The 67,234-nt window shown below is 38.7% G+C and overlaps 1 protein-coding gene across 1 annotated transcript; it reads right to left on the bottom strand.

Annotated features, from left to right (window-relative positions):
- Positions 1 to 8,154: 8,154 nt before the first annotated feature.
- Positions 8,155 to 37,606, bottom strand: LOC5566693 (PAB-dependent poly(A)-specific ribonuclease subunit PAN2). The gene is made up of 5 exons (XM_021855761.1): positions 37,339 to 37,606; positions 35,262 to 37,277; positions 21,062 to 21,614; positions 20,832 to 21,004; positions 8,155 to 9,494 (listed from the first exon to the last, which is right to left on the bottom strand). Exons 1-5 carry the CDS (start codon positions 37,400 to 37,402, stop codon positions 8,434 to 8,436), a joined length of 3,867 nt encoding a protein of 1,288 aa, XP_021711453.1. The 5' UTR covers positions 37,403 to 37,606; the 3' UTR covers positions 8,155 to 8,433.
- Between the last annotated feature and the right edge of the window lie 29,628 nt (positions 37,607 to 67,234).

Raw genomic sequence — 67,234 nt, 5'->3', positions numbered from 1 at the left:
GAAAATGACCATACATTATATATTATACAGTAGGGTGATTCGAAATTTAGAAATGTTTGAAAATCCAATCTCCCATATCTTCCTATCTATCATACAAATAGTGTTCTGTGAAAATTTTAACTTTTTCGGTGGTCATTTAGAGGTGGCCCAAAGACAATGTAGGTTTATATGGAAATTACTATGGAGAAAATATTGAAAAATGTTCGAAACCCGTCAGCACTGTAATTTAAGTACAAACTTATCATCCCATAGTAAAAATTCATTCAAACCATAATGAGGGATGCTGCATTCAAACCATAATGAAGTTTGTACTTACATTCCAGTACTAAAGAGTTGAGAAAATTTTTCAAAATTTCTCCAAAGTAATTTCCATATAAACCTACATTGTCTTTGGGCCACCTTTAAATCTCCACCGAGAGAGCTGAAAATTTCACAGAACACTATTTTTGTGTTAAGGATGGTAAGAAAGATATGGGAGATTCAATTTTCAAACATTATAAAATTTTGAACCGAAGTATACGGTCATAATAAACATTTATTTGTATAACACTTATAATTTATATTCATGCATTCATTCCCGACTATTTCACATTACGATCTGAAACAATTCCTATCAACGCTCAGTTGATGGAACACATACTTCGCAGAGGCAATTCCTTGATCAGGATATGATATAGGTACACTCAAAATAATCCTAACGTCATTGTTACGTGAAAACATACGTGTTTTTTTTCCATCGCACTTTCCACGTAGCTCTTACGTTAATCATAGGTAGCCCAGAATGAACGCATGAACTTTTGAACTTCGTCCATTCCACCGGCGCTACACGTAAGAGCTACGTAGATTTTCCGGTAGCCTTTACGAAGCGTTTCAATAGGACTTAGGTGGTTTTGAATTAAATTTAACTGGAATAAAGACCAACCTTATCTCTAATAGGCTTTGGAAGAAAACTAATTCCCAATTGGAAAATGTAAACAGACCTAAAAGATTGTTATATTTTTATATTCAATCTGAGCATTGTGAATCCTGTTTCCCAAGTGTTGTGAGTTTGTTCTATTTTGTTGTAGCCTTCGCATTCGCGTGCTATAATTGATAGAGGTTATAAATCAGGTATAAAATATGAAGTAATGCAGGGATTCTTCGGTATTCAAAGCATATTTACCTTGAAATCAATCTAAAACAGGGTTTAAAGTTCAGCAGCTACTGGAGTTCCTCAAAAATCAAGCAGGCGCCATCTTAGGATTTGCGCTCAACACCGAATGTACGTACAACATGCAGATGTCAAAATGAACTTAGGCACCTACGTGAATTTCACGTAAGTGCGATAGATAACCTCAGTACCGATTCACTATTTGATGGTTATGAATGGCTTAGTGATCTTTATCTTAGTCAGGTAAAGTGGAGGCAAAATGAAATTGGAATGATCTACGTGATTTTTCACGTAGCAATGACGTTTGGATTGTTTTGAGTGTACATATTGCACAAAGATGTACAGTTAAACCTCCATGAGTCGATATCGACTCATGGAACTATACTAAAAATCAATTCATTATTACTATGATGGTCCCCTCAAACAGCTTTCCATAGCATTGCTGTTCCGTGACTCGATATTTCCATGAGTCGATGGTCCCTTCAATATCGACTCATGGAGGGTTGACGATATCTAGATTGAGTTTGGTGTTTTTATTGTTCACCTTGTGAAATTGCACTAGTATCGACTATGTCGAACTACGGGAAATCGTGGATGAGAGCAGTGGCTAATCTATAACCTCAATTCTACCTGTTAGACGAACAGAAATTCACGAATTTTCAGTACAAACGTCCCTCTACTGAGTAGAGATTTGTTCAAATAGTTGGTTCCAATCATATATCTTTTACATTAGAATGTAAATTGGTCAAAGATATATATTGTTTCATAGAACATGTAAAAATTGAGGATACGAGTCACTCCTAGATGTAGCTGGTAGCGGCCAGACAGCAAATTAATAGTGACTACAATTGTCAAAATAGTGACTAAAAAGTTATTTCAAAACTACAAACATTAGTTCAACAGTATAGAGAGAGTATGAAAATACGTTTTTCATATTAATTTGACAGTAAATGTGGTGAACTTCATCTATTTCTTTACTCGTATAGGACAAGTTTGCTTTGAATGGGTTGTTCTTAGAAATGGAGTCACTGTAATCCTTAGCTGAGTGGTTAGAGTCCGCGGCTACAAAGCAAAGCCATGTTGAAGGTGTCTGGGTTCGATTCACGGTCGGTTCAGGATCCTTTCGTAATGGAATTTTCCTTGACTTCCCTGGGCATAGAGTATCATCGTACTTGCCTCACGATATACGAATGCGAAAATGGAAACTTTGGCAAAGAAAGCTCTCAGTTAATAACTGTGGAAGTGCTCATAAGAACACTAAGCTGAGAAGCAAGCTTTGTTCCAGTGAGGACGTAATGCCAAGAAGAAGAAGAAATTACACTAGGCAAAAGCAGCATGAATGGAAACAAAACATCTCCCTCTTCTCGATTAATTGTTGACAAATTAATTTGAGTTGTAAGTTGAAAATTGTTTACAGAATACAAAATTTAAAAGAAAGATCAGAAAAGGATTTGCTGGCAAAATTCTTGTCTAACCCATTTGTAGGAATTTCAATCTAAATTCCTGGAATAGCTCATACCAAAATCTTTATACAAATTCTATACTGAATTCCTAGATATAGTTTTTGAGAGAACCCTGGAGGGAGTTCTTAATAATTGTTGACATTTTTGTTGGAATTCCAGTGAAATTTCTGACTTGTAACATCAGTGTACCAGTATCCGCTCATGCCTCTATTTTCGCTCATTAGTGTAGAAACTGATTTTTCGCGTCAAAAATCAACATTTTTCGCTCGGATATATTCTAGCAATATTAAATACTTTCAAATGAAGTCGTCTGACATTATTTTTATTTGATAAAATAATTCTTTATATTGAAAACACAAGACCTTGGATCACTAGGTATGTTGGTGTGTTCCAATAACCGCTCATGCAAAAAATTAAACAAAATTATAAAGAAATGTCGATTTTAGTATACAGCCTTCTTTGTTGCAGTAGTAGCTATGGTTTGACTACAAAAAAATGTCAGGATAAATAATAAAATTCGAAATAATACCTTTTTAAGTAAGTTCGTCACGAAATCTGTTTACCGTGAGCAAAAATAGGAACAATCAGATGCAGTAACAATTGCAATTATTTTTTTTTTCATGAAAGTTTTTTCAAATTATTTTTGTTTTCCCGCTACACTTGGAGCTACATTGTAACATAAAAATAGTATTGATCGACACAATAGTTATTTTATAATAAACATTTGAAGACACAACTTTTTTTTTAAATGAGCGGAATCTGATGGTATTCAGAAAGAGTTTGTAAACAATTTCTTCAAGAAGTAAGCCGGAGATTCCCTCTAGATCTCCACTGAATATTTCTCTGCAGATCCCATGAGTCAATAATTCAACAGAATTCCGTTTTGCGGACAAAATTTGTTCAAGTTCAGACTAACATCATATCTCAAATATTGCCTGATTTTTCACCGCAAATTTCTTCTAGCATCCATACAACATAATTTCATGCAATTCACCAGTAATTTATACACAAAACATGTTGTGGTGAACCATTCAACAGGAATGCCTTCTTTTCACGACACTTTCAATTTGAAAAGCTACTCCAGATTTCCTCTTTATCATCACCAAAAAAGTGACCAATTAGTGACAATTTTGCTGGAAAAAAGTGAATTTAGTGGTTTTTTCGGAAATAGGTCCAAATCGAAAATAGTGATCGTCACTAAAAACTGACTCGCAACCAGCCCTGTCAATCTGGAAAGTCTACTGCGACTGCGACTCTCCTACACAAAGTTGTATGCGATATCGAGAAGACATTGTGTATTACACTGATGGCTCACTTCCTGAAGGTAGATCTGGTGCTGGTGTATATTCTCATGAGCTAAGGCTGAATCAGTTTAGGCGGACATGAACTTTTCGACGTCATTTTGTGGTTTCAGAGTATAGGTTGCTTCGCAGAAGTGTCTCGAAATTAGTTGTACTACAATTCGTACGAAAGTGATTTTTTCTGCACTAATCGCATTAGTGTCCTATACGCCAACTTTTTTATGTTAATAGGTAGAAAGTTGGTATGTTCAGCAAAGTTATCGGCTTACGTTACCAAAAATGATTTTCTTTATTTTTTTTATATAAAAAGTCAATTATCTCAGAAAGTATAAGAGAGAGAGAAAAAGTTTGTTGTACAAAGTTTTTTGTATTAAAATATGCTACAACTTTGCTGAATATACCAACTTGCTATCTATTAACATAAAAAAGTTGGCGTATAGGACACTATTGCGATTAGTGCAGAAAAAAAAATCCCTTTCGTACGAATTGTAGTACAACTAATTTCTAGACACTTCTGGGAAGCAACCTATACTCTATACTCTAAAACCACAAAATTATGTCGAAAAGTTCATGTCCGCGTAAACTTGCTATCTGGACCACTGTGCATTGTTGTATGGAGTTACATGGTATCAATTCGCTTATGACATTTCTTTAAGGGATCCTACCTAGGTAGGGAGTCGAAGCCAGTTATGGACCCTGTGCGTATTATGGACCCCCTATAGAAAAACATAAAATTAACACCCAAAGCAACCTTATTCCTATGAAAATCCACCGGGGGAACTTCGATTGCATTGTTAATCAGCAGTTTCAGGCAAAATATTTGGTCTAAGGTGCATAAATACAGAAATTTGAACAGTTTTGTAAATGAAACCACGCAAGAGGGTCCATAATAGGCATTTCCAGGTGGGTCCATAATAGGCATGTCGGCAGCGAGCCAGATTACATGGGAATCAAAAGGAGGGTCCATAATAGGAAACGTCAAATTTGTAAACAATCCTATTATGGACCCCAGGAGGGTCCATAATAGGCATAAGGACAACAGTTTTCCAAATGAGTATTTCACTGGCTTAATTGAATGTTTTTGTGTGTTTTAAAAGCGCACTATGAAGTAAAGACATGGAACTTGTTGAAAGGCTGCACAAAACGTATTTCCATCTAAGATATTATTACAAAAAAGCGTCGAGAATAAATCTCAGCTACTAAGGGGTCCATTACTAGCACTGAAACCCTATATCTATTTCATTCCGTCTTTCCCTTTTTCATTGGGGAAATGATGAAATAGACATAATTATGTCTATGGCATAAATCTTCCAATTGGCAAGGAACGTGCCTCTAGAACCGACCTCCTCATATGTGATACGTAGGGGTAAATCCATGATCAATCAGGATAGTGTTTTTACTCTTCACCTTCCTGGTGCAATTACACTAGTATCGACTATGTTGAAGTGTAAGTCAAATAGGTATATTGATCATGGCAAGGACAAACGATGTTCAAAAATACTTGCAGGTCTAAAATGAACAATCTAATTTGTCCAGGACTCAACTACAGGCGTATGAACTGTTCATGTATTGAAGGTTCTGAAGATGTCACACAGAAAGCAGAACTCAGGTATGTTGATCTGATCTTCTTGTTTGCTTCGCGGATGAGATGGATATCATTTGAAGGTTTGAAACGAAGGCAGATATGTTCATTCATCTGAAGCATTGAATTTTAGATAACCTCCGATCTTTTGTTATAGCTGGTAGCTAATCGAATGTTAAAATCTCACGTAAATCTCAATGATTTCTAGCGTAGAAAAAACATGTTTTATCATTATTTTCGTTGATAGAAATCCACAAACAGATAAGTTAAGTCAAAGTTGTTTTCTTGAAAAATATCAGGATTCGTCGTAAAGTAAAAACTTGATTCGTTTTCCTTAGCTTAGCTTAGCTTAGCTTAGACTGACTACACATATCAATGGTTGCTATTCCGTGATTGACTGAAGTCAGTGAAAATGCACAAAGAATCAATTAGAAGTTCGGCTGGGATTGACCATAATCTTCTTCAGTGTGCATAATTCAATGACTCTATTTATACATGGTCAATAACGGCGCCGGCCACGTCCTTGCAGTCAGGTGGGATTGGGGGAAGGAATGTTAGTGTGTAACCTTTGCTATTTGGAGACCGTGTTTGCCTCTGCATCTTCACAAAGGTCAGTGGGAGGGATGTTTGTTAATGGGGAGGATCTTTGAGTCACAGGATTCACTTTGATAAGCGATTAGACCATGATACATAATTATTTGTGAGATAAAAACATGCTTATATGAAAATATAACATTTTCATTTGATATGAACAATATCTATGTAGAGAAAAATTATGCCGACACTTGAGGTGACGAACCTTTCAAAGTTTGTGGAATAAAATGAACCTTTCGCAAGTCTACACTTGTAGTGTCGAACCATTCAAAGTTTTTTTTTAATTACAAAAATAAAGGTAAAAAGAAAAAGGAGTTTTGAAAAAAAATTAGACATATATAATTTATGAATCAGAGTTTATGTCGACACTCACAGTGACGAACCTTTCAAAGTTTGTTAAAAAATCATATTAACGTCTCACCGTTGTAACGGTTGAAGGTGCAGTCATACATATTTTATAGATTAGAAATAGTAGCATAAAACGAGCTCACCAATTAATCCGTCATCATTGAGCAGCAACAATCCACTTTCAGCCTCACTTGTTCGCTCGGCTATATAAAAGCACTCAGAGAAAATAGGCTCGCGACCCGAGAGGGAAAACAACTGACGACTGCTCAGGGTTTCTTGACGCATTGCCCAGGAGTAAGGTCAACGTCGAAAGATCAAAAAGAACTAATCGAACGCGTCATTTTTTCACTTTACTCGACCGATGCGCGACATGTTTGATCTTGCCCTCATCGCCGGCCCCCGCAGGAGCAAGCGTCAAGGTCGAAGGATCAAACACAACTCAGTAAAAACTTGATTCGTTTTCCATACAAATATTCAAAAAATTGCGGGAGATTGGAACATGTTTCGATCTCAATGAAACTTCCTAGAAAAATATAAAGATGACCAAATAACAATTCATTTTTGTGTAACACGATGCGAAAATCTGCAGTGGTACTAACATGCGTTTACTTTTCATTATGGGACAATTCGACTTGGTGTTTTTCCTAATTTTACTGAACAAAAAGTGATTTCTCGTTAGTGCAGTTGAAAGATCATTAGAAGATATAATGAAAACTATAATGAAATATCAACTCAATTTTGACCAAAATGCAGATAGGACTGACTTGCGATTCACAGCAGTGAACTTCAGTCAATAATTTTCAGTAATTAACTTTTAGTATGATCTACAATACCTTCAATGATCTTTAATCGCTTCTTTTGTTTTTAAGTTTTTATGACTTTTCAAATTATTGAAGCAAATTGCTTTAAAATTGTGACTTTTGTTTTGTTTTTATCATACTTCCATTCATATGTGTTATGAAGAATTTGAAAAAATCCATAAAAAATCCGTAATTAGCCAAGTTTTGATTTTTGTTAAATTATTTCATCAGAATAAGAAAGTCTTATCTGAAATGTGGTTTGCTATAATTAACATATTATTTTGAAAAGTTACATTATCTGTTTATTTCATTGAAAAAATATTTTATTGTTAAATTTGTACTTCCATTTCAACCGAAATGCTAGTTTTATTGAAAATTTGATAAATCCCGGGGTTTCCCGGGACGAGCATAGATTTTTGTCCAGAATCCCGCGACGAGCAAATAAAAATAAATAAAAAGAATCCCGGGACGAGCAAATTGACCGGGAAATGGACACTCTACTTAACAGGGAATTATTCATTCAAACAATTTCAACCTTTCCTTTCCTTTTATCACCTTCTAGTCATAGTTTCGTATACGAAAGACTCCTTCAGCAGTTCGATCTGTAGAACAGAAAACGTGCCATTAAATGTTATATTCATATCCTGTTCATAGTGCTTTTGTCTCAAACTGAGCTGCCTTCAGTATAATTTGGCTATGCAGACGAAAGTACTGATGTTCCTTACCTTAGTCATCACCAGTTATCAATTTTTATTCATCGGATGGCAGATACTTTATACAGGGTAGGTAGATATTGAAGCCAAATATCTTGTACCTTTAGAAGAATCACAAAGAGTGGTAAACAGTCGCATCCTCTGCGCTCCTATGCAATCAAACTACAAATGAGTAGGATAATCAATCAAAGAATAAAAAATTGTTTTGCGTGTACAATCACCATTGTATGTGGCAACTATTTATTGAATGTATTTATTAAATGATCTTTTGACACAGTTTTCTAAATGATAGTTGTATATAAATTATATAATAGATGTACCTATAAGCCCAATATTGGATGAAGAGAAAAAATCTAACATGTACTGTAAAACTCACTAAAATTTGCAGAATAATAAAAGACGACACAAATCTCAACTGTTATTGAACCGAGTGCTCTCGTTGCTTATGTTTTGTTTGAAAATACTGATATCACCGGTTTCCCTCAATCCGGAACCTTCCACTGCAGCTTCTTGCCCGTTTCGTACAGATTGGACAGGGCCATCGTGAACTCTTCCTTCGTGTGCAGTTTTAGGTAGTGCTTGTACAGGAGCAGCGCAGTCCGGGCATCCTCGACCGAGTCGTGCGTTTCGGATTGGATCTTTATGCCGAGGAATTGCCACGCTAGGAAGCGAAGCGATACCATCCGGTGATGCGGGAGATGGAACAGATATACGGTGTCAACTATCTGCTCCGGCGGGACGATGATGTTGATTACGCGGAAGTCGTTCTTGAGTCCGTGGCCAACGAAGATCACCCCACTATCGACCAGGTAGCGCAGCTTTTGGTAGGAATTCTTCAGAGTCGTTAGGCGCTTGTTACTGAAGTTGGCATCCAGGTCGCCGGGTTTGATGCCGGAGAACTTTGTTAGGTAATCGACCACTTGTTCCTGGGTGGAAATGTAGTCATCGACGAAGGGAACTCCTTCGTCCGGGCCTTGACCGCGGATGCAGGTAATGCGAGCGACGCTCATGTGACTCGGTTTGACGGTGGACAGTTTTCCGTCCGAGCGGATTTCGCTTTCTTCCGGATTAAGGGTAACGAACTCGGCATCCATTGCTACCAGATCGCCCGACTGGAATATTTCCTCCTGGCCCAGGGGTTTGAAATTCTTATCCTCAGCCGTTGGGCTTGTTTCCATGAACAGGTCGTTCGTGAACGGGTTGACATACTGAGTTAAATATTCCTTGTTATCGCCCATTTCGTCCCTCAGGGAAGTGCTGGTGTAGAACAGAACGCAGGGTACCTTCCAGTCCAGGGTGAACCAAACCGCTTCTTGTACGGACACCGGAGAGATGCTAAAATCGTTGAAGATGTACCAGCTTCCGTCGGTGAAGTCGATACCCGCCGAAGAAGATCCGGGCACTTCGCCCATGCGGTTCTGCTTCAGATCGTGATACCCCTTGGGGACGTGTATCAGAGCAACGAGATTCCGCTGGGCGCCATCGTTGATGTAGCATACGGCCGCCGACAGGCTGTAGCGCTTCGATTTACGGAATAGTTTGTCTGAAAGAAAGATTTCTTTATTGGCTGTTTAGGGTATACAGGGGCTAGACAGAAAGGTTGAAATAGGTACAAATTTGTCAAAATTCAATCAAGCATAACTTTTTGTAGATTCATTGTACATGGTGACTATCGACCACCGGAGTAGAAATACGTTGATGGTCGTACAATTGGTAGTTGCAACTCCATGATTGACTAGAATAATCAAAATTGCACATGTAACCAACAGAGCTTGGTTCAGTGATGCATTTGAACGCGTTCAGTTCGCGTTCCAGTTCAATTTGTTGAACGGAGTGATCAAGTAGGCTTGCTCATTGTTCAGTTCTTAAATTGGAACGCTAGTGAGCAAAAAAACTGAACGCAGATTGTGCTGCCAGCATTCACGGCATCTTACCGCTCTAAAATTGTTTTAAAGGTACTCAAAGCAAGACATAATATATTTACTAAAAACCTAATTGGATTCACTATTGGTTCAGGAAACCTTTTCCTGGTAAAAACCTATATCTGTGCTTTGATTACCATTGCAGTGCATTTCGATCTGAACGGGGCGTTCGAGAGCAGCAGTGGGCTCCGGCTCGGGAGTTCACTGTCTACTGCGTTCTCGAGCAAAATTTGAACTTGTTCCGTTCAGTTTTGGCTCGCGATCAGTTCAAAATGCATCACTGGCTTGGTTTACAGTCGCCTCTCCACATCTCGATATCGAAGGGACCATCGAGATAGGGAGAGATCGAGACATAGAACAAATTTTTGATGAATACTAGATTGAAAAACACCCCGTTGTCAAGAAAGTAATAAACAAACAGACGTCATTTTGCGCTCCTATTTTGTTTTGAATAACAAAACTTTGGTCTAGTAACCTTTGATCAGCCCGATGCTAGGCAGCCATGTTTTCGGGGTCAGCATCAAACTCAAGAACAACAACGTACATTGGCGTAATCATATTGGGGAAATTTTTCTCCGATATTTAAATGTGTTCCACGCTAAACATATCAACTACAATTAACTTTCTGTACTGCAAACGAATAGTTTGCAACCATTTGTTTGTGCTAATATAACTGTTGTTGTGGGAAAAAGAAATTTTTCGGCAAAAAAGATTTCGCCTTCCTCGATTGTTAGTCCTTAAACGATTATTTGTTTGCAAACATTGCGTTGTCAGTGGGAACCACTTCCTAGTGGGAACCAGAGATGTTTGCTCGTTATTTTCCAATGGGGTAGTATGGGCGGTGTCATGAGGCTGCCTTTGATATAGATCATATCGACATACGGAGAGAAAATTGAGAACAAAGAATCAACAGAAACACATCGAGATATGGAGATATCGAGATAAGGAGGATATCGAGATATGGAGAGTGAAAATGTATGCAGACTGAAGGGACTTATGAAACCATCGACATTCAGTGCGCATCGTACCTTCGTGCTGTGCGTACACGAATTCTCTCTGCTCTTGGAAGTTTTCTTAAAAACTACCTAAAGCAATAAAACAGTACTTTTCAGTGCTACAAAAACAGTACTTTTCAGTGCTAAAATTAAAAACGGTACTTTTCAGTGCTACTAAAACAGTACTTTTCAGTACTATTTTTTCTACTATTGATCCCTTTACGATCCTTGTTTGGACCCGTGCCTTCGATTTTTCGTTGGACCCGTTGGCGAAAGCTAGCGGTGGTAATCCTTCTTGGACACCGTCTTGGGAAAAAACCTTTCGAAGGTCACGTCTTCTTTCGTTTATTAATTAAACATGGTATCAACAACAAACAAAAGGAAGGGTGAATCTCTGAATTCACTACTTCCTTCCAAAAAAGTGGGTTTTAAAACTGTCACTACACGTGGCAAGAATGGAAGAAAGGACGTTTCCCCGGAATGCGAACTTTCTTCCAAGGGTGAAATGAATAATTGTATCGAAATGAGCAATCAGTTCGATGCTCTAGACAAATTTTCCGAACACCAAATCGAAGCAGCCTCTAGCCCAGGCTCTTTGATTCAAGTGAGGAAGCAAAGAGTGCCGCCTATCGTGGTCAGTTGTTCCGAATTTGCGGGATTTAGGCAGGAGATCTTGAACTCCATTAGGGGAATCAAGGTTTCCTTCCAAATCGCAAAGAAAGGAGACTGTCGCGTTTTGCCGGAAACTCTTAAAGATCGTGAGCTTCTTCTCAAACATCTTGAAGAGAAGAAGCACAAATTTTTTACTTATGACGACAAAACTGAACGATTGTTCAAAGTTGTCTTGAAAGGTCTCTCAAGTGACTATAAATCACCTGAAGAGATCAAAAATGGAATAAATGATTTACTTGGATTTTCCCCAGTCCAAGTAATCATTATGAAAAAGAGAACCCAATCTGGCATTGTTCGGAAAGGGCTTTCTCAAGAATTTTATTTAGTTCACTTTAACAAAAAAGAACTAAATAATATTAAAGCTTTAGAAAAAGCAAAACTTTTGTTTGATGTCCGTGTGACATGGGAACATTTCCAGAAACCTGGAGGAAATTACCAGAACCCCACTCAGTGCCGTCGGTGTCAAAAGTGGGGACATGGTACAAAAAATTGTCGCATGGATGCTAAATGCATGATTTGCGGAGGTTCTTCTCACGCCAAAGACGTCTGTCCAGTGAAGGAAGATACCACCAAATTCATATGTTGTAATTGCGGGGCTAACCATAAGTCCAATTTTTGGAATTGTCCTTCACGCAAAAAGGTCATTGAGGCTCGTGCAAGGCAGATGAAAGATAATATCCGTTACGATAACGGTCGTTTCCGGAATTTGCCTGGTAGAGTATCGAACAATGCTCATTTTTCAGTTAACGATCGCTTGATCATGAATCATACCCATCAGGAAGATCATAATCATGCTCATTCACAAACTAATTTTAATCCGTCGGGTAGCCGTTCGAATCTTTCTATTTCGAATGTATCTACCCACGGTAAATCCTTTGCCGATATCGTAGCAGGAAATTTGAACTCCTCCCCTGTTCGATCCATGGGTACCGATTCTACTTGTTTCAAATCAAATGGAAAAAACCCTACCGCCACAGGTAACTCCGCTTCTTCGTCTACCGGAAATTCCAATGGGAAATCACATGACATGTCTGCCTCTGATTTTAATTTTCTAACTGAACAATTGAATCTAATGATTGATGCAATGTTCAAAGCCACCACTATGACTGAAGCAGTCCAAGTAGGTGTAAAATTTACAAATCAAATAGTTATTGGATTACGTTTTTCTAATGGATCCAAATAATAATTTAAATATTTTAAATTGGAATGCTCGTTCTCTGAATGGTAAAGAGGACGAGCTGTTTAATTTTCTTACGGTTAATAACGTGCATATAGCAGTTATTACCGAAACGTATTTAAAACCTGGATCTAAACTCAAAAGAGATCCTAACTTTTTTGTTTATCGTAATGATCGACTTGATGGGGCATGTGGGGGAGTTGCAATCATCATTCATAGGCGTATAAAACATCAACTGTTTTCATCATTTGAAACTAAAGTTTTTGAAACTTTAGGTGTTTCTGTTGAAACACAGTTTGGTAAATATACTTTCATAGCTGCCTATTTGCCTTTTCAATGCTCTGGGCAGCAAGTTAATTTTCTCCAAACTGACTTGCGTAAATTGACTCGCAATAAGTCAAAATTTTTTATCATTGGTGACTTTAATGCCAAACATCGGTCATGGAATAATTCTCAAAGTAATTCCAACGGCAGAATTTTATTTGATGAGTGCTCTTCAGGATATTTTTCAATTCAATACCCTGATAGCCCCACATGTTTTTCCTCTTCTAGAAATCCATCTACGATTGATTTGGTCTTAACCGACTCTAGTCATCTTTGTAGCCAACTGATTACTCATGCTGATTTTGATTCTGATCATGTCCCTGTCACATTTCAAATATCCCAAGAAGCGATTCTCAATCCTATCAGCTCCACTTTCAATTATTTACGAGCCAACTGGAATATATATATAAAACGTATGTTGACTCCAATCTTGATGTTAACATTTCTTTAGAAACTAAACTTGATATTGACAATGCTCTTGAAACTTTAACAAATTCCATTGTTGAAGCCCGGAGCATTGCAATTCCAAAATGTGAAGTAAAATTTGAATCCGTGATTATAGACGATGATCTTAAACTCTTGATCCGTCTTAAAAACGTGAGGAGAAGGCAATTTCAACGCACTCGTGATCCTGCTATGAAAATTATATGGCAGGATTTGCAGAAAGAAATCAAGAAACGTTTTGCTCAATTAAGAAACAAAAATTTTGAAAATAAAATTTCTCAATTGGACCCTGGCTCTAAGCCCTTTTGGAAATTATCGAAAATCTTGAAAAAACCTCAGAAGCCAATACCGGCATTGAAAGAGGAAAACAAATTATTACTAACTAATTGCGAAAAAGCTCAAAAACTTGCTATGCAGTTTGAAAGTGCGCACAATTTTAATTTAGGACTTACTAGTCCAATTGAAAATGAAGTTACTCAGGAGTTCGAAAATATTCTCAATCAAGAGAACGTTTTCGAAAATGCCTGGGAGACTGATTTGGAAGAAGTGAGAACTATTATTAAAAAATTCAAAAACATGAAAGCTCCTGGCGATGATGGAATTTTCTACATCCTCATCAAGAGACTTCCAGAAAGTAGCTTATCATTTCTAGTTGATATATTTAACAAATGTTTTCAATTAGCATATTTTCCTGACAAATGGAAAAATGCTAAGGTTGTTCCAATTTTAAAACCAAACAAAAATCCTGCAGAAGCTTCTAGCTATCGTCCAATCAGTTTGCTTTCCTCCATCAGTAAACTTTTTGAAAAGGTTATTTTGAACAGAATGATGGCCCACATCAACGAAAATTCAATTTTTGCCAATGAACAGTTCGGATTCCGCCATGGACATTCGACCACTCATCAACTTTTACGTGTAACAAATTTGATCCGTTCCAACAAATCTGAAGGCTATTCTACTGGTCTTGCTCTTCTAGACATAGAAAAAGCATTCGACAGTGTTTGGCATGAAGGTTTGATTGTAAAATTAAAAAACTTTAATTTTCCAACATACATTGTTAGAATAATTCAAAGTTATCTGTCAAATCGTACACTTCAGGTTAATTATCAGAACTCCAGATCTGAAAGACTTCCTGTAAGAGCTGGTGTTCCTCAAGGCAGCATTTTGGGACCAATATTATACAATATTTTCACATCTGACTTACCTGCGCTACCTCAGGGATGTCAAAAATCTTTGTTTGCGGATGACACAGGCCTCTCCGCCAAAGGACGAAGCTTGCGTGTCATCTGTAGTCGATTGCAAAAAAGTTTGGATATTTTTTCTTCATACTTGCAAAAATGGAAGATTTCTCCTAATGCTTCCAAAACTCAACTAATAATATTCCCACATAAACCAAAAGCTCTTTATTTGAAACCTTCAAGTAGACATGTTGTCACGATGAGAGGGGTTCCAATAAATTGGTCAGATGAAGTTAAGTATCTAGGGCTCATGCTAGATAAGAATTTAACTTTCAAAAATCACATTGAGGGCATTCAAGCCAAATGTAATAAATATGTAAAATGTCTCTATCCCCTTATTAATAGAAAATCAAAACTTTGTCTTAAGAACAAGCTTTTGATATTCAAACAAATTTTCAGGCCAGCCATGTTGTATGCTGTACCAATATGGACTAGCTGTTGTAATACCAGGAAGAAAGCTCTGCAGAGAATTCAAAATAAAATTTTGAAAATGACTCTGAGGCTTCCTCCCTGGTATAGTACCAATGAGTTACATAGAATATCCAATGTTGAAACATTGGAACAAATGTCAAATACAATCATTAATAATTTCAGGCAAAAATCGTTACAATCTTCTATTGCCACGATTAATGCGTTATATGTTTAGGTTAAGTTAGGTTAAGTATATTAAAAACATTTTTTTTTTCTCTTATAAGCAGGTGAAATCAACTCACCTGTAAAAAAAAAAAAAACTGAACTGCTACGGCAAATGAAATGTAATATGTTGTTAACAAAATGTTAATAAAATCTTAAATTTGTTTTACCAAATTAGGATGATAGTGTTGTCAAATAACACAGAACACCTAGATATAAGAAATGAATGTAATGTTTGGAATGATACTAATAAAGAAATTAAAAAAAAAAAAAAAAAAAAAAAAAAAAAAAAAAAAAAAAAAAAAAAAAAAAAAAAAAAAAAAAAAAAAAAAAAAAAACCATCGACATAGGGAGAGATATCGAGATGTAGAACATCGAGATGTGGAGAGTCGACTGTAATTTAAAATGTTATTTATTTATATAATCATCTTCTATTCTATTCTTCTATTCAAAAATATATCGACATCTCTAGTGACAAACCATTCGAAGATTTTGTTGCGTTTAGTAAAGATTCGATTCGTTGAACACGAACTGAAATAATCTTCTATCAATCTATGAAAAAAAACGCCAGAGACAGAAGTAAAGTACATGCCCTTCAATATGTATTATGTAAAATATCAATTTTAGTTGGAGTGTCCAACCAATTATTGGTTACATACATAAATGCAACATTAACAGGGTGTCTACTACATGGAAAAACCTGGAAAACCTGGAATTCTCAGGGAATTTCGGCTATACTCAGGGAAAATATTTCGAACCAATAATTCATGGTAGAATATGGCCTTTTTGTAACACAAAATCTCTTCAATCAACAAAATTTTTGGCTGCGCCTATAACAACGGGTACGAAAATAGTATATTTTCAAGTTAGCAGGTCACTTTTTAAAGGCTTGGTTATTTTTAGTTATGGTCACTAACGAAATTTTAATCAATATGGTCTTGAAAGTCACTTTTTTGCCAAAACCCTCTCTTTCCAATGTTAGCTCCAAAGCTCCATTAATTTTCGATGCACTTGAGACAAACCGAACCAGATGAATACTAGAATATGATTCTTTACACATCAGATTAATCCAAAAGACAACTGTTTGAATAGTAATACTATTGATAAACAATCAATCAACTATTGTAAAACAATTAAAAAAAAAATTTAACTGGTTTTGAGAAATAAACTATTTGAAACATTATTTGTTTAATTACTTTTTATAAAAACGCTTTTTCATGAAGAAATAGTCGATCAAAGTCGTAGGAGAGAGAGGGTTGCACTGCTTGCAGTGAATTCTGGTGCAACATTCTAGAAGCATTAGAAAAACCTTCAGAGACTATTACGTAACTATTTCTCCAGAGATTCCTTCTGGAATACTTTCAATAACTCCACCAGGGATGCCGCCAGCAAATTTCAATGGACGATTAGAGGAATTTATTTAGAATTTGGTCCTGAAAATTCTAGAGCACTCCTACGTAATTTTCACAGAGATTACTCTGAAGAAAAAAAATCTCAGTGTTTCCTCCAGATGTTTTTCCACTGATTCTTTCATTGATTTCTCTAAGTGTTACTTCTAGGATTCTTCCCACACATCCAACAGAAGTTCTTCCCCAAATAAACCTTAAACCTTAAAGAGTTTTCGAAAAAAAATCGATATTTTTTACAAGAAACCCTAGAATAATTCCTGCGTCTTGTTCATTTGATCCAGGCATTTTTAAAAGGGTTCATTCAAAAAATCACCCGTAATAACTCTCCGGAATTGTTCAAAACTTCCTTAAGGCATTATTCGATCTATCATAAACTTTTCCAAGGATTCCTCGATAAATTGCATCTGGAATTCTTTCTTAAGTTCCTCTAATTTCTCCAACATTTCATCAAAATACTATTGCTTTAAATCACTTCATTAACATTTTTCAAATTCAATATCCAAAACTCCATGGATTCTTCAAAAGTTCAATCAAGATTCCACGCCAATTTTTGCTCCGATAATTTATAGATATTTTTCATGGATTCTGTTGGAATTTCTTCAAAAAGCCAAGAACATTATTCAAAGCTTCGATTTTTTTTACTATCTTAGCTATTTATCAAGAAAATCTTAGAAAGAAATACATCAAGAATCCGGGACTTCCAAATATCCTCATAGGAATTCATCTTTCATCAGTGTCATCAGAAATCACACAATGATATTCTTTAGAAATTCCTCACGGATTTTTCAAAATTTTCCATAAACAATCTGAAAATTTTTCTTGACATTTACCTGAAGACAACCCAGCAACCCAGGATGAGTAACTGAAAAAAATCTTCGAATCTTTAAAAATTCCAAGGAAGGTTTTTTTTTCAAAAAAAAATTGGAGTCAGTCATGACTATTGACGAGTCACGCAAATTCGCTCGAATTACAAAATAGACCCCATAATTTCACGAGGAAGGCTTAGAAATATTCTTAATATTTGTTCAAATGAGGAATCAAACTCTCGTGGTTCATGTTAGGTTTATTTTTATATTCATAATTTTTTTTCAGGTAAGAGTTCTCTAAAGTTTTTATTTCTAAGGCTATCAGTCACTACTACCCTGTTTCTCCCATTATATCATCTAGGAAAAAATAAAACGGTCTCTTAGGCATCACGAAGCAATCTCACAATGAGTGAAGTAAGTTCTCCTGGAGAAACCGAATAAAGGCAATTGATGCAGAGCATGTTGCTCAGCATTTTCTGAGAATCCTTTCCAAAATTCAGTGGTAAAGCCTGTTCAGAGATCTGTGAAAGTTGTGTTTAGAATTCCGACAAAATCACTCTCAAAATTCAATTTGAAATAACTTACTGGAATCTTTTTGAATGTTGTTCGAAATTTCATAAGGATCCTCATTTGAATTCTGTTAGAAACCCAGCTAGGATTACGCGAGAATCTTGTCCAGGATTTGGTGTGAAATTTGTCCCAGATTACGTTATAATCTCGGTTGGGATTCTGTAGAATCATGCCAAAGACTCCATGAAAATGTTGTCCAAGTATCCCGTAAAAAGCTTGCCTAAAATTCTGTGAGAATTCTTTGCAAGACTTTGTGGTAGATTCTATTCAATTCATGCCCAGTTTTCATTAAAAATTCAGCATGTCATTCAGTGAAAATAAGTTTGGCAAAAAAGAAGAGAAGTCGTTCTAATAATTCTAATAAAATAAAACAAAGAAATAACTAGAACAGATCGCTGCAAGCTTTACTCACGCTAAGCTGGACAATTCTAAAGGATATTAAAAGGTAGAGTAAAGGATAATCATACTAAAATAAACATTGAGTCAAAAGCTTAAATAATTGCCGTGGGAATGTGCCGTATTACAAATCAAACATCATATTGTTTCACGAAGTTGTGTCGTGAAATATTAGAAGATCGTCCAATACATCGGCTACCCTGGAACAGGTTCTAGATAGGCCGAGGGATATGATTAAATCGGAACACTTCAGGAATCATACCAATACGAGTATCAAACGTCATGTTTTTTCAAGACCATGCTAAATGTTTGCCTCATATCATGTAATAATAGAAATTATATATTTGCTAAAACGTCTGATCATGTTCATTGATGACCGTACAATTCGTTATTGACCAGAATAATCGGAATCAATAGATGTAGCTTGCCATCTTCAATGTGATAGTGCAGAGCTCCAAACATTATAAAGTCAATGACGGCGCAGGCCACGTCCTTACGGTCATCGAGGAAGAGAAGTATTGTGAGTGTGACATCCATTGTTACCAGAGACCGAAGTCACCTCTGCATCTCCATGGTTGTCACAGGAAGGAGTTTCAATAGTGGGGAGGAATTCAAAAGTTACATGATCGTCATATAGCAACGCAAAATGTTCTGAAAATCGATTGAGTTTCGTGTACTGAGCCAAAGAGAAATTCGACGAAGAGAAATAGATCACTGTAGATACGGCTAAGTATCATAACACGAGCAATGCTACACACTATGTCTGAGCCAGCATATTATAAAAATCGGATTTTTTTCTCGCTATAGATCAGTATTCGGTATATATTTTCTAATCGGAATGTTTTAAAACATTCTATCGGTGTAATATTTTACATACGTTTTGCATGAGCAGAAATGGGTCATGAAACGGTATTTTCCATAGACTTTAGTATGAATAAAAAAAAAGCCCAAAAGTGGAAAAAAAAGTGTGGAAGTCTACCACAAGACTTTTTAGTTCCATCAACCATATTAAAATAGTGCTATAAGAAGCCTACAATGCTAAACCTTTAAATAACCACTGCGAACGAACTGAACCCTAAGGCTCTGAAGAAACTTATTAGGTTTACCAAAGTATTCCATTTAAAATGAGTAGTTTTCCAAAACATGCGAAGTGTTCATAGAACCAGACACATTTCTAAAGCTGTTTCTTAAGTAAGGGATCCTTCTTAAATATCTTATAATCTTTGTATTGTTTGGCCGATTTGTAACATGCCCTTCTCCATCTTAGTTTATTTTCCCATATAGCCAAATACTGCATCATATATGGATGGAATATTCAAAAATTTTGTTGTAAATATCAAAGAATATAAAACTTGTCATCATAAAATGACAGCTTGTGGGCGGCATTTCATTATTATTCAAAATTAGTCTGCGGGCGGCACAAAAAGCATGAAAAAAGTTAGTTTATGCCCACTCTTATAGTGACAAACGGTTCATAAAGTTGAATGTATAAATCAAGCGTTTGCTAGAATTAGGGCGAATGTCGATTTTCTTCATCGATCCTCTCTTCAGTAAATGAATGAATGAAGGTGACAAGTTGCAAGTCTGTCGGAATTTATCACCTCAAGATGCAAGATTACATCGCTCCCGAGCACCTTGAAGTGAAAACCTGCCAACAACTGCGAAGAGAGGATTGATGAAAAAAATCGATCATGTTACATTCGCCCCAAATCTAGCACACGCTTGAAATAAACGTAACTGCCGTTTTCGCGACAAAACGAACATGAAACGAGCTCACCAGATTGATTCTCCAAAGTCGGACAGCTACAAATATATTTTGATTTTGTCATCAACATGTTTCATGCACTAAAAAAATACTTCAGCGACGCGTCGCTAACTAAAAAAATACTTCAGCGACGCGTCGCGACGCGAGAAAACCAAACACGTCTGCTTGGGTGGGCTATGAAACATCTGTATCAAAATAGCATCGTAAAAATCAGAATTGATGGAGTTCTTGGAATATCATTACAAGGGAAATATATCATCTAGTCCGGTCTGTCTGAACATCGATCAGATTAGTTCTAGTTTATAGAAAAAAATATCCACAAAGCTAAAAATTCACACATTTTGACATACCATACGGAAATCCGTTGCTATTCCGATGGCCAAAAATCGACATGCCTAATTAGGCCATTTAACGCCGGATGCTTAAAGATGCATCAATTTTCGTCAGTTTTCATGGAAGTTATGCATGTTTGAATTTCGACAACATTTTACCTATCACAACCAATCCCTACACGAATTTGTCAACTCACCTTCTTTGAGCTGGCTCTCATCGGGAGGTTCGCTGCAGCTGGAAGCGCTCTTGAGTGCACCGATATCTAGGTTTTCCTTCTCATCCAAGCTCATTTGGAAGCTCAGCGGGAACCAGGATTTCTGCTGGGCTGGCGTCGGGGCACTCGAGATGATGACCGCCGGGGATGATTTCCTACAATTTGTTAAAACTTTAGAAACGACGATCACAGCTGAAATTCAGCTCATCTACCTGGGATGCGAAAAGTGACAATCGACCCGAGAGCAGTTCATTCCATAACGGCACATTTTCCCATTACCGGTGTTGGCGCTGCGTTGTTCACTTTCCGAAGTGGACGACCCCCCAACCTGTGCCGAAGGGCGACACATCTGTTTCTTGAGATATTCCAGCTCCTTGTCCGTCTCCAGGCCGCAGTTGATGGACAAAATTTCCGGCAGATCGGTGACGCGACTCTTCTGGTTGGTCGGCGTGAATTTGTTGCACTTTTCGCACCAAGCTGGAGTGGTCTTTTCCACGCTCAGAGAGTTCTTCAGGATTTGGGCAAAAGTGCCTTCCATGTTGCGATTGTTCGCGTTGACCGGATAGAGCATGTTGCAAACGAGTAAGATGTTGTTCTTGACTCGTTCGGCGTTGCACTTCAAACAGCGTTGGGTTGTCTTCTGTTGAGTACCGAACAGGCGACTAATCTCCGTTTCATCTTTGTTGTAGTTTTTGCTGGATGGCGGCATTTGCTCTGCAGGATCTGGATAAGGTTCACATTCCGGAATCAACGTGACATCGTAATCTAGAATAAAGTATTTTTCAAAACAACTTTTTTAGGATCATCTTTAAATATATGTGTGTATGGGAAGTGGCGATTCTTTAAAACCTCTTCTAGGCGTTTTTAAGATGCTTTTTGTGTTTTGAGATTATTATGGTAATTTCTTCGAAACTTCTTTTACGTAATTGACAAGAATTCCCAAGAGCTTCATCACTCATAATTGATTCTACTAGGATTATTACGTAGTACAAGTCCTGGTCTTCACGTAGTATTGAGAATTCGTAAAAAAAATACGTCTAGGAACCTAATGATTTTTTGTAAAAATATATAGGAAAATATATTGGAGAATATCTCGCGTAACTTTTTAAAAGGACCTATCTAACATTGAAAGGCTCCTTTGTTTACTTTCTCTTTAATCAATAACTGAGTCTCTCCTGTTGCGTTTTTTGTATGGAACGCTAGTCAAGGAAATTGCCTTTCGATCTATAGTGAAAAACTTCCTCAAAACCTACTATTCCACTGTTCGAATCGAAAGAGAGTGAGGAAGAGAGAATCTCTCATTTGTACATAGGTCTTTTAGTAATGTTCAGCGAGGAATTTTTGATAATAAATTGCTGTTGAGATGCAACGAAGCCAAACCTCAAATTTTCAAAAGCACGAATCTGGAAAACCATACATTCGTTTAAGCTGAAAACTTAATCTTTGAGTAATCTCTGGGAAAATTTGGACAAAATGTCTTTCGGAATATTTTTCATTTCTCAATACTGGCACAACTGTAAAGATCGTGTGTTCTACGCACCGTCTGGCTTGGATCTGGCACAATAAATTTGACACTTTTCAGTTATTTTGGTTCATTTTTATATAACTATGTTGTTTTCATGTGCTCTGACTAGAATTGAATTGAAATTTGCCCCGCATTGATTCTATTTTCAATGCTTGCGCTTACAGAAGAAGCTCAATAAGCGTTAGCACCAAAAAAAAAGGAGTTATATTTTGCGATTGTACCCCGTTTGGCATAAGGTCATTTGGCATAAAGCCGTTTGGCATAAAGTCGTTTGGCATAATGGCCGTTTGGCATAATGATTGACTAAAAATAAATATCGGCATTTTTTAAGCTTTTACCGAGATCAACACCACCCATAGAAAAAAGGGTTCAAAAAGGTTCCAAACAAGCGTGGTGTTCATACAGAGATTGGCCAAGCTAAGAATTTCAAAAATTGTTGTGACATTAGAGAGCATCAGTAAATAAAACTCGTGGCGGGTCTCTACATCTCAGAACATAGAATACCTTTGAGCTTGTTGCGATATACATATTGATTGTACCCCGTTTGGCATAAAGTCGTTTGGCATAAGGTCGTTTGGCATAAAGCCGTTTGGCATAAAGTCGTTTGGCATAATGGTCGTTTGGCATAATGGCCGTTTGGCATAATGGCCGTTTGGCATAATAATTGAGTAAGAATGAATATCGGCATTTTCGAAGCTTTTACCGAGATCAACACCACTGAGCCCATAGCAAAATTTTTTCGTAGTTTCTCAATAAGCGTGGTGGTCGTTCAGAGACAATCCAAGCTGGCAAAGAAAGTTCGCAGTTATTAATAAAGGAAACGCACATATTTTGCTGCAGATCAAGCCCGGTCCCAGTTTGTACGGAACACTTGATGAAAATTACTTGGTAGAAGAAGGAAAAATTTATTTGCAAAATATTAAAAGCTCTTATCCAAAGATCTATTATTGCAGCATAATGCAAAATAGCCTATATACGAGAGCAGATTATTTTTCGTTTAAAATGTTTAAGGCTCTAACACTAAATATCTTCTCACAACATAACTCAAATTAACAACACATTTTTGAAAGAAATTATATGTGGTAAAACTTTTGAACGATTTAATATAAATTTTAATTTTGAAAGTGTACATCAAAAACACTGTCTATTATCGAAAGAAGGGAAAATTTGTGATTGAAATAATATTTTTTCAGCATATCTTGAAAGGAGATCTTGTGTGTGCAAAAATATATGTTGAATATTTACAGGTTCTAAAAAATTTTTTATTCTTCTAGCACATCTTGCAAGAATTGCGAAATATATAAATGGTGAACATTTATCTTGACTAAATAATAAAATTTAAAACAGTATAAATACAAAGAACAGCCTATTTTTAGAAGCAGGCAAAATTTATGATTAAATCAAGGGAATATTTGACGCCAAAAACTATTGCGGCATAATTAGCGTTAGCGTTAGCGTAAAACTATTAGCGTTAGCCAAAAACTATTAGCGTTAGCCAAACACTATTGCGGCATAATAAAACGAAAAGGCATCAAAAATTGCGTTTAGAATCATAGCTCTTGTCCTACTTTTCCCCGAATGTCGTTTCCCTGAAAGTCGGTTCCCCAAATGCCAGTTCCTAGAATGACTCGTTTCCCTGAAAAGTGATGCAGTTTAAATAGGTGCAATAATATACATTAGTGGCTGGAAGGTGAACGAGCATGAACGATAAGCAATCAAAAGAAGCAGGTATTCTGTCATTCTTGGCTATACACATGTTGGCAAAAATATTGAGGACGGTAAAACTCGAAAGAACCTCCAATTAAATAAAGAAGGGTGCATATCAGATGGCCAGTTCGTTCACCACCCTGAAATGTTTAAAGTTACGACAAGTATGAGTGCCACAAACTTTTCGGGGAAGTGGACTTTTTGTTGAAGCGGGATATTCGGGGAACTGGTATTCGGGATACTGGTGTTCGGGATAACGACATTCGGGGAACCGACATTACGGGAAAAGTAGCACAACCCATCAAAGTAACTGCAGTAATCGATTTCTCTTTTCGCTGATAACTTGAGCAGATCAATGTTATCAATTGCCGCCATTATGTCAGTTGGGAACATCAAAATGTCTAAAAAATAAAGAAATCTTAAAAGAACAGCCCATGTATAAAAGAAGGTGAAATTTGTTTCAATTTAAAATCAACAGTTTTTATGCCTATAATTTGATTGCATCATATTTAAAAAAAATCCAATGTTTGAAAGAAGGGTAAATTAGTGCTAAATATATCAAAATCTTCAGCGCAAAAAAATATTCCAATAGCGAAACTCAAAAGAAAAATCAATATTTGAAAGAAGGGTAATTTCTGCATAAATTATAAAATATGTTTGACAATAACTTTCCTAATATGCTTTAGTTTATTCAAGAGCATATGATTGTAGAATAAAGTGACATTTTGTATCAATTATTGTCAATTATTGACTCCACAACAAGCCTGATGTCATCAGAAAGATTCAATAGAAACGTAAAAACGAATCTCATTTTAAGAAATTCTTGGTTTCAGACTCATTATGCCGAACGACTATTATGCCAAACGACTATTATGCCAAACGACCGTTATGCCAAACGACTTTATGCCAAATGACCATTATGCCAAACGGCTTTATGCCAAACGACTTTATGCCAAATGACCTACCACCATATTTTGCTACTACCATAGCAAAAAAAAACGATAAAATATATGGTGTTCCGAATTAGAACATGGAGGTCCTAGTTGGAACAGAGTTGGTCCGATTCGAACCTTCTGGAGAAGTTTGTTCAAACATTTCTAGTAGACCAATTTCACAAAAATCGAAATGTCTGGGATTCATCAAGTTACCCCCTATTCTTAATTGCAATACCAAAATAAACTACCAGGCAAATTTTCGTCCAATTTGGAGAAGGTGAGGAGGTGCCTCAAGTCGAATTTGTGTTGTTTGGTAATTTTTAACATTCCAAAATTTCTAACGGGAATGGGAAAAAAAGATTAAAATAATTACCATTCGTTGAACGTATTATTAGTACTTTACAACTTTTGAGAACATTATATGCCGATTGGAGATGGTTTTGACCTTGTATCCAAATCCGTTCCGCGGACCAGCGGCCGAATCGGACCGCCGTGGTGGTGCGCCGAGGCAAAGGTGGCAATTCGATGACGAAGAAAGGGTTTGCGTATCGTTAGACGCTTGCAACAATTTTAACCAAACCAACCCGAAGCATTGGCGAGCTTCCAGGAAGCAAAAGCAGTAACACGAAAATCGGTTAGCCAAGCTAAGCAACAATCTTGGGAAACTCACCGAACAGCACGACGACCGAACTGTGGCGTACGGTTAACACACTGCGCGGCAACCGACAACAACGTCCAGTTATTCTCAAGCGAGCAGGCAGTTTCACGGACAATCCCGAAGAAGTAGCGGAAGAACTGGCAATCTACTACAGCGGAAGATCGACGACACCAAGCTGCCCTCCATCGTTCCAGATGGCAAAATTGGCAGCTGAACGAGAGTCCACAGATTTTTCCCCTAATACCGGCGATGTGTGCTATATCGATAACACCTTAGCTGAACTTCTGCGGGTTCTCGACAAAAGGCGAGGTGCCTCTACAGGTGACGATTTGATAGGGTACCCGCTGCTTCAACGTTTTCCGCTGGCCGTGAAGATGACACTCCTTGAACAACTCAACAAAATCTGGCGAAGATGTTCCGCTAGCTGGCGAAATGCCATCGTCGTCCCAATACCGAAACCAAACTGCCAAACTCATTGCTCTATGCCTTGTGAAGTCGAGAAAATTTCTATTACAAAAAGACCCTCGACCGGTGGGATTCGAACCCAGCTTGGTCTAGCTCAGTGGTTCTCAACCTTTTTGAAGCTGCGACCCCTTTGAAACTATACAAGCATCTCACGGACCATTAAAATGGATCTTCTCGAAATCAGTGTTTATAGAAAGATCTCATAATGAATTTATAGATATCCTTAACAGGCATACCAAGAAGTCATGTTCTTAATCCACCACAGATAATGCAAAAAATGCTATGATACACTGAGAACCTACCCATAGCTTACCAAACATATTTACAGAAGTCCGATACGGAACTTCTGAAAAAGGATCTTTCCAAAATTCAACACAAAATTTTATAGATCGTAGTTGGGACGATTCCAACCCCCGATATCAATTTGTCAAATATAGTCATAGGCATTTGATGAAGAATTTCTTTAGAATCATGACGAAATATGTTCATTAAATATGCAAGATATCCATAGGTACCGCCAAGGATTTCATCAGAATCCGTAAAGATCTCACCAGAACATTTTCTGGAGACAGGTTGGGTGTCTACCAAGCATCACTTATTGAACCGCTTTGCATATTTTGAGAAACTTGCTCATCGGTTTCTAGGGACCGACTAACGTTCATAGCAAGAATGTGTCATAAATATAGCCTGCAACTCTTGGCATTATTGCTGAATATGCTTCAATATTTTTGCCAGAAAAGATTCAAGAGTGTTTCGCGAATAGTGGAAACAGTGAACTCTTTCGTATTTTCCCAATCCAATAGTTAGCCAACAGAGCTTTAAAGCATGCTGGATAAATCTACACGCAGAATTTATTTATGTTGAGATAAATTACTAAAGTTAAAATAAAATTAATTTACGCCACCACTAACATAACATCAAATCAAATACACACACTTCATTGGTTCAGCTATCCACTTGCACTTATATCAATTAAAGTTTGGAGAATTACCACTATCCGAAAACATTCACATCCCTAGACTTCAAGTCTTGCTCACAAATCTACTTACTTTTAACTTGCAAGGAATAGCGTAGGTACTGAGATGACCACCTTGCTCGCAGGAGACCATGTATCAAGTTTACCGATGCGCACTTTGATTTTTGCAATGTTTTTTTTAGATAGATAAAGCAGCAACGAATCTTTCCAGATATGATGATTGTTTTGTGAATTAAAATTGCATTTTGTTCAGTGCATAACACATTTATGTCACACATACCACTGAAGTCCAAATAAAATTAGTTATTAGTAGAGAAGCTCAAGCGGATGGCCGCGTTTTGTTTTCCTCTTCCGTATTGAGCCGAATTTCGAATACAGTCTACTTTGATTCTGCTACATTTTTGGTCCGTGACGAGCCGGATGTAGTGGACATTCGCGAAAAACGACGTGGACTGAGCGAATTCGATAATTTGACGGTGATCGTGCCGAATTCGATCGACGCCATTTTGTATCGGCGGTGTGCGACTCCCTAGAACAGAGTCATTCGTGTGAGAACAATGAATGCGAAAACAACATGTCTGCGAAAGGCAAAAATAAGAAGAAAGCGCAGGAACTCGGTCAGCCCGGTGATGTAGATCTTGATTCTAATCTGACCGTGGGAAGTGGTTCGATAAATGAACAGTTAAACCAACAAAAACAGAAAGAAGAACGAAGAAGAATCGGTGAAGAATTAAGAGTGTTGTTGCTGAAAAAAGAATCGGCGAAAATGCGATTGCTTCGGGTGCAAGGTGCGCTCACTGCGGGTCCGAAGAATGCGGAGAACAAACATTTTCTACACCTGCAGCAGAAGTTAGTGGAGACAGCATACGCCGACTACAGCTACTTCCAGAATCAGCTATACGAGCTTGGTGTCCGCGATGAAGTGCGATCTGAAGAAGAAATGAGCTTCATTAATTTCGAGGCGCTTTACTGTCAGCTATTCGTGAAGCTTACGAAGCTGTTGGAAGCGGCTGTCAAAAAAGAAGCTGCACCAGGAGCTCTGCCGTATGTTCCTCCATTGAAAGCCCCTTTGCCAACTTTCGATGGCAACTATGAGAACTGGTTCGCCTTTAAGAACATGTTCACAAACGTAATGGCCAGATACGAGCAAGAAGCGCTTGCGATTAAGCTCTACCACCTGCGCAACGCTCTGGTGGGTTCTGCAGCCGTAGTTATTGATCAAGATATAATCAATAACAACGACTAAGAGGCTGCATGGGATACGTTGCGCGAAAGGTATGAAGACAAATCATCGATAAGCACATCGATGCCATTTTCAATCTGCCAGTCATGAACAAGGATAGTGCGGTGGGATTGCGCAAGATTATCGACACATGCACTAAGAACGTCGACGGTTTGAAGAACTTGGAGCTACCAGTCGATGGATTAGGCGAGATGATGCTGCTAAACGTTTTGGCGAAGAAAATGGATATCGAAACGCGCAAAGCATGGGAGCTGAATAAAGGAAACCAGGAACTGCAAGATTACGACTCTACGATGGATTTTCTGAAGGAAAGGTGCCGAGTTTACGAGAAGATAAGCCGAAGTAGCGAGCCCGTTGCGGAAGCCGTGAAACCGGTTCGTGCCTCAGGGAAACACGCCAACCACGATCAAACGCCTAGCGAGTCCCAACAACCAAAATCCAACAGTGATTTAAAAAGGAGGCTCCGGAACCGAATGCCGGATCAACTGTGCCAACATCGTCATCAACCCCAGACGATATTCCAGGATCGGTGCTGTGTACGAACTTGAAAAGTGAACAGGATATATCCTGTAGTGTAGTGTATACACTACTAGCAATTGCAGTCGTGCTGGTTTACGGAGCTGGAAAGAAGCTGATTCCATGTAGAGCAGTACTGGATTCAGCATCACATAAGCACTTCATCACCGGAGAATTTGCAAGCAAACTGGGCCTGAAAAGAAAGCGAACGAACTACAAAATTGCCGGTATTGGTGGAAACGAGATGTCCATTCAGTTCAAGGTATACGGCCGATTGAAGTCCAGGGTAAGCGAGTATGAATCCCCTTGTCTCGAACTGTTAGTTGTGAAGAAGATTACAAGCGATCTCCCAATGACTGGTTTTGACGCTCAGCAGTTGAATTTTCCGACTGGACTCGGGCAGTTGGATGTGGGAGATCACCTACCAGCTGTGCAGAAAACACATTTGGGCTGGCTAGTGAGCGGAGTGGTACCGACCAGTCACATCAACGTGGGCCGAGCACTATGTACCTTGGTCACCGAGGAGGACGTCGGCAAAATACTGCAACGATTCTGGCAATTTTAAACGTATGACGAAACAGAAACTACTGGATTTTCATCTGAAGACGATTGCGTGGCCCATTTCAAGGGCACCTATAAATGATGCGGGTGGTAGATACGTTGTACGTTTACCCTTCAACGACCTGAAATCGCAGTTAGGAGACTCGCGAACAATGGCTGAAAAACGTTTCTTGGCAGTTGAACGGAGATTGAGTCGGGATCCGCCGTTGAAGGCGCAGTATGCTGCGTTTATTCGAGAGTACGAGGAGCTAGGTCATATGGAGGAAATAGGACCGGATGCTGATGAAGACCCTGCAGGAGCATACATGCCGCATCATTGTGTTTTGAAGCCGACCAGTTCAACAACTAAATTGCGAGTGGTATTCGACGGCTCAGCTGAGTCATCGAGTGGTGTGTCTGTTAATCAAGCAATGATGGTTTGCCCAACGGTCCAAAATGACCTGATTTCCATATTGCTCCAATTTCGATCCCATCGGTATGCGATAAGCGCCGACATACCGAAAATGTACAGACAAAGTACATGATGACGACACCAGTTTTCAAAGAATTCTCTGGAGGGACACAGAGGACCAACCTCTGAAAACGTACGCTTTGCAGACGGTGACATACGGGCTTGCTTCGTCACCCTTCTTGGCCACGATGGCACTTCGACAGCTCGCTGAAGATGATGGTCACAACTATCCGCTAGCGGAGGAGGCGGTGAAGAAAACATTTTACATCGACGATATGCTCACTGGTGCGGAGACGAAGGAGGGTGCTGCTGAGCTGCTGCGACAAGTGCTGAGATTATTGAGCGGTGGTGGATTTAGTGCGCACAAAATCTGCTCCAATTCGAACGAGATTATGAACATGGTGCCAGAACACCAAAGAGAGAAGATAAGTGAAATTGAAGATCCAGACATTAATATAGTGATGAAAACACTGGACATTGCTTGGAATCCTGTAAGTGACAGTTTTACGATTTGCATTCCAACAATGAACCCAGAACAAAACGTGACATTTACGAAGAGAGTGATTTTGAGTGAAATATCCCGTATTTTCGATCCTCTGGGTCTCGTTGGACCAGCGGTAACAGCGGCGAAGTTCATTATGCGAGAGCTTTGGCTGTTGGATTTGTGCTGGGATGACCCTCTTCCGGAGGCTATGGTCTCCTTGTGGTTGGTATTTCGATCGAAGCTGCAACATTTCAACGGTTTCCATATTCCACGATGGTTATTCGCCGAGCACTGTGCCAAAACGGAATTACACGGATTCGCCGACGCGTCGGATCTGGCGTACGGGGCCTGTCTATATGCGAGATCGATCATGGACGACGGCAGTACTGCAATGAAATTGGTATGTAGCAAATCGAGGATTTTACCGAAAAAGGAAGATAAGAAGAAGTTGGTTACAACTCCGAGAGCCGAGCTACAAGCAGCTCTGCTACTTTCTCGACTCACGCTCAAATTGTTGAAGGCATTGGAGGTGCAGTTCTCAAGAGTCGTTCTTTGGAGCGATTCTCAAATCGTGTTATGCTGGATCGCTAAGTCCCCTGAAGCTCTGCAAGTTTACGTCGGAAACCGTGTGAAGAAAATACAGTCAGCTACGGAGGGTTTCGAGTGGCTCTATATTCCGTCCAAGTCAAATCCAGCAGATTTGATATCCAGGGGTTTGCAACCGCATCTGCTTAAGGATCAGAGCATTTGGTGGAATGATCCGCCTGTCTTCGATTGTCCAGCCGATCGGTTTCCTCCTCCGTGTGCCATATCAGATGAGGACTTACCAGAGCTAAAACGAACAACGCTAGTCAGCGTGACTACAGGTGGAAGGTTGAAGCTGTTTGATACGTTTGATATCAGTCGTTTTTCGATCATTCAGCGGGCCATGGCCTACGTGATTCGATTCACTGATTACGTTCTGAGCGGTAAAACGGCGTTGACAAAGGGATTGTTAACAGCTGATGAGATGAGAAGAGCTGCTTATCGTTCGACTGGTACTGCATGAATGTTTCTCGACTGAAATACCTACAAGCGCTGAGCGAGGAAAAGGATTTCAAATTACCGTTAAAATGTTTGAACCCGTTTGTTGACGACAATGATGGAACATTACCAGTTGGCGGTAGAATCAAGAAGGCATGCATCCCATATGGTAGTAAGCACCAGTCCTTGTTGCCATCCAAGCATCCAATAACAACTGCGATCATACGATATCTCCATCAAGGTATTTAAAAGGGAGGTAGATCAATGTGTCAAATAGGGCATTCCGCCATATTGGAAAACAATCAGACAGCTGGCTGGTTTGTTATGCTTCACCAGGCCAGCAAGCCTTGAGATCCTAGCAACATGTTTCCCCTTAAACCGCTTCGCTTTGTTTCCTGTCATTCAAGCGCAGTTTGAGAATTCTGTTTTTGAATTATTCAGTGCTGATCATACATTTTCATTACAAGAAGCTGACTCGATGGTGATGCAATTAAAGACCTTAATATGTAATGTAATTATTTCTCTCAGTAACATGATGTGAAAACAGTTGTGGCACAATAGTACACCTATGTCCATTGCAGTAACTATAATCGCCGGTTGTACTGCCCATACTCTAAAAACAGTCCCATATTCTATGAGATTTCCTATATCAATGGAACTGTTGTGCGAGTATGGGCAGTGTATGTACACTCTGAAAAAAATCTAAACTAAATAGTTTAGAAGTCATACTAAATCACTACTCTCCTGGTTGACCCCAGACCTGGATTTAGCGCCAACAAAACGGGCTTAGTATAACTTCGATGAAATCGGCCTGAAGATTAGGTTGCTTTCATCACTGTCTAGATTAAGTTAGCCCGTGCTCTAAAATGGTGTTTCATTTTCATTTCGTTTTAAAACAACTTAAACGATTCTGAATTCATACAAAAACTACTTTATTTATTAATAATTTCGCTTTAATTCTTGTAACACTAGGTAAAACATCAATCATGATAATTTAACTGCTACTGAATCCATTGTTGCAACTCTAAATTTGCAGAAACTTCGTTGAATCCGGGAAATCTTCCACGTCCTACATCCGATGGCCTGCACCAGTAGACAGTGATCCCCTGGTGAATATTGCTGATGCCGATCTTACCCAGCATTCACAAGGTCGCACGACTTCCGGGTAAACCGTTAAAAAAATGTTCTCCGCATAAAGGTCCTCCTGCGCTGGTCACCACGTACCGTGCCAATAGGGTTGATGTTATTCTTTTCTCACAACGCTGGAATTCCCGGAATGCAACCCAGTAGGAATTTGGCGTGCACACCACTCCCATTTGCTTGACCATATGTTGTTGTAGACTGAGCACAATTAGTTGTTTTCCTGCTGGCCGGAAGTCCTGCATCTCGGTGCCTGCACCGTGTTGATACCCACGATCATATGACCCATATTGGCCGCGGATACAATGCGAGCGAATGGAGGCAGCTTCCGTGGTTCCTGTAGTTGGGTCACTGTTGGGTTTTTCACTTGTGTTCATCGGAAATTATCATTCGTTCCCAAGCGTAGCATTTTGTGCTGGATTTCATGATGATTTTGAACTTATCTCGCTTGCCATTTCCGGATCCAGCGCCGTTGACGATTCCGAATCGAAGTCAGCCAGCTTGTCCCGTTCATCCTGTAGAAAAATTGGATGGTCCAGGGTTGGTAGCGACTGAGCGTGTTAAAAATAGGAACTTTAGAGAACTCATTACTACTCGGAATCTGTCTTTGGTAGAGCACACATTTTCAATTTGTTTTTGAAAACATAATAAAATAATCATTGTGCCATGGAAACGAGATCAATCAGCGGAGGGGAAAGGAAGTAGCCAGCCAGCCAACTCGCCAGCTGTTATTTTCTACCCCCTCGCTGCTTATCATTCCCCGCATCCACTGACTGCTTAGATCAATGTACCTTTCTATAAATACCTTGATCTCCATAAGGGTAACTTACATCTCGGACAACGTGGTCTGCTCGGGGTTGTACGTCAACAATTTTGGCCTCTCAGAGCAAAGGATGCAATTCGAAATGTAATCCACAAGTGCACACACCAGCGTATTGTGTCCAAGGAGCATACACCTTTGCAACTGTGGGAGTGAATTTGGTGGACCTTTTACAGTGAAGTCATCCGTGTCTATCAAGAAGCCATCAATGACGAAGGGGTATGTGTGTGTCTTCATTTGCATGGCCACTCGCTCCCTACATTTGGAAGCAGTATCGAATTTATCAACTGACGCCTTCTTGGGAGCTTTGCAGCGCTTTGTCAGTCGGCGAGGAATTCCAGAAAAAAATAGTTTCGGACAATGCTACCAACTTCATTGGTGCAAGCGGCGAATTGGAACGGTTGGCGACATTGTTCAAGTCAGAAATGCATTAGAAGAAGCTAAACGAGTTTTGCACGCAGCGCAACATCGACTGGTCGTTCATTCAGCCTCGGTCGTATAACCGAACTACATCCAGGTGAAGACGGCCATCCAAGGGTGGTCACTTTGCGAACGAAAAATTCCATCATCAAGCGTGCGGTGAAGCGTGCTTCCAATAGATACAGAAGAGAACAAGCCAGATGACTTTTGAAATCCAAGGATTTCAACGGCGGAGGATGTTTTGTGAATTAAAATTGCATTTCATTCAGTGCATAACACATTTATGTCACACATACCACTGAAGTCCAAATAAAATTAGTTATTAGTAGAGAAGCTCAAGCGGATGGCCGCGTTTTATTTTCCTCTTCCGTATTGAGCCGAATTTCGAATACAGTCCACTTTGATTCCGCTACAATGATAAAGCAGAACAAAATGTTGAGAAAACATTGCAAGATATTGTAAACTCAATCAAATTTACTTTCAGTCAACTAAAATATAGTTCATTTTTGACGTTTGACGTTTGTAAATGCAATAAAAAATATAGTTGTCAACAACTATATGACATAGTTATTTTAAACAATATACTGTCAAATCAACTATATTTATAGTTATCTCTAAATTAACCTTAAAATATAGTTAACTTGGTCGCAAAAATTACTACGAGCAAACACTATATTTTCTTCTCCGTGTACCGAGCACTTAGCTTAAAATATACCACGAATTTCCTATGGATGCTAAAAATGGGGAGCGAAATTAAAGCTTGCCTCTTTTATTGACATAATTACAATTATAGTATTTTTATGTTCATATAAAAAAATAAAACAAAATATCTTATATTTTTACTCCATATTTACAAATTCAAACTTTGCAAAAAAGTGAAGTGAGATTTTTTCCACATTTTTCATCAAACAAGAAAACCCGCCATTTATTTACAAATTGTTCCGCGGACCCCCTGGGAGGTCGTCACGGCCCCCTAGGGATCTGCGGACCACCGGTTGGGAAACCCTGGTCTAGCTGGATAGCTGCGCGTTTACCGTTACAGCTATCTGGGCCCCTCATAAATGGAATTACAAGAGGAATTTCAGAAAGACTTACTGTTATAATCCGTGGATTTACAAAAAAAAAAAAATCGAAAAATCCATAGAATAATTCATTGATTTGTTTTAGGATGGACTGTTAAAGTACTTTTGGTTGAAATTTTGATGGACTGTTGTTGTATTTCTCAAATAAATATTATTTGAGGCCAAATTTCAATTTGTATTATAGCTTTCAAAATTTTTTTAAAGGTATTCTTAAATATTTGATAAGCAAAAATAGATTTTTCTCCAGGTTTTTTTAAGCTTTTGAGCTCATTTTTGACTGCACTATGAGCCATTTTGAAGTGCTTCTTATTGCAAAGTTTCAGACAATTTGGTCGATCTCTATCCTGCAACACTTTACTAAATGACCTTATATCAAATGTCCCGCTCCAACTTATAGACTACTTACCACTGCTAGCTTCCAAAAACTGAAACTTCTCGTTATTGGACTCGTACTGCTGCACCTCGTTGTCCAACGTCTCCTGATAGTCCTCCGGATGCTGCACGTGCATCTCCGCTCCCGGAATGAAAGGCCTTGGCGAAGCCGACAGTTGCATCCTCCGTCCCACTCCAACCGGCTCGCTGACGGTCATCATATTCTCGTTCTTCTTGATCGCTTCCAACAGCTCGTAGTGAATCTGGTGCAAGATGAACCGGTTCCAGTTCTGGATCAAGCTGATCAGATTGATGCTGGCGTTGTTGCTCCGATCGGATGAGAGGATCAACCCAAGGGCCGCCGCTTCCGGGACGGTGCGGAACGATCGGAGGAAATTGCTTGCCTGACAAGGTTGGCTCGAAGTTCCGACGTCCAGCATGTGAAACAGGAAGCCCAGCTCACACGCCAAGCAGAACTCTTTCGAGCAGCAGTGGGACAGAATCGCCTTTCGCAGCGGAACGATGAAGTAGAGGGCCTGCAGCATGGCATTGCAGTACGCGTTCGGCAGGTTGGCTTCCAGTCCGACGAATCCCGTCTGGTTGTACTGTTCGAAGTCGAAATCCTGAACGCCCAGTTTGCTGTACTTGACTTCGACCTTTCGGTAGCGACGGGGGACCAGTTTCAGTCCCTGCTCCCCGGTTCCCTTCTGCGAGCTGCTTACCGGGGTGGAACATTGATTAGACGATGAGTTTTTGTCCATCAGGTAGGGGATTTGATTGCGGAGGGAGGTTTTCGGATTGGGGGCATAGCCGATTGGTCCTTGCATCTTCATGGTGGCGGTGATCTCCGGACGAATGGGCTTCGGTTTGAGGTATTCGTAGGTGTTCATGAAGGCTGGCCAATCGCTGAGCCAACGTTCGCCGGTTGTAAGATGGGGAAGAAGAATGGAGGATAGAGGGAAATTCTTATCGGTAATGGAAACCATCGGTAAAGGTTCGACGGTGTCGGCGAATTCTGTTTCTCTTGAGTAAGGATTGAACTGAAGGGATGGAGTATTGATCTTGACAGCGGCAATGAGATTGATGTGTCCGGATTGGTCACCGAATGCCATCGCTTGATTGGAAGAACAGATGTCAAAGGTGAGACACTGCGATCCGGTTGTGTTGATCTGGAACATTTGAACGCGTGGTTCGCTAAGTTCTACGGTGTCAACCAGCTGGAGTTGTCCTAGGGGAGAGACCACTGCCAAACGAGAGCAAGGAGATGGAAGAAATTTCAGCAGTTGTGGTTCAACCAGCACCTGTATCGGGGACACTAATCTCAGCATTCTCATATCGTGAACCATCAAGAAACGATCTATGGCCAGATTTCCTTGCCTTCCGCTGTAGCCACATGAAACCAAGTAATTTCCTTGTACATCAAAGTCCGACAAACTTCCGGCGTGGGTCGTTAGCTCGTGTTCAACCGATAAACTGTTGGGATCTCGGAGTAGAATCGTTCCATAGGGATCACCCTCGCAGAGGTATCGAGAATGATTTCTCAAAAAGGTGCAACCATTCTGCCCAGCCGAGATGCTTCCAACTTCCTGATAAGTGGCCGTGTCAAAGTCAATCAACTCGCTCTGATGTCCTCCCATTAAGAGCCGATTAGGCTGGTGCTCCACCATGCACACCATATCGACCATCTTCTCCGACCGGAACGTGAACTTGGGAATCCCCCTTCGAATCTGGTGGCGCAACGTCGTACTCGTCAAGGCCAAAATGCCCGCGTCAATCGTATGAATCTGCCGGACGATTTCGTTGGCGTGCACCTGGAACGACGTGTACTTCTGCATGGTTCCCCCGTAGTACGACGTCACGTGTCCACCCTGGTTCCCCATCCAGATCAGTTCCTCCTGCGTGTCGAATGAAATCGTCGACACTCCAAACCGGTCCCCGCCATCGGCCAGCACCATTCCGTGTTCCATGTACTCCGGTTCCCCGAATCCAATGTTGAACGGCCCAAAGTCCCCTTCCGGGTAATCTCCCGCCGGAGGACCGTTGTCATACACTGAAAAAAATGCCCAATACAATCTTCCGAAACATTCAACAAACCGTAAACAAAAACTCACTCGTCAGGGTGATGATGTCCTCGGCGCGATTGCCCGGATCGCCGCTCATGTACACGTAATCCATTGTTTAATTCCAACGCTCAGGGTACCTTCCTCTTTATCAACATCACACAATTTTTACCTCCGGAAGCCGAAATTCACAGAACAATAAACAGAAAACTTTCTCCAATCGTCACACAATTTCACACCACGAACACAAAAACTCATAATATGCTCTCCCTCTCACTGTTTTATGTTTTGACCGTTTTGACAGTCAGCCAGCTGTCAGCCTTCGTTTCGCTTCGTATTCGCGAATATTGCGCAGCCAGGCCAGCAGGTATAGCGTTTTCCAGCGAGCCGAACACCGACACGAAGTGCGGCGTCGGTGGCGTCGCGTGAAAAGCAAAATAAACGATCAGCTGTTGCAAGCGACGGACCGGTTCGGTTCGTTCGGCTACTTCCGACGTCGTCGCTTTTTTTGTGGTGGTCGGGAAAAAGGGGTGGTTTTTAAACCCCACAAATAACGTGTCACGATATCATTTAGGGGAGGATAAAACAAAACAGACCAATGAGATAAAATCGTCGCGGATGGGTGATTTTTCGTTACATTTTGCTTTAAGCTAAGTATGCTGTTTCGCTCAAGAAAAGTAAAGAAATTCCTTGACTGAAAGGGTCAAGAAATTTCCTACAGAGAGCCCCCTTTGAAGTGACATTTCTTCTCAACTGCGTACTGCGATCAGAAAAAAGTGATTTTCTTGACCATTTCTTGGGAGAAATTTTCCACGCATCGAGATAGGCGATTCCTTTTCTTGTCAGTAGCAAACCGGCCTTTACAGTTAACTCTCCCTTACTCGATATTCCGTATCTCGATATCGAGTTAGAGAACCATAGTAAAAGTTGGTTTTCATGGCTAACTCGATGGTCCCTTGGATCGCAGTTGCATTGGTTTTGTGTTCTGCAACTCGATACCTGAGACGAGACTCGCGAAGACGGCCTTCTTTTTCTGTGATTGCTGAGTTTTTTTTCTTATTCCACTTTGTGTTTATACCAATTATGCGCAAGCCGTTCAATCCCTCACATGAACCTCTCAGCAACAAATGATTGAGTTTGCATCACATCGAATCATAAATAGCCGTTTGAGTGAAATTTCATGCCAGCAAACGTAGCAGACATTAGAAATAATTAATCTTCTGCTTAGATTTATCAGCAGAGGGGAGGGGAATCTGGGCTGCATATGACGTTGATATTTTTCCTCTTCGCGAGTCTCTCTCAGCTCGATACCTCCCTAACTCGATGGTCCCTTCTATATCGAGTAAGGGAGAGATGACTGTATTTTCAAAACAGAGGGAATGTACAGTCAACTCTTCATAACTCGAGGGACCATCGAGGTCGCCATGAAAATCCTTTTTTCTATGGTTCTTTGAGACGAAGTAGGCGATCATTAAAATTTGTGCTCTGTACTGACTTCGATTCAAAAAAATCAGTTGGTTTTGCACTGACACAGCTGGAAAAGTATTAACATACTTTATGTATGTTGGCGCGTATAAAGATACTTTTTCAAGTAAATATAAACTATCAAGAATGTGTTTTATCACTTTGAAATTGCACGCAGCAAAGTCATCATTGCTGCCAAAACGAATGACGGGGTACTTCGCCTTAACACGATATCGAGATACAGGTATACCTCGATTTAGTGGACATTTTGATTTAAAAATTGTTCATAAAATCGAATTGTACATAAAATTGAAGCAACATTTTTTTCTCACTTTTTGTTTTCTATTTAATTGAAAGTTCATTAGAATGTATCATTACCGCTGAAAAAAAAAATTCGATGTAAGACTCAGTGTTCCAAAGTTGGTTTGAGTTCACAAACTCTTGATACAAGTCCGTCATTGAAGGATTGCATTCTGATATAAATTGGGAAAAGATGTGTAAAAACTCATCAAAAACTACTGTTAATATTATTAACTTATTTGTTTATTCAAAGACTCAAGTGCCACCAGGCATGACGGAGCCGATATCATCTGAAATGTTTTTACAATTTCTTACACAGCATAACAAGAATCACGTTTCTGCGTGTCTCAAGGATTGAATCATGTGTCTTCAGTCAATTTTGAAATCTGATGCTGCACTCAGAATTGAACACGTCACAATATTGAACTAAAGGTCGCCAAAGTTGTATAAAATATCGGTTTTATTAATGTTTACATGAAATTCAAACGCACAGAAATTTTGCAAGGTAGAATGAACAAGACTGTTTGCTGAATTCAACTCCTCAAGTTTGTTAAAATAACAATCAAATTTTGTTACTTCAACAATCAAGGTTTGTCAAATTAACAATGTTGTCTTTCAATAACACAAAGAGTGTAAAATAAGAGCAGTGAAAACATCGTTATTCTCGTTGGGTAAAAATGTTTCAATTGGTTTTATTGAAGTCAAATGGTTTTAAACATTTTATGTTTGTCTAATTCTGTGCACGTGCAGCTGTATCCTGGGTTGTAGTTTCTAAGAGAAATGAGCCTCACTAAAATTTAAAATAAAGAATAAGTTCATTACAAATATGCCAGCGAATTTATTGTCTTAGCTATGTTTCCTATAAAGCGGACATAACGGCCAACAAAATAAGCGTAGACAATGTTTTATGGACGGAAATTGACATGATTTTATGCAGGAAGTAATGCAATTTATTCGTGATTTTATATATTGCTGTTTACATTTGAGATGCAAATCTTGACAAAACGTTCTTCGAATGCGGCAACACAAAACTATCAAAGGACACCTAGCAACGATTACATAAATCACCGCCCTCCTAGCAAGAAAAATCTAGCTTTGACATCGCATTTCTTGTGAAAAATCTTACCGCGTTTGGTGTTCCCGCATTTGAAATTTACATTTCAAACGCACACAGCAATACACACTGAATCTGTTCGGTGAAAATAACTGGGTTTTTGAACTACCGATAAAGTCAGTAAACTAAAAAAAAATGTCAGAAATCGAAAAACAGAGATTTTTCACTGAAATTTTGCAGAGAGCTTTCTTTTATATCATATATCGATAAAAAATAAAACATGGTGGAATTTGCTTCTCAATTACGCGTGGCGACAGTTTACATTTTACTGACTTTTTCGGTAGTTCCAAAACCCAGTAAAATTTTACCGACCCCAGTAATTAAAGCTAAGTGTGTATACCAACGAGTTAGGGAAATATCGAGTTATAGAGCACAAAACCATAGAGTTAGGGAGGTATCCAGTGCAAATGCAATCCAAGGGACCATCGATGTAGCCATGCAACCAATTTTTACTATAGTTCTCTAGCTTGATATTGAATATCAAGTAGGGGAGAGTGCACTGTAAATACATCTTATTTAGATAAATATCGATAATAAAACAAATATTTTATAATTTTCTAATGAAGAAAAAACATCCAAATTGAATCAAAACAATACCTAACCTAACAGTTTTGATTCAAAACATAAGATAACCAACATGATACAAATTGTTGTTGGATTGACACATATGTCAAACTGAATGACAACAATCATAATTGTAGAACAAACAAACATTTTGAGTTGAATTCAACAAAAAAATTTGTTGATCCTGATATGACCAATAGGTTGGTCGAGTTTGACCTAATATTTTGTTGACCGTACAATCTATTTCTCTGCATGTATGATTTATCAAACTTTTTGGTGATCTAATCCACTTAGCAAGAAGAATAAGACTTAATCTTACATGAAGAATATTGTTTGGTAGAAATTGCTCGATTAAACTGTGATTAAATGAATTTCATCAATATGTTTGCCGTCTTCATATCAAATTCTTTGTTTCTTTATATGGTAATATACAATACGTTTCTACAATATCAAAAATATCTTTTGAGCATCGGAAGCATTATGGACTATATTTTTAATTAATTTTTAACGCATAAGAATTGAATAATGTTGTTAATTAAGCAAGCGTGCAAGTTGACTCAAATGGCTAAATAATGCATTTTGAACAGAAACAGCTCCTCAGAAGCCTGAATTGGTAGCAAAGCCCACAGCTTCGAGTCAACCCTTCTCCAGTAGAGAAGTTAGGCAAAATACAGAACGCTTTAATGCTTACTTATTCACGGCAAGCCATTTCAATTTTGCACAACCTAATAAAATTTCAATCTTGTCGCTCCCTTGTGACGCCTTTCCAGTGGAAAGTATCCACCTATTCATGTTGTATAATATTCTGGCGGTTTTGCTGCTGATCAACGTTGAACGGACCCACATGTTGACCTGTAACGACATAGAAAGAACGGATTTTGATGGAAAACGAGGTGACCGGCGCGAAACGACAATAAAGCAAAATATCATAGTTTAATCTCGTGGTGCTCCAGTGTGATCAGTTTCCTCAGTGTATGTCAAGAATCACACATATATAAAAATATTTGTTGTTATGTTTTCAAATCACTTCTAGATAAATCATTATAAAAACAACTTGAACAATTATTAAACACATTCATTGCAAGATTTGTGAAAAACTCAACGTAAATGCCGTTTGAAGTAATTCGTGCACGAATCATTGAGAAAAATGCTGCACTTCTTGGAGAATTCGTAGAAAAAAAAAATCGTCGTGCTTTAACAGGTTGCCGGATGGCCTAAACAAATCCGGAAAAACCTGAATTATCCATCATTTGATAATTATTAAAGAAATCTGTTGAAAAATCCTTACTAAATTGAGCAACTTTTTTTTCGAGAAAACTCTGGAAGAGTTCTTGAATCAATTTCTGAACAGTATAAAATCCAAAAATGGAAAATTCGAATTTGTGGAATTTTTGGACCAATCCTAAGAATAAAATGGCGACCTTTACTAATTACAATTCGCACAAATCACAATAGACTTGGGGGTCGTCCATAAACCACGTGGATATTTATGGAGGGAGGGGCGATCTGGCCACTAAGGCGAGGGGGGAGGGTATCAGAGAGCACTCGAATGCCGAAAAATAGGCTCAGGAAGTCGCACTGAAGTCTCCTTATTTTCAAACTCTTCCTATCTTGAAAAAGCTTAGTTGCATATTTATTAATGTTTATTTAACATTTTGCAACAAAACAAGAACCAGCTACTCTATAAGCATAGTGTAAACCTCTTACAATGTTTTAGTTTACATAAAGCATGGTTAGAATTGGATAAATATCACAAAATTAAACATGCAATTTTAATATCCATTAATTCAAGGTAAAATGTACATAAAATCGAGGATCCATATAATCGAGGGTCCACTAAATCGAGGTATACCTGTTATCGAGTAAGGGAGAGTTGACTGTATTAAACTGATTTAAAGGAATGGACATAGATCCATGTAAACCAGAATAAAGCTTTTTCACATAATAGAGCTACTATCCACTCGTCCGGATTGATAAAAAAAACAAAATAAATAATGCATTTTACTTATCTCTTTATCTCCCAATGAGCAGCAAAATGATAATTTGAGAAACAAATTGCAGAATGATGATTTTAACAGCACGAGTCGAGTCGAAAATTTATCTAACGAGGCTTGTCGAGTTTGATAATGATGACGAGTTCTGTACAGTTCGAGTACATTTTTTGCAATTTCGTAGAAGGCCACTTGAGAATTTAAAACGATCGTGCTTATTCTGCGCGGCGTGTGAGTCGAGACGAGTCGCTCTCACCGCGAGTGATGTGAGACGACTAATGTTAATCAAATCAAATGGGAGCGAGTCGACAATTGTCACCTCATTCGACTCGTGTCACCTCAAACGCCGCGCAGAATAGGCACGGATATGCGTTACCCTTTATGCAACTTATTATTATAAATTATTCTTAAATGATATTTGATTCCTCTATATCTAGATACTCATCCAGTGTTGGTAATATGAATGATTTACAAAAATGTGTGACTTGTCCCAGAATGTTGGTTCCTCGAATGTCCCTTATCACTCAATTTCATGGACAAATTTTGTTAGGTACTTAGTTAGGTAAGGTTACTGAACACGGAGTTGAACAAGAAAAACGGGTTACATTCAAAAGAAGAAAATATTTGACCATCTTTCACTTAACACTTTATGCCAAAGCATGGATAGTATAGCTCGCAAGAACCGCCAATCAAATAATGAAGGGTGCATTTTGAATTGCCTGGCCAGTACATTCAGCACTTTAAAATATATGCAGTCATAAGAACTAAGAATGCCAAAAGTTTCTCGGGGATTTTTTTTTTGTTTTTGGGAATTGCCATTCGAGAACACCTGCAAAAACCTGGAAAATCTGAAACTATCAGGCAATTTTATTCAAGATGGAAAAAAACCTGGAATTATCGGGAAATTTCGATCACAATCAGAGAAAATTATTTTGAAGCAGTAATTGATGGTAGAATATGTTCACGACAAAGTAATTGTGCGTCAAAACAAAAAAATACCATTATCGACGATAGAACCGCTTCAAAAATACTATTTGAGCTGTTCAGTGAGGATACTTTCGGGTATGAAATTTTACCGATTCACCAAAACATGATTTAATTCTTCAATATCTCTATATTTAATCAGTAAAGGATTCACATATCTAAGGCTGGTAGCAGGTTTTTTTTTTGAGACTTTGTCACTATTTTTATGCAAGTCTCTAGACAGTCTCTATTTCCGATGAAAGTTCTCTGAAGTCTCTATTCCAACCAAAATAGTTTAACAAATCTCTTTTTTCCTTATCTTGTTTGCAGTGAATTCTGATGTAAAAATTCTCCAGAAAAGCTAGTGGTTTCTTTTGTGTTTTCATCTGGTATACTTTCAAGAACTATTACAGAGTTCTCTCCAGAAATTCGTCAAGAAATTATTCTACCAATTCAACGTTACTACCTCCAGTAATTTTTTGGGCTGCAAAACGGTGAGTCGACAACTAGGAAGGAGCGTTCAACACAGCTCTGGTCCTCACAAGTTCCTACCTCACGCTTCCACGGGTCAAACGATGACAAAGACCGCCAGCTAAGGATTGCGTACTTAGCTGGTAGTGCAGCCTGGGCACTGTTGTCCTTCTGACATCAGCTAGATTGAGGAGGTACGTCTCGAGCGTCTGTTCACCAGGAGGTGCGGCTCAAACAGCGTCTGTTCTGGTATCCAGCGGCTGAGTAAGAAATGCTGAATCGCGCACAGCTAAATCCAAGGTGGTAGCCCCATCAGCGCGATCGTCCTAGTGTTAGTTGGGACGTTAAACAGAGCTGGCACGATGGCGCTCCGGCGAGACAGGAGTGTTGGCGTAGGCCCAATAAGCCGCCCGTAAAAAACCTTATTGCGAATAACATAGGAGATAATACGACCCGGAACAATCGGCAAAGACCCACGCGACGAAATAAGGATTACGATTGGAAACTTGGAACATGGAACTGCATGTCACTTGGTTTCGCAGGTTGCGACAGGATAATCTATGACGAACTACATCCCCGTAACTTCGATATCGTAGCGCTGCAGGAACTTTGTTGGACTGGACAGAAGGTGTGGAAAAGCGGGCATCGAGCGGCTACCTTCTACCAAAGCTGTGGCACCACAAATGAGCTAGGAACTGGCTTCATAGTGTTGGGCAAGATGCGACAACGCGTTATCGGGTGGCAGCCGATCAACGCAAGGATGTGCAAGATGAGGATAAAAGGCCGTTTCTTCAACTACAGCATCATCAACGTACACTGCCCACATGAAGGGAGACCCGACGACGAGAAGGAGACGTTTTACGCGCAGCTGGAGCAGATTTATGACGGATGCTCTCCGCGTGACGTGAAACTTGTTGTTGGCGACATGAACGCACAGGTAGGACGAGAGGAGATGTACAGACCGGTGATCGGGCGGAACAGTCTGCATGCCGTATCTAACGACAACGGCCAACGATGCGTCAACTTTGCAGCCTCTCGTGGTATGGTAGTCCGAAGCACCTTCTTCCCCCGCAAAGATATCCATAAGACCACCTGGAGATCACCCGATAACCTAACCGAGAACCAAATCGACCACGTTCTAATCGACGGGAAATTCTTCTCTGACATTACCAATGTTCGCACATACCGCAGTGCGAATATAGATTCGGATCACTATCTAGTTGCTGTATGTATGCGCTCAAAACTTTCGACGGTTCGACGTCGAAGCCAAACGCCGCGGCATAACATCGAGCGGCTACGGGACTCAGAAGTAGCCCAAGAATACGCGCAGCAGTTGGAAGTGGCCCTACCAACGGAAGAGCAGCTTGGCGCCGCCACTCTTGAAGATGGCTGGAGGCACATAAGATCCGCCATAGGTAGTACCGCAACAGCAGCACTAGGTCCAGCGGCCCCGAATCAGAGAAACGACTGGTACGACGGCGAATGCGAGCAGTTGAAGAATGAGAAGAATGCAGCATGGGCGAGAATGCTGCAACACCGCACGAGAGCGAACGAGGCACGGTATAAACAGGCGCGGAACAGACAAAACTCGATCTTTCGAAGAAAAAAGCGCCATCAAGAAGAACGAGATCGCGAAGCGATGGAAGAGCTGTTCCGCGCTAAAGACACACGGAAGTTCTACGAGAAGCTTAACCGTTCGCGCAAAGGCTTTGTGCCACAAGCCGACATGTGCAGAGACTGTGACGGAAATCTTCTCACGAACGAACGTGAGGTGGTCGAAAGGTGGCGGCAGCACTACGACGAGCACCTTAATGGTGATGTGACCAGTAGCGAAGGTGGCACGGAAATAATTTTGGGAGCACGCGCGGACGACGAAAGACTTCCGCCTCCAGATCTCCAAGAGGTAGAAACGGAGATTAGACGGTTGAAAAACAACAAAGCCGCTGGAGTGGACCAACTTCCGAGCGAGTTGCTAAAATACGGTGGTGATGCACTGGTAAGAGCGCTGCACTGGGTTATTTCCAAGATTTGGGAGGAGGAAGTATTGCCGGAGGAGTGGATGGAAGGTGTCGTGTGTCCCATCTACAAAAAGGGCGACAAGTTGGATTGCGCCAATTATCGTGCGATCACAATTTTGAGCGCCGCCTACAAGGTACTCTCCCAAATTCTATGCCGCCGTCTATCACCAATTGCTAGAGAATTCGTTGGACAATATCAGGCAGGATTTATGGGCGAACGAGCAACAACGGACCAGATATTCGCCATCCGCCAGGTGTTGCAGAAATGCCGCGAATACAATGTACCCACACATCATTTATTCATCGATTTTAAATCGGCCTATGATACATTCGATCGAGAACAGCTATGGCAGATTATGTACGAATACGGTTTCCCGGACAAACTTATAAGATTGATCAAGGCGACGATGGAGCGAGTGATGTGCGTAGTCCGCGTATCAGGGACACTCTCGAGTCCCTTCGAATCTCGCAGAGGGTTACGGCAAGATGATGGCCTTTCGTGTTTACTGTTCAACATTGCTTTAGAGGGTGTGATAAGAAGAGCGGGAATAGACACGAGTGGCACGATTTTCAGAAAGTCCGTTCAGTTACTTGGTTTCGCCGACGACATTGATATTGTTGCACGCAACTTTAAGACGATGGCGGACACGTACATCCGACTAAGGGCTGAAGCTAGGCGAATCGGACTGAACATCAATGTGTCAAAGACGAAGTACATGATAGCGAGGGGCTCAAGAGAAGACACGGCATGCCCCCCACCTCGAGTTCATATTGACGGTGATGAAATCGAGGTTGTCGAAGAATTCGTGTACTTGGGCTCACTGGTGACCGCCGACAACGACACCAGCAGAGAAATCCAGAGACGCATCGTTGCTGGAAATCGTGCCTACTTTGGACTCCGCAGAACGCTCCGATCGAGCAAAGTTCGCCATCGCACGAAGTTGACCATCTACAAGACGCTGATTAGACCGGTACTCCTCTATGGGCACGAAACATGGACCCTACGTGCAGAGGATCAACGCGCCCTTGGTGTTTTCGAACGGAAGGTGTTGCGGACCATCTACGGCGGAGTGCAGATGGAAGACGGAACGTGGAGAAGGCGGATGAACCATGAATTGCACCAGCTGCTGGGAGAACCAACCATTGTCCACCTCGCAAAAACTGGGAGGCTGCGGTGGGCCGGGCATGTCACCAGAATGTCGGATACCAACCCGGTGAAAATGGTTCTCGAAAACAATCCGACCGGCACAAGACGACGTGGTGCGCAGCGAGCAAGATGGGTCGATCAAGTTGAGGACGATCTGCGGACCCTTCGCAGAATGCGTGGCTGGCGACGGGCAGCCATGGACCGAGTCGAATGGAGACGTCTCCTACGTACAGCAGAGGCCACCCAGGCCTTAGCCTGACTGGTAAGGTAAGTACCTCCAGTAATTTTCTCAGGGATTACTTTGAACAATTTTCCATAGACTTTGCTAGGACTTCCTTCAGATATTTTCTCACTATTTTTCCTACCAAATTTTTCAGTTGTTATTCTTAGAGATCTTTCAGAGATTCCTACAGTATTTTATCTAAGAAAATCCACTACTCCAGAGTTTTTTTTTAGTAAAATTCGTTCAATGATTTTTTTTTCAAACCAGACAAGAGTTTTATGCCATTTTTTTCTTCAAGGGGTTATTTGAGTGAATCTATTACGAACATTTCGAATAATTGTTTCATTATTGATTTTTTCTAGAATTCCTTCTAAGAATTTCTACAGCACTTCGTCCAAGCATTACTGGAGGCCTTCCAAACATTTGTCAATGATTTTCTTGAAAAATCCCCATTAAATAATCAAAAGTTCGTTTAAGGTTCCAGTTAACACTAAAGCAATTTTTTTCCAGTTCAATTCAATCCTCCGATAATTCCTACTCATTTTTTTTAGGAATTTCATACGATGTTTTTTGCCAGGAGTTTGTGGAAGAAATCCTGCGGGACATTATCCAGAGATTGAATTAATTTTTTTTTATTAACTTAGCAATATTCCTAGAAAATCAAAAAGTCTATTCTAGAAATTCTTATTCATCAATGGTGACTTAAAAACTTACAAAAGTTTTAATAGAAGTTACACTAAGATTTGTTTTAGAAATACGTCACGACTTTTTTTTCAACAATTTCTCAGCTTTCTGGGAAATTTCGTTCATGGAAAAATGCATGGAATCAATTCTCGAAAAAAGTCTTTGAAAACTTCCATGAGAAATCTCTTAGAATACCTGGAGGAATCTCTGGAGTAATTCCTGAAGGTATTCTTAGAGAAATTCCTAGTTATGAAGGATAATTTTGTACGAAAACCTTGGATACATCTGAAGTAGTTTCTGGTTGAATATTCCAACAGTTTTTGAACAAGATTCTTGGAGGTTGTTTTAAAAAACCGATGGAAAAATCACTAAATAAAATCGTGGAGGACTAAGGGCTTTCTCGAAAGATAACTGATATAATATATAAAAGATTTCCTTATAGAATTTCTGAGGTAAATTTCTTTTGGAAATTTTTGTAAAAATACAACATGGATTCTGAGATATCCAAAACCAAATTCTTAGAGGAATTCCTTAGGAAAATTCTTGAAGGGATTTTATTGGAAATAATCACTAAATCAACTCCCGAAGAAAAATACAAATCTTTCTTCTTCTTGACGAATCAAACTCTTTTCTCCTGGTTTATGTTAAGTTTCGTTTTGTTTTTTGATCACTGTTTGGTCTCTTTTCGGTTTCTTTTTGGTTCCTGTTTAATCTCTTTTTTAAATTAATTAACTCATTACGCGTGGGAAAAATGGACAAATTATGGGTGATATTATGAAAAAATTCCACGCGCTCGACTGGGATTTGAACCCAGGACTTCTGTATGCTAGACGAGCGCTTTACCAACTAAGCTACCGAGCCACTTGGTGACCCAATAACTGAGTTGGTTACACGTTTAGAATTCAAATCCCTACAGACCACGCGGACCCCTTTCATAACCCATATTCATCCATCTCATGTTACTACACACGCGGGGAGAGCGAGTGCGATTTATTTAGTGTTGAAACTGTTTACCTATCGTACCTACCTCGCTTCCACAACAACTGTATTGTGGAAGAGTAAAGATGTGGGAAGGCTATCAACGTGTCGTTCTCACTCAAGTGACGACATGACTACAGTGATACCTCCATGAGTCGATGTTCCATGACTCGATATCGACTCATGGAACCATACTAAAATCAAAATTTCATGGTTACTATGATGGTCCCTAGAAGCAGCTTTCCAAAGGATTGCTATTCCATGACTCGATATTTCCATGAGTCGATGGTCCCTTCAATATTGACTCATGGAGGTTTCACTGTACTACAGAGAGGCAGTAACACTCTAATATAAATTGACGCTCATATTGAGTTGTTCGGTAATCCAATCCGCATGGTTATTAAATTAATTAACTCATTACGCGTGGTAAAGATGGACAAATTATTTTTTTTTTCAGGAAAGAGGTTTTTAAATTTCCTTTTTTAAAGACACTCAGTCGCAACCAGCCCTGCTTAAGGTGAAGATGAATCGAAGCCAAAGTTCAAATTTTCAAGAGCACACTGAAAATATCGCTTCGTATTTTATCCAAAATCCATTTCGTAAAACAAGATTTCGTACATATAACGCTATTTTCATTCATTGTACGAATTATTTGTACTTGACAGAATTTCGCGATTCAGTGACTTTACGAAATAATCGTAAGATGTACGATATACAATTCGTAGATGTGCGTTCTCGTGTTGTTCGTATTACGAATTGTTTAGTATTACGAAACTGATCGTTTAATCTACGAAATCATTCGTTGTTTTCTGCAACGAAAGGTTTCGTAGACACATTTTGTAAAATACAACATGACATGACCGCAGCCGAGGGAGGTAAGAAGAAGCGCGTATAAATGTTCGTTCTGAATACGAAACAAACAAATTTCGATTACGAAATGTTTAGTACATTATAACAATCATTGTTTGTTTTGATTTCGAGCTTGAATCATACTACGAAGCTGGTTGCATACATTTTACGAAACTGTTTCGTTGCAGAAAACAACGAATAATTTCGTAGTTTAAACGATCGATTTCGTAATATAAAACAATATATATTTTCAGTGCACGGATCTGGAGAACCAAACATCCGTTTAAGCTGAAAACTTAATCGATTGGTCACTAGCTGGTGGTGACCAATCGATTAGGTTTTCAACTCAAACGGATGTTTGGCTCTCCAGATCCGTGCTCTTGAAAATTTGAACTTTGGCTTCGATTTATCTTCACCTTAATGCACAATTTTCAAAATTATTGGAAAATATTTGATTCCAGAAAAAAAAAACATTTCGGAAAAGTAATCTGGACCAAGCAACAAAGAAAGTGTGAAAGTACCTTTTTATGAGTTTTATCCAGGGGGAACCAGCATTTTAGTTTCTCTAGGTGTACTTTTTTTGTTTCTTAGCAAATAAAAACTTCCGTTCAATTGCAGTCTCTTCATCTTTGATTGGAGAATCTTCAAATGAGAAACGAAACACATTCATCAACTACAGCGCCACCTATAGCTGAAAATAAATAGGAACAGTTTTTCCCAAATATTTGATCGATTTTCTCCATATGAACTTCAAGCTTGTTGAGCCGTCCCTTAGACTTGATGGATTTCTCTGTTTCAGTTTAGCAAATGAATACATGTTGGAGATACGACTTAACTTTCTTACAAGGACATTTTAACGAACAGTTCAGCTCCTTACTAATGAACTGATCGTGAGTTTCTTTCAGAGCACTTTTTCGAGATTTTACAAAGCATTCTGCCATCACTCAAAGGTACAAACCTTAAAGATAAATGTCCTATGTGGAATCGATTCCTCTCAGAAGTACTCAGAACTGATTCCCATGAACCCATCTCAAGCAAAGTTATTCAGCTCTTAACCCTTTCTCTTAAGACGTGCATTTCTATTGCAACGTTCCAACGAAATTGATGTAACAATTCGCCACGCTTATCAGTTTGGAGCGCAATATCAATGCACGAGAACGGGTTAGAAATGTGTCCTTTTGCCCGTCGTCGTCGCATTGACTGACAACCGTGACCAGTTTCGTTGCATAATCTAATCATTAATAACGCATAAAAGTACTTTCAGTATCGAGAGGAGCGGTCTGTTCATGCAAAAGAGAAAGTGCTTGCATTCATAGCTTCAACCATCCCTTTCGGTTGAATTTAATGGCACAGTTTTTGGTTGACGTATCAAAACATCGGAACGAGGGTTCGAGGGATGCAGCTGGAACGTCCAAATAGTGTACGCGATATCCAAGTGACAGTTATCCCTCATAACTGGGCTAGCGTACAACGGATTTGCGCTCCGGCATGGAAGTGATTTAATCAATTCTGAGGCATGAAATAAATTCATCATCAAAAAGACATCAACACAATGACGTCGAAGTCGCTGCTCGTTATGAAGCACGAAGAAGAAAGCGCCTCACTTTTCGTGTAGTCGAGTCGGACGTGATTGAAATGCAGTTTTGATCCATCTATCAGATTTTTTGTCACTATTTTTGAGAAACGGCACCGCAAAGCGAAGCAGGAAAGCGAGATGTCCTAAACAAGATAAAACTGTCCTTTATGCATTCCTCCGCTATACATGAAGAGAAAAGTGGAAGTTAGATGAACAAGAAAAAAATCCCTACCAAAGGTGCGATCCGTCGTTTAGCATCCCGTAAATTGTGTAAATGTAGTTTTTATGAAGTCAACTTTTACGCATTCTTCCGGAACGACAACCGATTGAGGCAGGACAATGAACGTGAGCGACACTTTTGGCACAATATGTTGGGGAAACAGATTCATCGCAATCGCGCGACGGAAGGGCTGGCCTATAATCAATCTTTAAAATGTGATCGATCATCTATGGGATGGTACAGAAGTGAGAAGGGTAAAGCCGTGTGCGGATAGTAACGTTTTATTTGGAGTAATGTAGATAATACGAATAAATGAGATGTGGAGTAGAGCGGTTTAAACGATATGACGTGAAAGGTTGCGTTGCGTTGCGTGGTAACGGAGTATTTCGTAGATTGCATACTGAAAACTGTCATGTTAGAAACTTTACAACACTTATTCCAATTGCTCATGGAAAACTATTTTGGATGAAAAAGCTATCCAATCGGAAGTCAGAGATGCAAAGACATGATAATTTCCATTGCCGGCCACGCCCATCTTCTCCGTTAAGAGGATTGGAAAGGAAAATGATGATATGACACCTACTTGAAGAGATGCCATCATAGAAAAAAATATTTAAATTTCAATGTAGCGTAAATAGAAGAGTATGGTGAAAGTAAATCAAATTCATCTATTGTTACAGCATCATGTTTAATTTTCAACTAAAGATGCTTGAATGTTACATGATAGTATAAATTTAAAGTGCATTCGATTGAAAAATAAGCGTTTTGGTGTTGATATTACAGTTTATTTTGATGCTCCAAATATGTGCATGAAAATAAACTGGAATTTACAACATATTTTTAGCTGTGAGGGACTCACCGCCGCCACCGACTCACCGTCAAGGAGTTGCATTGGATGATGGTCTAGGATTCACTATAAGCGAGTGATGCGACCGGGAAACGATATGACGTGAAAGGTTCATATAAAAAGTTCTGTAGAGAAATTCCGGTAGAACTATCATATCCATATAAAAGCCAGTATGAACTAATGTACCTTATAACCAAGCTTCAATGAGAAAAGATGCTGAAAAAAAATTTTTTTAGGTAATTTTCTTTAAGAGTTTTGCAAAAGTTAACTGGACTTTAATCCCACATTGAGCATAATAATAGCAAACAAAATGATGGATAGCTTAACTCATGCGTCGAATTTAATTGGCCTCTTTTGTAACTCCGTTCAATAGGGTTTGAGATGCTATTTTTGTACGTACATTGAAGTACAAACGTGTTTGGAGCATTTCTCCCTAATAGCTTCAATATTAACCTGCATCGTCTTCGACTGTCCATCAACCTTCGATTGTCCATTGAAAATACTGAAAACTTCAAAACTTACTGAATTCGATTTTTATCATAAAGCTAGGTATGCTGTTCCGCTTAAGAAAAGTAAAAATTTCAGCGGAAGAAATGCTCAAGAAATTTTCTACAGTGAGCTCCATTTTAATTGACATTTCTTTTCAACTGCATACTGCAATCAAAGTAAAACGCTTTTTTTGAGCATTTCTTGCAAGAAATTTCCCATGCATCGAGATAGGCGATTACTTTTCTGTTGAAGTGCATACTTCCCATAAGAATTGTAATGAAGATATGGAAGATTAGGGCCCAGATAGCCGTAGCGGTAAACGCGCAGCTATTCAGCATGACCATGATGAGGGTCGTGGGTTCGAATCCCGCTGGCCGTGGATCTTTTCGTAAAGAAAATTTTCTTGGTTCCCAGGGCATAGAGTATCTTCGTACCTGCCACACGATATACACATGCAAAAATGGTCAATCGGCAAAGAAAGCTCTCAGTTAATAACTGTGGAAGTGCTCATAAGAATACAATCTGAGGAGCAGGCTTTGTCCCAGTTGGGACGTAACGCCAGAAAGAAGAAGAAGATATGGAAGATTGGATCTCCAAACTTTTTTGCAGTATAGTTAAAGTTGGTTTTCATGGCTAATTCGATGGTCCCTTGGATCGCAGTTGCACTGGTTTTGTGTTCTATAACTCGAGACCTCTCTAAGTTGATGATTTCTTCAATATCGTGTTATGGAGAGTTGACTGTACCTACTTCATTTGCAAAACCGAAAGGATCACCGGATTTTATCAAATTTTGAACTAATTTAATGAAACTTTTGAATGAAACCGTTCACACAGATGGTCAGTCATGTCTTCTTCGTTTCTGGTTATATTTTCATTATGGTCAATGAAAATTCAATCGATGGACCAATGCACGAGTTCATTATTTCACGTTTGTGTGGAGCCGTGTTATTTATGAATACGGCACCTCTTAAATGTAAAATTAGTGAACTCGTGCATTGGTCCATGGACTTCGGTTAGTAATTTCAAAATATCGCATAATTTGCCGTACCGGAAGTTTCTATTGACACCAACGACTCGCGACCTGGTTCTGAACCAAACATTTGTCCATGCGAAATTCCTTATCCTCCTGAGCAACTTTGCCGAAGACAGCATCCTATATATCTATATTTTCGCAATATAGAGACATCGAATAATAAGCCCTTGCAGGAAAATCATATTGACGCTAGTGCCATGCTGTTATAGCCACCTTGAAATCTTATGGCTGCCCTATTGTATATCATACCTTATTTGTGAACACACTTTGATTCCCCTACTCATGTCGTACTAAGAATTTGCCGTCCTAATTGCTACCGGACCCATGTGGAAGTCCTTATCCTCCTGAGCAACTTTGCCGAAAACAGCATCCTTCTATATGCTTCCTAGTTCATAATGTAGTTCCTGATCAAATCCTGGTAAGGTTCATGAAACAATTCCTCTAGGGATACTTCGCTAATCTTAGCAGTTTCTGGGGGAATTTCCCGAAATGATCCCAAATTGAGTTTTTGTAAATTTTGTAAAATTTCTCGAAGGACAACTAGTGATTTTTTTTTAATTTCTCAAAGAATTCATATAGAAGTTCTCATAGGTTATTTATTATTTTATTATTTATTATTTATTTTCCGAGAAAATAAATAATAAATAATAAAATAATAAATAATAAAATAATAAATAATAACTAAAGATCTAAAAAAACTGGACGAATTTTACTAGAAATAAGAGAAAGAATTCCTAAAACTAAACAGAAGAATTCTAGAAGGTACCTTTTTTCAAAAAAAAAAAACATGCAGAAGAATTTCAGAAGGTGCTATCTGTGATGAATACATGCCTATAAATTTCTCAGTAAGTTCTTTGCTTCTTTAGACGAGTGGTTAGAGTCCGCGGCTACAAAGCAAATCCATGCTGAAGGTGTCTGGGTTCGATTCCCGGTTGGTCCAGGATCTTTTCGTAATGGAAATTTCCATGACTTCCCAGGGCATAGAGTATCATCGTACCTGCCACACGATATACGAATGCGAAAATGGCAACTTTGGCAAAGAAAGCTCTCAGTTAATAACTGTGGAAGTGCTCATAAGAACACTAAGCTGAGAAGCAGGCTCTGTCCAAGTGAGGACGTTAATGTCAATAGGAAGAAGAAGTTCTTTGCTACAACTTTTGAAGAAAAAAAAAACATGGAGTAGTTCCTTGTACTCTTCTTATTTTTATTTTTGAATATATCCAACCTTATTTATTTTTTCTCGAAGTATCTTCTGCTTAACTATTTTTGACAATGATAAAAATTTTAAAGTTACAATACTTTTGAAAATTTAGCCCTACCCTGTCCCCCTGGCTGCGCTCAGTGTTCGCAATCTCGACATATCGCATGATTAGCCCCTATCGGAAGTTCAAACGACCCCAGCACCACGTGGTAGTCGAGTTCTGAACTAAAATGTAACGCATAACTGTATATCGAATAATTCGATTTTTATTTCGCTGATTTATAGGGGTGTTCTTTTCTGGGTCATGATGATCCCAGTATCTTTTTCAATTGTTTTTCTCAACATCCGCGGAAGGTTTAAATGCTAGGGTATCCATCCTATTATGTAAGATTAAGTACGCTGTTAAATTTCACTCGTGTTTCAGTGTCCAAAACCTATTTTACAACATGAAGTGATAAAACTATCCTTTACCTGGAGTGTAGTGAAGTGAAAAAAGAAATTTTTAAATCAAACACACATTTTTCAACACAAATCGGAAGCTCTTTCTCAGTCCTATTTTTTTTATGCTTATTAACGAGATTTTTAGCCCTGGGCTAGTTCATCTCGGGACCAACGGCTTCACTTCCCTTCCGAAGGAAGTCGTCACTAAATTTTTAGTGACTATCTCGGGGATAGGATTCGATCCCAGGTCCTCGGCGTGAGAGGCGTGAGTTCTAACCACTACACCAGGTCCGTCCCCCCTCAGTCCTATTATTGCGGTGTACTAAAAATTATATATTTTATTACATTCAGTATTGTGAACGTACGTTCACAATGTTCGAATATTGAAAGCTGGACAATATTAATGTAAATTGACAAGTTTCTTCCATTTAGTGGTCTCAAATGGTTGCTAAATAATAAATTAAATTGTTGACTTAAGTAGACCTTAAAATTTCGATGTCTTTTAAATAGATGTTCCACTAACTTTCACTAATCCAATGCAATTTTAAAGGATTGCTTCTCTGCGATCATCTTGTATCTTAGTTTTTCAACGCATTTTAAGCATGTGTACCGATTTTTAATTAGTTTTCGTCATTTTTTTTTGGTAAAACATTGTGTTTATTTGCATTTTTTTTCAACAGAACAAAAATCTTATATTTGATAATGTATAAATGACACAAAATAATGTCACAACATAGTATCTCAATAATATAATAAAGGTTTCTAGTAATTACATGTAAAATGACCATGGAAATTTCGGATTTTTGAATGTGATTTACAGATACCGCAATAATAGGCAAAAAACTATTTTCATTGTAACTACATCCATCCTGAACTTATGTACCTGCTGCATATACTTGTTTTTGTTCTAAACTTTAAAATTCACGCTTATGAAAACGGTTCCGTAGATAGAGGGACTGGATAAAAATATAGGCTTTTCTTGGTTCATCATTTAAAACTGTTCTTCAAACGATAAAAATCATTTAATTTTTGAAGAATTCATCTGGTACAGCTTGGGAATACTATAAGCTTTCATCATCATCAATAATATCCATAGAAAATAGAGTTTTCTATTATGAGGGTTTAATTCTTATGCCGCAATAAAAGGGAATACCGCAATAATGGGCAAACCTGTTCTTGTATGAAAATGATTTATGCGAAACATCCATCGATTATTATGTCACAAGCTTTTTTGCTGAATGGAGCACACCCTTTGTCTAGAACAGAGCGTTTTGCAAAAACATTTCGGAAGAATGCGGTGAGTTTGTTCAGATCTGTACCAAATGCGCAAACATCCTCATATTGGCCAGAACATGTACAAAGCGTGTAGGTACTAATGACTAATCCTTCCCATTAACAATCCACAACGTCTCGTAACTAATACAAACCGAAGCTTACCTAGTCCACCACAGGAACATTTCGAACAATTCCCAAAAATACTTAAACACTGGGATGCAAAAGTTGTAGCGTCCTTTTCACGTGTTAGTCTAGAATTGTTCAAGGTGGCCCAAAGACGATGTAAATACAAACTTATCATTCCATAGTGAAAACTCATTTTTCAAGCCATAGTAAAGAAATTTGATGAAGAGAGCAATTCAATCCGACGGATAGGAGAAGAGATATTCATGAATTTGTTTGCTGTTATTCAGCTTCACACCAACAAAAATCCCAAACAAAATTAGCTCAGAAGGGATTTGTTTCTTCAGCAACATCTTTCATTGAGATTTGAAGAATGAGTTTTGACTATGGAATGATAAGTTTGTACTTACATTAGAGTACTAACGTGTTTGGAACATTTATTAAAATTTCTCCATAGTAATTTCCATATAAACCTACAATATATGGCATTTCAGCAGAACGGTAGCACTATATTAGCATGCAGGGCAAATTGGACTGCTATTTGGCAGCATCGCCCTTTTTCATCATAGGGTTATCGTTCTGGTAATTAAGTCCTTTTTACAGGTGAGCGGTTCCACAGAAAATGACGACTTTTTTCCCAAATTTCATTTTTATATTTTTTGATTTGGATGAAATTTTGCACATGCTTTCTTTATGCCCAAAAATGCCTTTTTGCATCATCGGCTCGCCATTTTAACTCTAGCCTTACTTTTGAGAAGGGCCTAAGAAAAAAAATCCTGGATCATAACTTTTTTGTCCATGATTTCTCCATCTTGACCCACTGTGCAAAAGACTTCATTTTTTGTCTACTTCAACATATAAAAAAATAAAAAAAATCAAAAATACTATTTTTGAGAAAATTGATTTTTAAGCTTTATTTTCGATATATAAAAAATTACAACGTTTTTTTACAGTGTATATTTTTTTTCCAGATAGTCCCAACAATAACCTAAAACTTTGCGGAAGACACCAAACTGATCGGACAAACCGTTTCTAAGTTACATTATAATGACCGAAAATTGAAAATTATATCATAATTTTGTATTAAAATCGCTGTATCTTTAAAACGGTAAAAGTTAGCCTGATTTTTCCGTGTACCTTTTTTGTTGTAAATTTTGCGTACTTTCATAAAATCGAGTTGAAAAATATTTAAAAAGTTTATTATGACCATTTTCAAAAATTCACCTATTTTCAAAAAATCATAACTTTTTTGTCCATGATTTCTCCATCTTGACCCACTGTGCAAAAGACTTCATTTTTTGTCTACTTTAACATATAAAAAAATAAAAAAAATCAAAAATACGATTTTTGAGAAAATTGATTTTTAAGCTTTATTTATACATCGAAAATTACAATTTTTTTTACAGTGTATATTTTTTTTCAAATAGTCCCAACAATAACCTAAAACTTTACGGAAGACACCAAACTGATCGGACACACCGTTTCTAAGTTATAATTTTTTGAAAATTATTAAGGGTTTTTTTCTTAGGCCCTTCTCAAAAGTAAGGCTAGAGTCAAAATGGCGAGCCGATGATGCAAAAAGGCATTTTTGGGCATAAAGAAAGCATGTGCAAAATTTCAACCAAATAAAAAAATACAAAAGTAAACCGACATTCGAATTCAAATGGAACCGCTCAGCTGGGCGAGGATGAGGCTAGGTTTGCGATGAATGGCCAAATATAAGTATTAATGATTAGTTCTTCTCCTAAATCACTGTTTCTCAACCTTAGCGATCACTGAAAAACGGCTCGCTGCAAGATGCTCGTTTGAGCGAGCTTCTCACATGGTCGGGGGTCCGTGGACCCCCTGTTGAGAAACGTGGTCCTAAATGAATCAAGGGGAGCGCCTTCATTGTGAAACGTCTAAATAGCGGGATTTTTTAAACCTAATTTATTCCTTAGATGTTTCTGGAGCAATTAAACAAAATCTGTATTAAAATCGATACTGATGGTGTCACAATAGATTAAAAAAACTGGTCGCAGTGGCGGACTCAAACAGAAATATAAAAAAGCAAAGCCATGCTGAAGGTGTCGGGTTCGACTCCCGGTCGGTCCACATCTGTTCGTAATGAAAATTTCATTCACTTCCTTGGAATAGAGTATCATCGCATCTGCCATGCAAAAATTACAACTTTGACAACAAAAGCTCTCAATTAATAATTATTAACCCCTCTACCGGCAGCTTCATTTTTTACCGCAAAACTCAAATTCAAATCGTTAAAACTTTTTTGTTTTTCAATATTTTTGCACCATTTTTTCACAAGCTCTCAAAAAACTCTTCTAGTTTAAGGATCTGTGTCGATATTGATCATTGGTCATCTGGTTTTGAAGATATTCCAAATTTCCTTGGGGGACCGACCCGTAACTAGAACCTCCCGGTTATTTCTCAGGCTACAGAATTTTAATTGTATTCGGATATTCACTCTTCGGAACAATACATAAATTAGAGTATGTTGTGAAAAAATGAAGCAATTTGATGCAGCCGTCTTTAAGTAATGACTATTTAGGTTTCTGGAACCACGCTGGTCAAATAAAGAACATAAAAACTTCAAAAAACATCATATCGTAATTTTCAGATTTCTCCAAGAATACTGAACCGATTTGTATGATTTTTTCAGAGAAGCTCCTTATTACCTGGCATTATATAGCCCACATTTTATTTTTTTGATGAATTGATCAAAAACAAAATGGCCGCCAAAGGCATTTTATATGGAAAATGTCGGTCCCCCAAGGAATATCGGAATATCTTTAAAACCAGATCACCAATAATTAATATCGACATAGATCCTTAAACTAGAAGAGTTGTTTGAGAACTTGTGAAAAAATGGTGCAAAAACATTGAAAAACAAAAAAGTTATAGCGATTTGAATATTTATTTTGCTGTAAAAAATGAAGCTGCCTGTAGAGGGGTTTGTACCCATTGAACACTAGAAGGCTCTGTGCCGGTGGGGACGTAACATCGAGAAGAAGAAAAAATATCCGCAAATTGTTTTGTATAATTTTCTGGATAAATCTATTAGAAAAAAAAACTTATTTCCTCTTTTTATAAAAGAATTCAAATTCTGAATGAAAACCTTTGTTATTTGATACAAATATAAGTCTTCCACTGGTGTGTAGTTGTACCATCACAAACCACCCAAAATTTTATTGACCCTTCGAATTTCATGAGGGCGTTCAGGATCGGGATAATACCTACCAGTTGTAAAGATTTCGGTATGTAGATAAAAATAGCACCCTCGTGTTTATCCGGTGCTAAACCTGAACGCGTGTGCGCAGTTTGCGCAGTAAAAGCCACGACCATACGATGCCCCTATTGCTACACTGAACCCACTGAAACTGCACGTGAGGGTAGAAGCGGCTTATTTGTGTGCGCATTTATCCTCCCGATCTAGTTTACCACACGAAACAGAACCGAATCTAGGGGTCGATAGCGTGTTGCTGGGAGGTCCTAGATATATGATTCAGAATTACGTGATCCATCCCCTCGCTTACTTCGTTCTTCTCTACAATGCGTCAACTAGGAGAAATTGATATAGAACGAACCAAATAAGCATTCTCAAAAAATTCTGGGTTCAACTACGTTAAAAATTGAACCAAGTTCTTTAAAAATTTTGGTGCGCAGGTACGAAAACATATTTTCAAAACGCGTTTAAATAATTTATGAATCACTTCTCGAAAAAAAAATCTTTGGACTTTGGACGAAATATCATTGTGCATATAGATTGAAATCTTTTTCAATCATATACACCATCAAAATTATGATATTGAGGCATACATCAACATCAAAATTGAGAAAATTGTGTCATAGCAAGAAAAATGAGCTGTTTTGAGCAAACTATAATAGACTGTAACTTTTTCATCGTTGGTTAATTCTAAACTGTTCCCCCCTACATGAGCAAGCACAGCATGCTGATGAGCAAATTGACAGCGACGCGTCGCAAGGATGATAAACATATGGCGCATCCACTTTTGTTTCCCAGTGAGGCTTCAGTGTGCATTTCGGGGGTCTTTACGCGGTAACAAATATTAGCTGCGCGCTGCTGTTGACAAGCAGATTTTATTAGCTTTTACTTTTCGAGGCTATTTTTGTAAAGGTACACGTGCCGTTTAGGTGTTTATGATAATAAAGCAGGCAACAGATGTTACTACAGATGTACATTAGGACTGCGGATGTGCTTTGATAATGTTAATTCTTCGTACAGTCAACTCTCCATAACTCGATATTGAAGGGGCCATCGTGTTAAAAAGGTATCAAGTAATAGAACACAAAACCAGCGCAAATGCGATCCAAGGAACCATAGAGGTAGTCATGAAAACCAACTGTTACTATGGTTCTCTATCTTGATATCGAGATACGGAATATATGGTCTGTTCTAACAAAACAATTTGTTCAAGATTGTATAACTCTTTATGCTCAATCATACTCCTGTCCAAAAACAAATATTGGACTCGTAACAGAGACACTTACGCGAAACCCGCAAAGGAAAAACTCAATCTCCTTCCAGAAGTATGTTCACGCAATCAAGCTTGTCAGAAAGACCAAATAGAGGAGAAGTAGAGCCCGCCTTTTTTGCACCAAATGTTAGTGGTAGTAAGTGGACGGTTTCTACCAATCCATCTCGATTCAATCGGGTGCCCTAATGGTCCCACCCAAACCAAAATGCATATGATTTTAGAATAAGCAGATAATCGATAATCGATAATCGATAATCAAATGAACGATCTCGTATGCATGAATTGACGTAAGCACCTGGTCACTGTCCTAGCAACCTGGTTTTTACCTTAAACTAAGGCGTACGTCACTCCGTCAGATTGCGGCACTATATTCAAAATCATGCAAGTGCTCATAGAGCACTAAGATAAGAAACGGACTCCGTCGCATTAATGACGTGACACCCGAAAGAACAAGAGTCATAAGGAAAATACCGTTTAATATTTATTTTATGTTACATTGAAGCCTGCAGCTTGTATTAGCTTTCTGACGATTATTTCCACGGATTTAACTCCTCTTCACTACCCCGCAATCCCTTCCTGAAACTTAAAAGACAAAAACGACTCCCAGGAAAAAAAAAGAATCCTCATCCCGATCACATTTTCTTTTTCCGTTGCGATGACGACGACGACGACGACGACGGTGATGATCCCAGTTGCAGATGATGACAATGATGCGCCGCTTGCTTTGATTGATATTGATTTTTATGGTGCCATTTATTGCAATTTATTGTGATTTTTATTAGATTCACACTTTTCAAATCCACCAAAAAGGAACGGCAGACAAAAACGTATGAAGAGTAGTGCTTCTGCTTGCAGCATGCACCGGGTGCATTTCGTCTCGGGTATCTTTTTCGTATCGTTTCGTCACCACGATCCATACAACCCAGCCAACTATGACGCGGGGATGAACGGTGCAATTGACAATGGGGCGCAATTTGTAAGGATGCGTTTCAGAAGAGCGTTGGCACTGTCGCTTGGGCCGGCCATATACTAGAGTTTATTTATGATTAGATATGGAGATTCGTCCTGCCGTTTGTGGCTCTTTTTTTCCTATGCCTCCTATGTCGGTCCGAATGCGACGAAAATCACACACATCAAAAGTCAAACACAGCTGTCAGCAGGAGCGCACTCTGAGGGATCTGTTTATAATAAATTTGAGCTCATTTTGAAGAAAAAGTGACTCTTTGTTCGGGCATTTACTGCTAGTTTTTTGCGAAGCGCATTAATAAATGAGGAGTTGCGGATGTTTTTATTGCACTCAAAATGGACCATTAGTGTTGATGATCGGAGTGTATTTTTTTCTTTTCGATAGAATTTTGCCGAAAAAATATCTACCGTTTGTCATAACGTCATTAAAGTTTTAATGTACTTTTGAAGTAGATAAATTTGGGTTCGATTATAAATGTCAGTTTCTTACTCACTTTTTCATCAAATGTGTCTTTTGTGTCACTGGCGATATTTTATTTTTGTTGACATTTATAGAAAACGACTAATGAAATCCATCGCACGCAAATCGAGATCTCGGTGAAGGGATTAGCGAGAATCCAACAGCTGGAATTTTGTTTAATTCGAGTAGAAGCAGAGGAATTCCCTGCAGTTTAATCCTCTTTCAGAATCATCCTTCAGGATTGTACAATTCAGGATTACCCACGTAACCATTAGCCCTAATCATAAGCCCCAAATGAGTATCAAAATAGTTATTTATGCAACTAGTTGCAAAATGATGATTTTTTCAGCACGAGTTGCACATTTATCCAACGAGGCTCGCCGAGTTGGATAAATACAACGAGTGCTGAAATAATCGAGTTTTGAAACGAGTTGCATACAACATTTTTTGCTATTTCGAAAAATTCCTTTTCAGCTGGATGAACTCTAAAAGCACAAACAAATCTTTCAAGAGAACCCACATGGGCATACATCCATGCGTAGTATCAATGCAGTATTTTTCAATCACGTAGGCTGTGAAACAGTACTACTCATGAATGTCATAATTTTTCACGCTCCCATCGGTATTATGCAGATCTTTATTCGCTGTTGGAGGAAAGAACAGGTAAGACAGCACAAGCAGCAACTGACTACAAATGCTACAACATCATCGTCTCTGGACGAATCGATTCCAGCTAGCCTGCGTCGGAACCAAATCTCACAACGGATATAGAATCAGATGCAATTGTGCTTTTTCTGCGCAGCGTGTGTGGCGAGCTGAGTCGAATGAGGTGACAATTGTCGACTCGCTCCCATTAGATAAACATTAGTTGTCTCACGTCACCCGAGGTGAAAACGACTCGCACGCCGCGCAGAATAAACACAAATGGCATGAAGAGACTGGGTTGTTCAGTTGACGCCTACCAAATCAGTACTGAAAAGTGCTACTTTTCAGCACCGACCTGATGACTTCTCAGCCGTTTACGCTCAACCTGACGCAGTCTCCAGACGTAGACCATGACGATCCAATAGTGGGTGATGTTCAACAAATTGTTCTAGGTAATATTTTAAATAATGACGATGTGTCTAATGAAGGATCTGGAATTTCAAGTAATGCTGTGCAAAGGGGTGTGTTTCCAAAAACATCTTCAGAAGCTACCGAAATTTTGGTATATTGCCAAAATTTCAATCGCATGAGGAGTGCATCAAAAATGAACGAAATTTATAAAAGAATAGTACCTTCATCCTTCTCGGTTGTTTTGGGTACTGAAACTAGTTGGAACGAAAAAATTAAGAGTGGAGAAGTTTTTGGTAACCGTTTTAATGTATTTATAGATGATCGCGATCTGGTCCTTACACAAAGCATGTCTGGTGGGGGAGTTCTCATTGCAATATCTTCGAAATTCAATTCAGAATTAATTGTTTCATCAAAACATAAAGATTTTGAACACGTATGGGTGAAAGCACATATCGCCGGTGAAACACATATAGTTGCTTCTGTGTATTTTCCGCCAGACCATGCTTGCAAATTATCATATGAAATTTTCTTTCAAACCGCTGAAGAAATTTTGTCGCAGTTATCTCTAGAATTCAAAGTACATATCTATGGCGACTTTAATCAGCGTAATGCTGATTTTATTCGTGATTGCGAAAACGAAAATGTTCTGCTGCCGGTTTTTGGCGAAAACGAATCTTTACAACTTATTTTTAAAAGAGCTGCATTTTTAGGTTTAAATCAAATCAATCATGTGAAAAACCGACAAAACTGCTATTTGGACTTCTTATTCTCAAACATAATGGAAGATTTCTGTGTGAACGAATCTCTTTCTCAACTATGGAAAAATGAAGCGTTTCATACAGCTATCGAGTACTCAATCTTTGTTCATAATCATTATTATTCAGAGTTGCTCGCTGTCACTATCAACGCTTCAAATTTGCCGATTTGTACAGGCCGACTGCGATACAATTCGGATCAATCGATATCACATCAACATCATGCTGTCTACTCCATCACAAGTGCATTGATGGCGATAGACTATGGATATCACTGATGGGTAAAGTTCAGCCTTGAATTAAGCAGTTAAAATGGGAAGTTATCAGTACGATATTTTTGACAGTGTTGCAGATAGAATAAAACTATTTGTTGGTCACTGAAAAACAGTAATAGCATGGATAATTACCACGTGGTCACTCATTCCGCAGTGATTATGATCTAGAGTGCGATGTCGCATCACTGCTGTTGGTTGTCAAATCAAAGTGATATTGATAGCTCGCAAGTGATAGTGATAGTTTTAGACCATCAGCCATCAGCTGATATGATTGATATTAAGCAACTCTGTTATTATTCCGACTACTATGACTTTGAGAATTTCTTGATTATAAATACGCCAATTATAACGGAATTAAACAGAAATTGAATAGAATAGATTGGCAGTCCGTTTTGAATAATCAGGATGATTTAGAGTTTAGAAAATTATTTAAATTAATCAAGCCATATCCACTGCACTTGAAGAGTACAACACAAAAATTGAAAATGATTTAAAATCTTGCCCTAGGAATTTCTTCAATTATGTTAAAACTAAGATGAAGTCTAACAAAGTTCCATCTAAAATGACATTGGATAATAAAGTAGCAGATAATCAAGATGACATTTGCAATCTCTTTGCTGATTTTTTCCAAGAGACTTATACAAACTTCTCGGATAATGACCGTGATTTTGAACACTTTTCTAGTTTTTCTGATTTTACAACCGATGTCGGCGTTAGTCAAATACAGGTACAGGACATTTTAACAGGACTGAAGAATTTAGATTCCACCCAAGGATCAGGGCCTGACGGAATCCCACCTGTTTTACTAAAAAACTTAGCCAATGAATTTACAGCACCATTATTTTGGCTGTTCAACATGTCACTTGAAAAGGGCAGATTTTCGAAAGAATGGAAAAGGTCATTACTTATACCCATTTACAAGTCTGGTAAAAAATCTGATATTCGAAATTATCGTGAAATTGCTATTATTTCATCCATTCCAAAACTATTTGAATCAATCATAAATAAAAAAGTATTTAGCCAAATAAAACATAGAATAACGAATGTACAACATGGTTTCTTTAAAGGTCGTTCTACTACAACGAACCTTTTGGAATTTTTAAATTACACTTTAAATGCAATGGATAGAGGTAACCACGTCGAATCACTTTACACCGACTTTAGTAAAGTATTTGACAGATTAGATATTCCTATGTTGATTTTTTCAAGCTAAATAAAATGGGAATTGCAATGAGACTCCTCAACTGGATTGAATCATATTTAACAGATCGCCAACAAATAGTAAGATTTGAGGGAAAACTATCTAAACCTGTTCATGTTACATCAGGAGTTCCCCATGGTTCACATTTAGGCCCATTGTTATTCATATTGTTTGTTAATGTTATTTCATATGTGATAAAACATGTCAAAATTCTTATTTATGCTGACGATATGAAACTTTTTATGGAAATCAATAGCGACATTTATCTGAATGAAATAAGTATATTTGATAAATGGTGTAGTAAAAGCTTACTTAAATTAAACGTCAAAAAATGTACCGTCAAAGGGGTAACTTGCAACAATTTTCAACTTCAGAGCTATATGGATGAAAAATTTAAAGATTCAGATGAGACAAAAACCATCTAGTACCCTAATCGCCACGTAAAGAATACCACGCGGTATAAATTTTATCAGTATTTGGTTTTCTGGGATCAGGAGAGACGAAAATTATACATTTTTCATGCTACCCCTGATGTGGGGTAACATGCAACAAACAGTGTTATCTGAAGTACACTATTGAAAACATAACCTATATCGTGTTATTATGATCATTTAATAATTTTCTGCAGTAAAAGTATAACAATAATCAGAAACAACTACTGTACTCTTAGAAAACTAACTATTATTGTAGATGAAAAAAACCGAATTTAGTACTATACCATTTAATTCCACTAGAGTTTGTATCCTTTGACAGATACGCGTATTTCGACC

Source organism: Aedes aegypti, chromosome 3, assembly GCF_002204515.2.
Source record: "Aedes aegypti strain LVP_AGWG chromosome 3, AaegL5.0 Primary Assembly, whole genome shotgun sequence".
NCBI lineage: Eukaryota > Metazoa > Arthropoda > Insecta > Diptera > Culicidae > Aedes > Aedes aegypti.
This window is presented reverse-complemented; position numbering and strand designations above follow the sequence as displayed.

Bases quoted from the DNA above. Each gene is read 5' to 3' on its own strand.
- LOC5566693 (XM_021855761.1), bottom strand. From the start codon at position 37,402: ATGGATTACGTGTACATGAGCGGCGATCCGGGCAATCGCGCCGAGGAC. The intron at 21,005-21,061 runs GTAGATGAGCTG...AACAAATTGTAG, and splicing joins TGTCACTTTTCGCATCCCAG to GAAATCATCCCCGGCGGTCA. The intron at 9,495-20,831 runs GTGAGTTGACAA...TCTTTCTTTCAG, and splicing joins TGAGAGCCAGCTCAAAGAAG to ACAAACTATTCCGTAAATCG.